General features: G+C 36.7%; 3 protein-coding genes across 6 annotated transcripts; 2 read left to right on the forward strand and 1 right to left on the reverse strand.

Moving 5' to 3' along the window:
• The first annotated feature begins 794 nt into the window (after positions 1–794).
• On the forward strand, positions 795–5,091 carry LOC140808656 (beta-xylosidase/alpha-L-arabinofuranosidase 2-like). Its single transcript, XM_073165805.1, has 7 exons — positions 795–1,353; positions 2,286–2,573; positions 2,671–2,840; positions 2,924–3,021; positions 3,302–3,649; positions 3,738–4,151; positions 4,300–5,091. Exons 1-7 carry the CDS (start codon positions 937–939, stop codon positions 4,869–4,871), a joined length of 2,307 nt encoding a protein of 768 aa, XP_073021906.1. The 5' UTR covers positions 795–936; the 3' UTR covers positions 4,872–5,091.
• Positions 5,092–22,183: 17,092 nt separating this feature from the next.
• On the forward strand, positions 22,184–49,365 carry LOC140809203 (phosphatidylserine decarboxylase proenzyme 2-like). Of its 4 annotated transcripts, none has more exons than XM_073166702.1 (21): positions 22,184–22,557; positions 22,692–22,771; positions 24,006–24,117; positions 24,591–24,650; positions 24,782–24,850; positions 27,080–27,172; positions 27,257–27,307; positions 28,122–28,205; positions 28,864–28,955; positions 29,172–29,327; positions 29,727–29,811; positions 30,124–30,235; positions 44,512–44,612; positions 45,761–45,808; positions 46,631–46,777; positions 46,950–47,045; positions 47,636–47,710; positions 47,797–47,889; positions 48,322–48,408; positions 48,504–48,554; positions 49,104–49,365. In XM_073166702.1, exons 1-21 carry the CDS (start codon positions 22,345–22,347, stop codon positions 49,257–49,259), a joined length of 2,061 nt encoding a protein of 686 aa, XP_073022803.1. In that variant the 5' UTR covers positions 22,184–22,344; the 3' UTR covers positions 49,260–49,365. The 4 variants fall into 4 exon arrangements, with proteins under 4 accessions (XP_073022803.1, XP_073022804.1, XP_073022806.1 ...); XM_073166703.1 differs by having other exon boundaries at positions 24,006–24,030; XM_073166705.1 differs by lacking the exon at positions 22,184–22,557 and having other exon boundaries at positions 22,694–22,771; positions 24,006–24,061.
• Positions 49,366–57,703: 8,338 nt separating this feature from the next.
• Positions 57,704–59,505, reverse strand: LOC140810213 (uncharacterized). The gene is made up of 2 exons (XM_073168085.1): positions 57,820–59,505; positions 57,704–57,760 (listed from the first exon to the last, which is right to left on the reverse strand). The coding sequence occupies exons 1-2, from the start codon at positions 59,503–59,505 to the stop codon at positions 57,704–57,706; spliced, it is 1,743 nt and encodes a 580-aa protein (XP_073024186.1).
• Positions 59,506–72,089: the final 12,584 nt, after the last annotated feature.

A 72,089-nucleotide genomic window follows, 5' to 3' on the forward strand; every position in this document is an offset into this window, starting at 1 on the left:
GTATCCTACTTTTAAGTCCAGAAAATATTCGTCAATAGAAAACGATATTGTAAACATGTGTGAGCCACAAAATAACTATTTTCGATTTTCAGACTGAGTAGGTCTCTTGTAAAATGGTCTCACAAATCTTTATCTGTGAGACATGTCAACACTATCGATATTCACAATAAAAATAATACTTTTAGCATAAAAGTAATACTTTTTCATGGATAACCCAAATAAAATATCTGTCTCACAAAATACGAACCGTGAAATCGTCTCACACAAGTTTCTGCTTTTTAGAGTATAACATTTTTTTTACCAAAATATATCCTTGCATAGTGTTGTTATAGAAATTAAAAAAAAAGTTAATAATAATAAAAAATCTGACAAAAAGTTACAATAACATATTTTTTTGTATTTTAAAAAGAGATAAATGACATATGGACGACACTATGCAAGGATATATTTTGCATCGTACAATGCCTTATAACACTGTTTTTTTTTTAAGAAAAAAAAGTAGTATATAAAATCATATTTTATATTATTGTGTAAAAATGTTAGTAATTTTAATTTAAAAAATGGAGCAGCATGTTCCCGGAGAGAACCAACCACACTTTAAGGTGGATAATGGCCATTACAAGTAAAACACGCACACACCGCAACTGTATGGATCACCGTTCCATTTTCACCATTGCAATAAAAAAAAACACACACTTCAGAATTATTTTTACTGAAATCTTCCAAGTTTTAACAGCTCTTTTTCTACAAAATCTTGGAATTTCATTGGCGGGACTTGAGATTCTATGTAAAACAACGTGCCAGCAAATGGGGCCTGAAATTACCCTGCAGTTATCCATCACGGGTTGCAAGAGTACAACGTGTTTACTGTGCACATTATCTTGCATTTAATCTCTATAAATCTCACTTCTCAAGGAATTCTGTCACAGCAAATCAATGGCCACTGCAAAGCTTGCCGCTTTCCTCTGTTTCTTCATACTATGCGTCATCCTGTCGAATTTCAGGCCCGTTTTTGCTCAGAGAAAGCCCGCATTCGCCTGCGACATTGCTGGAAATCCAGGGCTGGAGAAATTCAGGTTCTGTGATACGTCGTTGGATGTGAAAACCCGAGTTGATGATTTGGTGAAAAGGCTCACGCTGCAGGAGAAGATAGGGTGGATAGTGAATACTGCAAAAGGAGTGAGTAGGCTTGGGATCCCGAATTACGAGTGGTGGTCTGAGATTTTACATGGGATTTCGTTCATCGGGCCGGGAAGCAAGTTTATGGGCCCGGTTCCGGGGGCCACTAGCTTCCCTCAGGTCATTCTCACTGCAGCAACTTTTAATGTATCCCTCTATGAAGCCATTGGAAAGGTAATGTGTATCATTCATTGTTTCAGATTCCATCTTTCTCTAAGTATCTTCATGTTTTTTTGGCTATCTTGGTTGTATTTTTGGTGTTCTGCTGAATAGGAACGTCCGTCCAGTGTATTAGTTTGTTTTGAGTTCGATTTCAAAGAACTTTTGGATATTTGAGTTCTTTCTCTGTGGATTCTTGGTTCCAGGAAGATTGTTTTAGGAGAAGGCGCAGACGAATTTCTCTTCTGCATCAATGGCTTCTTATTCACTGCAAGATTTTGTACAATTATGAAACTGACGGGTTTAGTTTGTTCTGGTTGGGTGGTTGGACTAAGTTTATGCATCTGTGATCCGTCATTTGCCAAGTTTTCATTTGCATTGTTTCCTGTAGCCCTAAATGATTTAGATATATCTTTCGCTTTTACTCTTATCCCTGAATTCAAGAAATCCGAGTTCTAATATTTGTATTTACACTTGAATTTTGGATGTTTTCAAATTTTGTAGTACACTACTCAGCCTAAGTATGATGATATGTTACTGATGTTGTTATGTAGTACTCAGATCCTGACAATAAAGTATTAGAGTTTAAAGCACCAATTATTTTTAGTTACTTTTGCAAAGTAGGTAGATTCCACATTATTGAAATTTTAATTTCATATCACTTTACCTTACCTTCTTGCTTTAATCTTTGACCAGTGAAAAGATAAGCTTGACCTTGAAAATGAATTTGATCCGTTCGAGACTGGTTTACAGAAGATGGTGTAATTTGTGACTCTTCATTTATATAATACACTAGAAGGTGTTATTTGTATGGTCTTTTATGTAAACTTGGTGAAGATGGCCTGTAAAAACATCGAGTAAAACATATTAAAATAAATTGATACCAGAAATGATGTGGGATTGATGGAAAGTTCCTGCTACGTCTTGAAAATATTTGATATTTGTAGGCGGTTTCGACCGAGGCCAGAGCAATGTACAACGAGGGATTGGCCGGGTTGACATTTTGGTCCCCAAATATCAACATATATCGTGACCCTAGGTGGGGGAGAGGCCAAGAAACTCCCGGAGAGGACCCTCTTCTGTCCAGCAGATACGGAGCGGCGTATGTGAGAGGCTTGCAACAACGAGATGATGGCAATAAAGAGAAGCTCAAAATCGCAGCTTGCTGTAAGCATTACACTGCTTATGATCTCGATGATTGGAAAGGATTTCGGAGATACAATTTCAATGCTATGGTAGGATGGACTAAATTTTTTGTTACTTTGATTTGATGTTTTCTGGGTTTTCGGTTTTTGAGATGTAAGATGATACTTTTCCTGATTAATAAATCAGGTGTCACAGCAAGATCTTGATGATACGTACAATCCCCCGTTCAAGAGCTGTGTTCTAGATGGAAATGTTGCTAGTGTGATGTGTTCTTACAACCAAATCAACGGCAGGCCAACATGCGGTGATCGGGATTTGTTGTATGGTGTGATTCGAGGCCAATGGAAGCTTAACGGGTGCGTATGTGTCTGTTGGAAACTGTCTTGAAATCGCAAAATTTAAACCTTGAATATGTTGCTGATGTTTTTGGTTGCTGCAGGTACATTGTCACAGATTGTGATTCTATACATGAGATGTTCAACGCACAAAGGTTTCGGGAAACACCAGAGGAGACTGCTGCTTTGGCTTTGAATGCAGGTATGATTGTTTGTATGAGCAAGATCTATGAAAGTCCCATTTGTTGGCTTCAGGGAAGAAGTGTTGAGAAGGCAACTAACTGTGTCCTCACTCGTCCACATCCATGGCTGCCGGCTCGATTGTCTATATTTTAATCTATATAGCTGCCACTGTACCAATTGGATCTGCCTGTTGCATTTTTCCTTGCTGGCTGCCTGTACTCAACCCAACCCTGTGTTTTATCTGGTGAACACCTTAGCTATGTAACGAAGGGGATATGACAACCACTTTCTTGATGCAGGATTGGATCTCAACTGTGGAAGTTCCTTGACAAATTTTACTCAAGGTGCAGTAGACCGTGGACTGGTAAATGAAACGGTGATTAGTAGAGCTGTCTCAAACAATTTCGCAACAATGATGAGATTGGGATTCTTTGATGGCAATCCTAAGAACCATCTTTACGGAAATCTTGGAGCAAAAGATATCTGCACCACAGCAACACGAGAATTTGCACGGGAAGTTGCACGACAAGGGTTTGTTTTGCTCAAGAACACCAAAGGCTCACTGCCTTTATCCTCCACTGTCAAGAACTTGGTCGTAATTGGCCCCAATGCTGCTGCAACCGAAGCCATGCTAGGCAGCTATTTTGGTACTGTCAAATTTTCAGTACCATTTCTAGGACATTTTGATATATTAAAAATGCAGCGTGTTTCATCTAGTTTACTTGCAATTTTCAGGCACACCATGCAAATACACGAGTCCATTGGAGGCCATAAAAGCCTCGGTTTCCACAGTACTGTATCAGCCTGGCTGCGCAGACGTGTGGTGTGCCACTCCCAAAGTAGAGGATGCCAAGAAAATAGCATCAGAGGCAAACGCTGTAGTTTTAATCATGGGTTTGGATCAAAATATCGAGAGAGAAGCATTGGACAGAATGAATGTTACTCTACCAGGGCAGCAGGAGCTTTTGATTACAGAAGTTGCAAAAGTATCTAAAGGACCTGTGATTCTTGTAATTATGAGTGGAGGTAGCTTGGATATACAGTTTGCAAAAGATAATCCCAAAGTTAGTAGCATTCTTTGGGTTGGTTACCCAGGCGAAGCAGGTGGAGCCGCAATAGCAGATGTAATTTTCGGGCTATGCAATCCAGGTATCATTTCTTCCAGGTTCGATAGTATTGAACAATATAATAGAGAAGTCTAGAAGAGGCCTCGTATCAAAGTATTATATTTTTCAGAACAGAAGTTTACAATGAATTTGCTGAAAAACTGTACCATGGTTCATTTATGATGTTGCAGGTGGAAGACTACCCATGACTTGGTATCCACAATCATATGTCGACAAGGTGAACATGACTAATATGAACTTTAGACCGAACCCTGCCACAGGATTCCCTGGTCGAACATATCGATTCTACAAGGGCAAAACTGTCTATCCATTCGGATATGGACTAAGCTACTCAGCATTCAGTCACCACTTAGTTGAAGCCCCAGAGTTCGTGACCATGCCATTAGAAGAAGCACACGTTTGTCGCACATCGACGTGCAAATCCATTGATGCTGTGGACCATAACTGCAACAATCTAGCCTTCGACATTCATTTAGGAGTGAAGAACACAGGAAAATTCAGTGGAAGCCACACGGTTCTCTTGTTTTCTAGCCCCCCAGAACTGCACAATGCACCTCAGAAACAGTTGATCGGGTTCGAAAAATTGCATCTTATGCCACAAGAAGACGGGGTGGTTCGGTTCAATATCGACGTTTGCAAGCATCTGAGTGTTGTGGATGAAACAGGCAAATGGAAAGTTGCCTTAGGCCAGCACATGCTGCATGTTGGAAGCTTGAAACATCCCTTGAACGTGAGGATTTAAGGAAATGGCCCTCTCATGATTATTCGCTTTTGTATTTGTTTTCTTCACCTCTCTGTTTTCATCTTTCTTTTTCTTGAGGAAAGACAGAAAAATATTACAAGTTTAAAACAGGTGAAGAAATTGAGTCAATTATTAATTGCAATTGTAAGGACTATAAGTCACACTGGTTTTTCTTTGGAACCGAACAAACCAGATTATATTTTACTAAATATTTAGTTAAGTTGGGTTGAACAAAAACATTTGACATATTTAGATTTCAAAAATTTAATTCTAATCTGGGTAATTTTCATTTGGCCTGAGTGATGGTAATAAGGGAAATTGATTGCACAAAATTCTTCATTATGTTAATTTTTCTCAAGAAAAGCAATATTTGCTGGACCATAATTCGAATCATATGTACTCTCAACAATTTCCGATGAAGATTAGGATTTTTTTACTGGCTGGCTCGACTAGGTTGAGAAAAAATATCGAAATTCCGGTATATCGTACAATTCCGTATACACCGAAATAACGAAAAATTCTTATAATAAAATTATTTGGGCCAAACTTTCAATTGTAATTTTATTATATGTTGGACTTGCTTTTAAATTTGATAGGGGGTGAAACCTATGGTCAGTTAATGAAAGAACTATCACTACCGGCACAAGAAAACCCACCCACTCTTATTTCATCTTCATCATCGCGAGTCGCGACAAGAAAACTCTAAGCCTCATTCTGAAGAAAAAAAAACCCTAAGCCTTACTTGACAACGGAAAATCTACACAAAGAAACGAGAAATCGATGATTGTGTGAGGTAAATCCCTTTTTATTTTGACTCTTTCTTGATTTACTTGATAGGAGATTGGATTTTGTAGACTTTGGAGATTTTATATTTCGATGAGAAAACTCTATGCCGATTATACAATCATGCTGCCTCACCTATTTTGTTCTTTTTGTATCTCCAAAACTAATTTTTCCATTATCCATAAATTCCAGTACCGAGCAAGCCAACATCTTTTGAGCAATGGGTAATTTAACTAACAAGCTCATTATCCATCATCCATATATCTTACTATATATATATATATATACGATTTGATTATTTAACTAACAAGCTTATTATTCAAAGTTTTAAATATGATCTCGAAAAAGTGTTAAATTTTTTTTTTCTTTTCAGGATGGAGTTTAATTCGCCTCTTCCAAGTCCGTCCCAAACATCAAGCGCAACTGAATCTGAAACACAAGAGTCTACAGCTTGAAAATGATTAAGAAAATCTTTGAAAGAAAAGCCTCCAATAGCTCCTAAGCATTCTAGGAGTATATTTTGGGAGCATTGTGAAAAGAGTACAAGAAAGTTGGCTAATGAGAGCATACAAAAAATAGGGATATGCAAACATTGCAAAGTTGAGATCCGGACAGTTTATGAGAGTACTAGTGGGTTAAAAAACCACTTAGTAAAGAAGTGTACGTCGAGACCTCTCTACGAAGTGAGTACAAATGATAAACGCCAAACTATATTAATAAATGAGACTATGGGGCAAGGAAATGCCTTGGTTCCTCATGATTATAATTAGAAAATATGTGAGCTAAAATTGGCAAGGTATGTGATTGTTGATGAAGTGTCTTTTAGGGCTGTCGAAGGGAATGGGTTTGTAGAATTATTGCATGAATTACAACCAAGATTTAGAATTCCTGATCGAAAGAAAGTTGCAAGTATGGTTTATGATCTATTCTTATTTGAGAAAACTAAGATACAAAGCGCGATTAGAGGCCAAAGGGTAAGTGTCACAACCGATACTTTGACATCCATTCAAAACATAAATTACATGGTAGTGACAGCTCATTTTTTGGATTGTGATTGGAAGCTACATAAATGTTGAAAAGCAGATGACTCTCAAGTTGGAACCAAAGGAGTTGACTGATCTTGTAGTTAAGTCCATAACGGTAAGTCAGTTAACAAAGGCTTTGGGTAGAATTTCGGTTGGACGGCTGGAAGACTTGAGAGGGATCAACAAAATACATCCCCTGGTTGACAAGCATATAAAGGGCTTGGAGAAAGGGATCGAGAGAGAAAATAGATGTACAGAGAGTGCGCGGATAGGGAAGAAAATTGAGAGCATATGAGAGTGTATTCATTTTGTGATTCAATTTTTGGCTATTGGATTGTGCACTTGTAATCTGCTTGTTGAAATCCATCAATAAAAGTTTGGCTGTTTCTTCCGTGGATGTAGGCGTTTTATCATCGCCGAACCACATATATCATTGTGTCGAGTTGTGTGTATTTGATTTCATGTTTCATATATCCAGTGGAGTTTGATGCGATATCGTGATTGTTCGATTGATCCTAACAATTGGCGCCGTCTGTGGGAAGCGAAGTGAAGCCAAGATCACGATAATCTCAAAGATGGGTTCGATGAAATATGACATCGAGAAGTTCTCATGCAATAATGATTTCGGGCTTTGGAGGATCAAAATGAAAGCTATATTGATTCAACAAGGGCTTGCAGACGCATTCATGGGAGAAGATGCTTTTCTTGATGATTCGAAAGAGAAGATACAAAATCTTGCCAGAGCACAAAGTGCCATTATTCTGTGCCTCGGTGACAAACCCCTTAGGGAAGTTTCGAAGGAAAAGTCTGCAGCCGCTATGTGGAACAAGCTGGAAAAACTGTACATGACAAAGTCCCTTGCAAATAGATTATATATCAAACAAAGATTATATTCCTTCAGGATCACGGATGAAAAGAAAATCACCGCTCAAATAGATGAATTTATCAAAATTCTTGATGATCTTGAGAACATAGACGTTAAACTCGAGGATGAAGATAAAGCTCTCATACTGTTAAATTCTCTCCCAAATTCATATGAAAACCTACAAGATGCAATGTTGTATGGAAGAGAACATACTATTTCTCTTGAGGAAGTACAATCAGCAGTACAAGCCAAAGAATTGCAAAAGAAGATCCAATCTACATGGCACATACTAGGTGAAAGTCTTGCAGTACGTGGGAGAAATGAGAAAAGAACTCCAAGAAACGAAAGAAATAACTCAAGATCCAAAAGCAGAAGCAATTTTAAATGCTTCCTGTGCCACAAGCAGGGCCATTATAAAAGATATTGTCCTCAAAGGAGGAAAAATTGGCAAGCCAAACCAAAAGAAAGCCCTGAGGCAGCTGTGGCATCGGATGGCTATGATTCTGCAGAAGTATTAGCAATCTCAGACCATAGTGTTTCAAATGATTGGATTCTTGATTCCGAGTGTTCTTTCTATATGTGTCCCATTAGATCTTGGTTTGAAACTTTTAAAGATGTAGAAGAAGGACTAGTACTGCTGGGAAATGACTTACCTTGTAAAGTGAAGGGCATTGGAACAATCCGACTCAAAATGCACGATGGAATGGAGAGGTTCTTAACAGATGTAAGATTTGTTCCTGATCTGAAAAGGAACTTAATCTCATCGGGAACTCTTGACTCAAAGGGTTATAAGTTCAAGTCTGAAAATGGCATCCTCACAATTCAAAAGGGCTCAATGGTTGTCATGAAGGGACACAGAAGAAATACCTTATACATACAACAAGGTAACACAATAATAGGCGCGTCTGCCATCGCACATACTACCACTGATGCAACCAAGCTCTGGCATTTGAGGCTAGGACATGTTAGCCAACATGGATTAATGCACTTATCCAAGCAAGATCTGTAATGTGGGGACCAAATTCTTGGACTAGACCTTTGTGAATATTGCATTCTTGGAAAGGCTAAGAGGGTAAAGTTCACAAAGGGAAATCACAACACATCAAGACCATTTGAATATGTTCACTCTGATTTATGGGTCCCTCGAGAAATCCAACACATGCTGGAGGAAGGTATTTCTTGTCCATAGTTGATGATTTTTCACGTAGGGTCTGGGTGTTTGTGCTAAAGACCAAAGATGAGACATTGACAAAGTTTAAAGAATGGCTCACCGTGATAGAAAATAGACAAGATACAAAGCTAAAATACCCGAGGACAGACAATGGTCTGGAATTCTTGTCACAACAATTCAAAGACCTGTGCGTTTCAAAGGGGATTACCAGACACCTAACAGTAATTGGTACTCCTCAACAAAATGGTTTGGCCGAAAGAATGAATCGCACACTTCTTGAACGAGTGAGATGTATGATATTGAATGCTGGACTTCCAAAGTCTTTTTGGGGAGAAGCAATTACTACAGCGTGCTACTTGATAAACCGTTGTCCATCTAGTGCCGTCAACTTCAAAACTCCTATGGAACTCTGGAACAAAAGGCCGGCTGATTACTCTAATCTTAGAGTATTCGGTTGTCTTGCCTATGCTCATATTAAGCAAGACAAGCTGGAACCCAGAGCGAGAAGATGGATCTTCATAGGTTACCCTGATGAAGTTAAAGGCTACAAAGTCTGGAATTTGGAAAACACGGGTCCCAAGATTTTTTGTACTAGAGATATAACCTTTGTTGAGTCTAAAATGGGATATCCGAAGACAACTACCAACACTGATAACAATGAACCAACTTCAGATGATATACAAGTTGAGGTGGAGCCGCCAATAGACACCTCACCCTCTGGAAAAGAAGTTAGTCTTGAGCCAAACTCAGATCATGAAGAACAAAACATCCAGGCCAATCATGATCTAGGATCCTACAAACTTGCCAGAGACAGACAGAGAAGAGAAATCCGTCCACCAGATAAGTTTGGACAAGCTGATATGGTCTACTATGCACTATCAGTAGCTGAACATATAGAATAGGATGAGCCCAACTCCTACAAAGAAGCCATATCAGATAAGAATAAACAAAAGTGGATAAAAGCAATGGATGAAGAAATAACTTCCCTGTATAAAAACAAAACATGAAAATTAGTGGAAAGAACTAAGAATCAGAGGGTGATTGGATGCAAATGGATATACAAAATTAAAGAATGAATGCCCGGTGAAGAGAGAACTAGGTACAAAGCACGGTTAGTAGCAAAAGGTTTCTCACAGCAGCATGGTATAGATTTTAACGAGATATTCTCACCAGTAGTCAAGCACTCATCCATTCGAATGATCCTGGCATTGACAACGCAATTAAATCTTGAACTCGAGCAGCTTGATGTAAAGACCACTTTCTTACATGGAGAACTGGAGGAAACCATTTACATGAATCAACCCGAAGGCTATGTCTCTCCAGAAACGAGTAAAAAAGTGTCTTCTTACAAAGTCTCTTTATGGACTTAAACAAAGCTCAAGACAATGGTATAAAAGATTTGATGAATTCATGTCCAACAACAACTTCAAGCGTTGTAGCTATGACAACTGTGTGTATAAGATAACAACCTATCTCTTACTGTATGTAGATGATATGATAGTTGCCAGCACAAGCAGGGATAACATGGAAGCTGTGAAGCAAATATTGAGTTCAGAATTTGATATGAAACAATTAGGAGAAGCCAAAAGAATACTGGGCATGGAAATTGTGAGAAACAGGAGCAGAAACAAGTTATTCTTGTGCCAGAACTCATACATCTGCAAAGTGCTTCGAAGGTTTAACATGCATGAGTCCAAACCAGTTGGCATACCTTTGTCAAAATCACTTAAACTGTCTCAGGATCAATCTCCAAAAAATGATGAAGATAAAAGAAGCATGTTGTCCATCCCCTATGCGAGTGAGTGGTAGTATAATGTATAGGATGGTTTGTACCAGACCTGATTTAGCATATAGCATGAGTTTGGTATCTAGATTTATGGCAAATCCGGGTGAAACAACTGGCATGCTTTAAAATGGGTGTTTAAATATTTAAAGGGGTCCGCAGATCTTGGACTAATGTTTGAAAAACAGAATGGTCATGAGAATCCCATAGTTGGGTATGTCGATTCTGATTTTGCTGGAAACATAGACACTCACAAATCTCTGTCAGGTTTCGTCTTCACTATGTGTGGCACATCAATTAGTTGGAAAGCAACTTCGCAATCAGCGGTAGCTTTGTCGACCACTGAGTCAAAATACATAGCACTCTCTGAAGGAATCAAGGAAGCACTCTGGCTAAGAGGAATGATGTCTGAGTTAGGGATAATACAAGACAAAGTTGTAGTGTATTGTGACAATCAAAGTGCGATACATCTCTCTAAACATCAAGTATACCATGAAAGGTCCAAACATATAGATGTAAGACTGCATTTTGTTAAAGATATCATATACAAAGGAGATGTGCAAGTGGAGAAGATTGATACGAAAGATAACTCGGCAGATATGATGACAAAGTCATTGACACAGAGCAAGTTTGTGCATTGCATGAACTTGGTTAAAATAGCAGCATACAACTGAGCTGGCAGTGGAGAGGAGGCAGCCAAATTGAAGTCAAGGTGGAGATTGTTGAAAAGCAGATGACTCTCAAGTTGGAACCAAAGGAGTTGACTGATCTTGTAGTTAAGTCCATAACGGTAAGTCAGTTAATAAAGGCTTTGGGTAGAGTTTCGGTTGGACGGCTGGAAGACTTGAGAGGGATCAACAGAATACATCCCCTGGTTGACAAGCATATAAAGGGCTTGGAGAAAGGAATCGGGAGAGATAATATATGTACAGAGAGTGCGCGGATATGGAAGAAAATTGAGAGCATATGAGAGTGTATTCATTTTGTGATTCAATTTTTGGCTATTGAATTGTGCACTTGTAATCTGCTTGTTGAAATCCATCAATAAAAGTTTGGCTGTGTCTTCCGTGGATGTAGGCGTTTTATCATCGCCGAACCACGTATATCATTGTGTCGAGCTGTGTGTGTATTTGATTTCATGTTTCATATATCCAGTGGAGTTTGATGCGATATCGTGATTGTTCGATTAATCCTAACAATAAAAGAATAATTAACTTCACAACAATCACTAGTCATGTCAGGGAAGAAATTGACAAGATGATTGAGGTTTGTTTGAGAGGGTGGGGGATAGAAAAAGTGTTTTCAGTCGTAATCGACAATGCTTCCTCTAATAACATTGCAATTGATTACTTGAAAAGAAGAATGAAAAGTGAAAACTCATTGTTGTTTGAAGGAAAATACTTGCATTTGAGGTGTGCTTGTCATATACTTAACTTAACTAGGAATGATCATGTGTGATGCACGTGGGTGATTAATAATGAATAATAACGAGATTTAGATAATTTTTAAATTCGTTTGAATAACATCTTGTTATGAGTATTTATTAATCTAAATATATCAAAACACAATAAATAAAAATATACCATGACGATAAATCAAATATATCCACTTGTTTATATAACAATTTTCAATTTGCATGATTATAACATAATGACAGCTCTATCAAATTAACAAAGATATTTTTCATCCAAATATCATTCACAATGAAAAAATAAAATTAAGAGAATAGTAACTTTTACTAAGCCAGAATCACAATGTATTTAAATGGAGTGCATATAGTGGTTGTCAAATAAAATTATCTTAATTAGCTAAATTATCATAATGATGTTAATATAAAACCCCTATACTTGTTATTAAGTTAAATATTAATTATGTTTTTGCTAACTTTTAACTCCTTGCAAATTTTGTTTAACTTTTTCCTTTTTTAGAATAGATACATATCAACTCAAATATTTTAAACGGTATAGTAGTTAACATGATTCGATCGATGTATCAAACAAGGACAATTATTGCACTCCAACAATATTAATAATTACACTAATTGCAATATATGAGAATTAATCTCATGACTTTGACTCTTATATATATCAATTGTAAGATCATTCATTTGACGCTTTACCAAAATTTATAACCGAGGTAACAATGCAACATTAACTAAAATCTTTTAGAATCGTAAAACAACTCAAACGTCACATTTGGATTGTTATACCTTACATAAACAATTATTGCACCTAACAAATATGATATAGTTGTTACTTTACATTCTAGAAATCATTTTTCTAAATCAAATTTATTCTCATTAATCAAATAATTTCATCGAGCATCAAAATAGTTTTAATTACTAATAATAATTTAAACACAAATATTAATTGTTAGGGTGACCACTTTATGTCATCACCTATGCTTCATTAAGTTGCAATCATAAGTAATAATGCACAATGAATTGGTAAACATAATTTAGTTAATTTAATAAGTGAGTAATATTAAATAACAATTTTGTTATTTTGAAATGTGAAAAATAGTTTCTATATATATAAATTCATCGTATATAATGATAAATTAATTAATATGTAGAAAAGAGAAAAAAATGTTTTTTTTATGTATGTAATTTCATTAATACAATTAGAAATTAATTAATAGGTTGAAAAGAACAAACAAGATAAAAAATCAATATATTATATATGATGATTTCGTAATAGAATAATACTAATATAATCATACTTTGTATTATGTTTAGAACACAATTGAAAATTGATAACAAAATTTATAATAATAGAAACGTTAATTTTAAAAACATTATTATCTAAAATATTATCATAATACATAATGAATCATAAATGAAATCACTAAATTATTGAGTAACTATTTATTTAATTATTACTTAAATCAATTTATAAAATAAAAGATAAAATATAAATATTAAATATTCATTAGCAACCATGAAAAAATACACTAATTTAGGTAACAACAAAGAAAAATTATGGGTAAATTGATAAATTCAATATGCATTAATATTTAAAGATATTTAAGATAAACAATAAATTAAAAAAGAACCCATCAAAGAAATTATTGATTTAATTTGCAACATTTAATTACTAATAATAATTTAAACACAAATATTAATTGTTAGGGTGACCACTTTATGTCATCACCTATGCTTCATTAAGTTGCAATCATAAGTAATAATGCACAATGAATTGGTAAACATAATTTAGTTAATTTAATAAGTGAGTAATATTAAATAACAATTTTGTTATTTTGAAATGTGAAAAATAGTTTCTATATATATAAATTCATCGTATATAATGATAAATTAATTAATATGTAGAAAAGAGAAAAAAATGTTTTTTTTATGTATGTAATTTCATTAATACAATTAGAAATTAATTAATAGGTTGAAAAGAACAAACAAGATAAAAAATCAATATATTATATATGATGATTTCGTAATAGAATAATACTAATATAATCATACTTTGTATTATGTTTAGAACACAATTGAAAATTGATAACAAAATTTATAATAATAGAAACGTTAATTTTAAAAACATTATTATCTAAAATATTATCATAATACATAATGAATCATAAATGAAATCACTAAATTATTGAGTAACTATTTATTTAATTATTACTTAAATCAATTTATAAAATAAAAGATAAAATATAAATATTAAATATTCATTAGAAACCATGAAAAAATACACTAATTTAGGTAACAACAAAGAAAAATTATGGGTAAATTGATAAATTCAATATGCATTAATATTTAAAGATATTTAAGATAAACAATAAATTAAAAAAGAACCCATCAAAGAAATTATTGATTTAATTTGCAACATTAAATGAATAAGGGTATATTGGAAAATTCACAATTAGAAGTCATATATTTATATGTATGTTAGATTGTTAAGAATGGCTTGAAACAACTTAATGCTTCAATTAAAGTTATAAGAAATGCAGTTGTTTTTATTCATTTTTCAGCATCAAGGTTGGATAAATTTAGGAAGTTTTTCGTGCTAGCCAAGTTTTCTAGTACATCCACAGTTCCAATGGATGTCAAAACAAGGTGGAATGCAACTTATAAAATGCTTGAGGTTGCATTAAAGTATAAAATGATGTTCGAAAGAATGACCGAAGAATGGCTCCCTTTTATGAATTCTTTTTGTGAAAAAGATGAAATGATAAAGAAAGAGTTGGGCCTCCAAATACTGATGATTGGGAGAATGCAAAGACTTTTGTACACTTTCTAAAAAAATTTATGATGCCACTTTGGAGCTAAGTGCATCTAAAAATCCTACTTTCAATTGATTTATCAATCAATGATTGCACCGAGGAACAAACTTCAAATGATCAAAGTCAGCATAAAAAAAACTAGGAAGCACTCCTACAAGGATCCAAGAGTTCGTTGATAAAGTCAAACAAAACTTGGTAGCTTTGTGGATTGAGTTCAAGGGAATACATGATGTATTGAAAGTTGAAAATCGAAGTGTGCAAATAGAGTGTGATGGTGCATACGGTGATATTAATGGTGGTGGTGGTGGTCTTTGTAATGAATTGTTTGGTGATGTGGAAGCACGAACGCAGAAGAACAACTTCAACATATATCCAATGAAGTGGATAAGTACCTAGCTGATGATATTGAAAAACGATCTAATCAATCTTTCAATCTTTTGGAGTGGTGGAGAGCAATTGAAACTAGATACCCCATCCTTTCACTTATTGCCAAAGATATTTTTTCAATTCCATGCTCAACCGTTGTCAGCGAGTCTGCTTTTAGCTTGGACAAAAGAATTTTGGATCCTTTTAGGAGCAGTTTGAGTCTTAAAATGGTAAAGGCATTGGTGTGCACCAATGATTGGCTAAAAGCAGAGGAGTTCAGTTTTTGGAAAGATCCAACAGATGATTACCTTGAATTATATAAGGAAATTGAAGAAATTGAAAAGAGTTTCTATTCAGTTAAGTTTAAAGTCATATAATATTTGTCAATGATTAATCTAACATGAATTATAATGCTTTTTGCAGATGCAAATGCCACTCAAGACCGTGCCAACAGCCCATCTTCTGCCTCCACTTTGGTCTAACTTAAAGAGTAAGACTGTATTTATAAGTTAATTTAGTTTTTAGCTTTTGCAAGTCTTTTGAGATGTTTGAATTTCAACAAAAATGTTGCATTGAGACACAAATTTGTATTGATTTTTATAATTTCGACTTTTATTTGAAAAGGTAGATTTATGTTGGCTTTAGTTTTATATATATATATATATAACTACTTTAGTCGAATTGTTACGGTGTAGAAAAATAATTTTATTTTAGTTAAATAATGTTAGTATTAACATCGATCATCCCATACAAATTTCAGTGGAATAATCTATCATTTCAAATTTCAATTATCCAATTTCCTTGGCACCGACTTTTTGTGAATTTATTTTACTAAATAGTCTTTTTGATGCTTCAGCGTAGCATATGTACGCACGAGTTGGCTATGCGTAGAAATGGAGATCAAAAGAAACTAAATTTAACTTGTTTGAATTTTCTTCTGTTATTTGTAGAAATCTTGCCACAAAGTCCAAGCTATAATCAATTTTTTGAAACCTCGGGTACTTCTCATTTGAAAGTAGTATGGCATGAAACAAGTAGTCCAAGGGTAATTTTAGTCTCCAATGGTAATCCTAGTATAATACTGTTTGTTTATGGTATGTAAATATTTTTTTAAGTTGTTCGACCAGAAGAACAAAAGAAATCATGCAAATTTGAAATGTTTTTTGGCAACTACAATGTTGCTCCAGTCTCCAGGGGGTGGTGATGTCTTCTTCCTCATTATTGCTCAATGTTAATGGTTCTTGTCGGCCAAGTGGGCATTAATTAGTCAAAGAAATGTGGCTGATTTGAAAACACGGTTGGCAAATATTTCAGCATAAGGAAATTTCGTGGAAATTTCAGAAGACGCGTTTTATACGCGTCTTCACACTGACAGGAGGCTCTATAAATAGAGCTTCCCCCTTCATTCTGAAATCAGCCCTTCTTCGAGTTTTCTCTCATCTTATAAGCATTTGAGTGCTTAGTTCTATAATATTTGTGAGGTGTTTGTTCTCTTGTATTAAGAGAGTGTGTGTTCTCTTTGGAAACACAGTGAGTGAGTTGTACACCACAAAATATTATAGTGGAATTCTTTTCATCTTGCCCGTGGTTTTTTACCCTAATAATTTTTAGGGGTTTTCCACGTAAATCTTGGTGTCCAGTTTATTCTTTATTTTCGGCTTTTATTATCTCAAATTCCGCACGTAGAACCAACAAGTGGTATCAGAGCCTTGGTCTAAAATTTCTTAAAATTCTGAGTATGCTCTGTGGTTGCAGCCTAGACTGATCTTTACATCAGAAAAGATTTTTTGAGATTTTTTATTTAAGACGGGATTATTTTGTCCAGTCTACTAAAATTGTTGTAGACATAATGACGAGAAGATACGAGATAGCAAAGTTCAATGGAAGCAATTTTATGCTGTGGAAAATAAAGATACATGCAGTTTTAAAAAAGAAAAATTGCTTGGCGGCTATTGGAGATAGACCGGTGGAAATTACAGATGATGGAAAGTGGAATAAGATGAATGATAATGTTATTGCCAATTTACACTTGGCTATAGCTGACAAAGTTTTGTCAAGTATCTCTGAGATAAAAACAGCCAAAGTTATCTGGGATACTCTGACAAAGATGTACGAAGTCAAGTCGCTACACAACATTATTTTCCTAAAGAAAAGGCTTTATACTCTTCGGATGGCGGAATCTTCATCGATGACCGACCATATCAACACACTAAATACTCTATTTGCCCAACTTACTTCCATGGGGCATAAAATAGGGGAAAATGAACATGCGGAGCTTCTACTTCAAAGTCTACCAGATTCATATGATCAACTTATCATCAACATAACCAACAATATTCTGATGGGCTTTCTAAGATTCGACGATGTCTTAACTGCGGTTCTCGGAGAAGAAAGCCAGCGCAAGAATAAGGAAGACATGTTGGTAACATCGAAGCAGGTAGAGGCTTTACCGATGACAAGAGGAAGATTTATGGACCGTGACTCTAGTGGGAGCCAAAGACGAGGTAGATCAAAGTCGAGAAGTAAGAAGAAAAATATTTACTACTTTAAATGTGGCGGTAAAGGGCACTTCAAGAAAGAGTGTACGAGTATCGATAAAAGTTATCAAGGAAATGTGGCCAGTACTTCAGGCAGTGGTGAAATATTATTCAGCGAAGCAGCAACTGTTGCATAAGGCAGACACAAATTTTGTGACACATGGATTATGGATTCAGGAACGACGTGGCACATGACGTCTCAGAGAGAATGGTTTGATCATTATGAACCAGTCTCAGGAGGATCTGTATTCATGAGAAATGATCATGCTTTGGAAATCGCTGGGGTTGGTATTGTCAAAATTAAAATTTTTGATGGCACCGTTTGCACCATACAGGAGGTACGACATGTGAAAGGACTGACGAAAAATCTTTTGTCGTTGGGGCAATTGGATGACATCGGGTGCAAAACCCGTATCGATAACGAGATCATGAAAATTGTGAAGGGTGCGCTTGTGGTTATGAAGGCGAAAAAAGTTGCTGCAAATCTGTATGTACTTTTGGAAGAAACACACAAAGAGGCAGAACTAGCTGTTGCATCAATTGGTTCAGGAGAAGAATTAACGGTGTTATGGCATAGAAAGCTCGGGCATATGTCAGAACAAGGGTTGAAAATTATCTCAGAACAAAAGCTGCTGTCAGGACTGACAAAAGTGTCATTACCCCTTTTGTGAGCACTGTGTTACCAGTAAACAACACAGATTAAAGTTTGGCACTTCTATTTCCAGAAGCAAAAGTATATTGGAGCTGATTCATTCGGATGTTTGGCAAGCACCGGTTGTATCCCTAGGAGGAGCGAGATACTTTGTCTCGTTCATTGATGATTTCTCTAGGAGATGTTGGGTGTATCCAATCAAGAAGAAATCAGATGTTTTCCAGATCTTCAAAGAATTCAAAGCGCGGGTTGAACTTGATTCAAAAAAAAAAATCAAGTGTCTGAGGATTGACAATTGAGGAGAATATACCAGCGACGAATTTGATGCATATTGTCAACATGAAGGAATCAAAAAACTGTTCACGACAGATTACACACCTCAACAGAATGGAGTGGCTGAGCGGATGAACATAACCTTGTTGGACAGAACAAGAGCTATGTCGAGGACTGCAGGTCTAGAAAAGTCATTTTGGACGGAAGCAGTCAAAACCGCTTGTTATATTATCAATCGTTCTCCTTCAGTGGCAATTGATCTGAAGACTCCGATGGAGATGTGGACTGGGAAGCCGACAGATTATTCTCATTTGCATACACTTGGAAGTCCTGTGTACATTCTGTACAATGAGCAAGAAAGATCAAAGTTGGATTCGAAATCCAGAAAATGTATCTTCTTGGGTTATGCTGATGGAGTAAAGGGGTTTCGCTTGTGGGATCCTACTGTTCACAAGCTTGTCATCAGCAGGATGTTATCTTCGAGGAAGATAAAGTAAAGGGAGACAAAGGCACACCAAATTTAGAAACTACTATTTAAAGAACATGTTGAGTCTGAAGTTTCCAATGTGAGGCAGTCAACTCGAGACAGAAGACCACCAGGTTGGCTTTCAGATTATGTCACTGAAAGCAACATTGCATATTGTCTATTATCAGAGAATGGTGAGCCATCGAGTTTCCATGAGGCTACTCAAAGTTCGGATGTATCTTTGTGGATGATAGCAATGCAAGAAGAGTTGGAGGAATTAGACAAGAATAAAACTTGAGATCTTGTTACAATACCACGAGGAAGGAAAGCCATCGGAAACAGATGGGTCTATAAGATCAAGCGTGATGGCAATAACCAAGTGGAGCGGTATCGTGCTAGGTTGGTGGTAAAAAGGTATGCTCAGAAAGAAGGCATTGTCTTCAATGAGATATTTTCTCCTGTGTATTCTCTTTGGAATGTAGGCCAATTTCAAGAAAAGCAATATTTGCAGGACTATAATTCGAATCACATGTACTCTCAACAATTTCCGATGAAGATTAGGATTTTGTATCGGATAATTCTAGGGCTGGGAAAAAATATCGAAATTTCGGCATATAGTATATATCATATCAAAATACCGCATATACCAATTTTAACAGTATACTGAAAATTTCGTATGATATTATACCGTACCGAAATTTTCGGTATCGGTATATGTTTTTTAAATATTCTCGAATTATCGAAAAATTCTTATAATAAAATTATTTGGGCTAAACTTTCAATTGTAATTTTATTATGTGTTGGACTTGCTTTTAAATTTGATAGTGGGCTGAAACGAATAGTCAATTAATGAAAGAACTATCACTATCCCGACAAGAAAACCCACCCACTCTTATTCATCTTCATCATCACGACAAGAAAACTCTGAGCCTCATTTTGAAGAAAAAAACCCTAAGCCTTACTTTTGAATCGAAGACAACGGAAAATCTACACAAAGAAACGAGAAATCGTTGATTGTGAGAGGTAAATCCCTTTTTATTTTGACTCTTTCTTGATTTACCTGATAGGAGATTGGATTTTGCAGCCTTCGGAAATTTTATATTCCGATGAGAAAAATCTATGCCGATTATACAATAATGCTGCCTCACCTATTTTGTTCTTTCGATATCTCCAAAATTAATTTCTCAATTATATAAGAATAAAGCCGCATTATTCCAAATTTTCTATATCTTGTATTAATACTTTTAAAAAGCTAGTAAATTTATCAATATATATAGTAAATTTATCAATATATATATATATATATATATATATATATATATATATATTATATATATACGATTTGATTATTTTACTAACAAGCTCATTATTCAAAGTTTTAAATATGATCTCGAAAAAGTGTTCAATTTTTTTTCTTTTCAGGATGGAGTTTATTATGCCTCTTCCAAGTCCGTTCCAAACATCAAGCGCAATTGAATTTGAAACACAAGAGTCTACAGCTCGAAAACGATTAAGAAAATCTTTTAAAGAAAAGCCTCCTATACTTCTAAGCATTCCAGGAGTATATTTTGGGAGTATTGTGAAAAAAGCACAAGAAAATTGGCTAATGAGAGCATACGAAAATAGGGATATGCAAATATTGCAAAGTTGAGATCCCAACAGTTTATGAGAGTACTAGTGGGCTAAAAAACCACTTAGTAAAGAGGTGTAAGTCGAGTCCACTCTATGAAGCGAGTACAAATAATAAATGACTAACTATATTAATAAATGAGACTATGGGGCAAGGAAATGTCTTGGTTCCTCATGCTTATAATCAGAAAAAATGTGAGCTAAAATTGGTAAGGTATGTGATTGTTGATGAAGTATCTTTTAGGGCTGTCGAAGGGAATGAGTTTGTAGAATTATTGCATGAATTACAACCAAGATTTAGAACTCCTGATCGAAAGAAAGTTGCAAGTATGGTTTATGATCTATTCTTAGTTGAGAAAACTAAGATACAAAGTGCGATCAGAGGCCAAAGGTTAAGTGTCTCCGCAACCTGATACTTGGACTTCCATTCAAAACATAAATTACATGGTAGTGACAGCTCATATTTTGGATTGTAATTGGAAGCTACATAAAAGAATAATTAACTTCACAACAATCACTAGTCATGCCACGGAAGAAATTGGCAAGATGATTGATGTTTGTTTGAGAGGGTGGAGGATAAAAAAAGTGTTTTCAGTCGTAATCGACAACTAATAACATTGCAATTGATTACTTGAAAAGAAGAATGAAAAGTGAAAACTCATTGTTGTTTGAAGGAAAATACTTGCATTTGAGGTGTGCTTGTCACATACTTAACTTAATTGTTAAGGATGGCTTGAAAGATCTTAATGCTTTAATTTAAGCGATAAGAAATACAGTTGTTTTTATTCATTCTTCACCATCAAGGTTGGATAAATTTAGGGAGTTTTTTGTGCTAACCAAATTTTCTCTAGTACATCCACAGGTCCCAATAAATTTAAACATAATGTTAACTATTTTTCTAGTATAATCAATTTAAACATAATGTTAACTATTTTTTTTTTTATGAAAATGACATCCTCAAGTGTATATATATATATATATATATATATATATATATATATATATATATATATATATATATATATATATATATATAAAATCAATTTTGAGGATGCTATTTTTTTAAAAAATAATTAATATTGTATTTAAATTGATAATATAATTTTTTTTAATTTTATTTATTAAAAAAATCACTATTAATTTCAATTCTATTATTAGGTTTATTCTACAAATTTCTCCTTAATTTTATTGATACAATGATGCATTTTTTCAAAATTTATAAAATACATACAACATATATACATATTAATTCAAAAAGATTAAACGATTTAACTATTAACTAATTAAATTTGTTTTACTAATAATAATTTTACAAAACTATTTCTAATTATGTTATCTATAGTCAATTAATTATTAATTCAGATAAATTAATAAAAAATAATATGTTATAATTATGTAGAAGATTATAGAATTTTACACAAAATATTTATAAAAGTGTATAAAATTTAAAAATAAAAATAAAGAAATCCAAATAAATCTGATTATAAATATATCGTTTGAAAAAGTCGACACAGCCACTGCTTTCTAAAAAATTCAAAGTTGGACCTTTTTTCCCACACTACCGAAACGAAGAAACTTTCTTTGATCCTTCCTTTTCAACCGTTCTTGATTCATGAACGATCCAAGTCAACTTTCTTGATCCCTTTGAATACCGTTGCCTTCTCTCTGTGTTTGAGCAAGGAAAGAAATGGGGCATAGAAATTCAAAGCACGAATCAACTAATGAATCGACTGATGGGTCTAGTTCAGAACCATCACGTGTCCAGAGGCTCCGGCAGCACCTCCGCCGGCACCGCAGGCACTTCCGAAGCCACCGTCGTGGCACACACTCCGATTACCCCGCTGGTAAACTGCTCGAAGAGGGAGATTTCGCAGGCATTGCACTCCTCCGCATCATTAGTGTACGACCATCTATTGATTTTTCTTTGACCTCGCTCTTTGTTTTGTTTCTTATTCACAAGTTTTTTTAACGTTTAATGATGTTAATTTCTGGGTTGGTTGTGTTGTGTTGTTTTTTTTTTTTGTGTTCTTGAAGGCGGAGATGAGTTTCAAGGATAAATGGCTTGCATGTGTTACTCTTGGAGAACAGACCTTCCGGACCAACATTTCTGATCAGTTGCGTCTTTTTTTAGTTTTATTTGTAGTTGTTACTATTTTGGACACATGTTTTGTATATGTTACACCAAGTTTTGTATGATGAGATTCCAACTTTTCTTAAGTGGCATATTATCCATGCACAGTAAAAATAGTTGAACAGTACCAAAAGTTGCAAAGCACCGGCTTTTAAATTACTTTGTTCGACTTCTATTGCCTGGTATAGAACCTACATTTGAACAGATGCATTGCTTCTTTCAGTTATACGAACAATTGAAGTTAGGATTATGACTCCAGGGAATCATTTTTAAGGCAGATACGATGTGAAAATTCTTGAAAACATGGGAAACAAGGCTGTAAGATTGGCCAACTAATAATGACCACCCAAAAGGGTAGGAATTAAACATGAAACTGTAGTGGGATCATCATGCTGTGATGAATGCAGGTGCACATAAAGAAAATGTAACCAAACAAAATATATGATGCTTCAGCTTTTCTGTGGTTTGTATTTCAGTCATTGGTTAGGAAATTAGAAAATTAAAATAGGAAACAATGTATGAATACCAAGAAAGTGATGTTTCATTCACGCCGTGGACTTTTATCTCGTTGCATATCATACTGTGGTACAATATACAATTATCTTTTTTTGTGGATGTGTCATAAAGTAAAATTTTAGAGAGCTCAACAGGGTAATTTCACTGAGTCCAGCATTTTTCTTCAGGTTTAATTTTAGATAGCAATTTATACTGCATCAAATTTCCTTCTTGTATGGTCCAAATTTGTGTAATATTTTGTTTCTCTCTCTGAAGAAATATAGAGTCGACACGGAGAAATATAGAGTTGACGAGGAACGGTTATCCTTATCTAGGTAACTGGGATTTAACAAATTTTTAACAGTAACTAAGTTCAGGTGAAATGAACTTTTTGAAATGAGTTGTTTGGAATAAGATTTTAAGAAATACGGGCTTGTATATATAAGTAATACGGGGATATAATGCAACATATGCAACTCAAATAGTCTGTCCTTTGCATTATAATTTATCTTGTTTACCTTCATTTTAAGTAAGTTTGATTATTTTGATTCTGGGATCATGTTTCATAATTAAGTTGCTGTTTGCAGTTTGCTAATTTTGAATTCCCCTGCTAATTCACCACAGCTATATGCTCATGTTTTTATTAAAAAAGAAAAATCTTAATTGTTTCCAGACTTTTCTCTATCTCAGAAATTGATTGTATTTTTTGTTTTTTGGTGCAGCACTGACCGACCTATCTGGAATTCAGTGAGTAGTGCTAACCATATTCTCATTTGGTGTATGAGTCTATGGTTCAATTGCATGACACTTCATTATTTCTTTAAATCAAATTACGTATGTCATACACTTTTGAATTCAAGGAGTGCTTTATTTTTGAAAATTGCAAGACTCCAAAGTTTTTGGCAAGCACAGTTGTGATACCTGTTGTCAGTGCATTATTTATGCTGCTTTGTACTTGAAGTTGGACCATGATACTGTTATAATTTTAAATGGCATCTCTATGATATTTGGATCAATTATATTGCTTTTATTTTTATTTGTCCTCATTCTCACCCTTTGTGACTCGAACCTTTGTTTAATTCTTTGGAAACCAAGATATCCATAATATAGTTAATATATGCATGTCTGCTTGGACTGTCACTGTAAACTGATACAGATATTAAACATAATTCTGGTGGCATTGACTTGAACAAGCCATTCATTTTTATGCATAGCCTGCCTAATTACAGATAATACAGAATCTTGAATCTTGCTTTCCTTTCACTTTAATAATTTTATTAGGTAATCGATGACTTACTTATTTTCAGGAGAAGAAGCTTTTACTGGAAAAAAAAGGGGCACGTTTTGCCAGAATATCAGTATTTGAGGTGGTTTTCATTTCCTGAAATGGATCAAAGATCTATTCTAATAATGTTGTATGCATGAATAATGTTACGATGATTTTGCCTTCATATTCTGATGACCAACTTATTATATCCTGTTATTTATTTATATGCAGACTAATAGAATGTCAAAGAGCAATCTTGTTGGTTTTTGTGAGATTGATCTATATGATTTCCTTACTCAGGTGAGATGCATTTATAGAGGTTCTGTTTTATTCTATTTTGTCATGGAGATGATGGTGGAATGTAGAAATTCTTGTGCTCCATAAATTTGTTATTATATGTGTTTTTATGAAAACTTCAAGGGACAAATGAATGGAAACAAACTTTTTTGGATGAACAAGGAATAAGAATCTTATCCTTTAGGCCTCTATGAAACTTTTCAAATTAAAATTTGGCCATTAGACATCATACCTCATTTTCTATAGAAGGCTCTCCAAACATGCATTTACTGGAAACATGACCATGCCATTTCGTGCTTCTTGGTTACATAATGAGTTTCATGGACAACTGTTTGGTTTTTAGGATAATTTGTAATCAGAATTGTTCCTACCTTTACGTGATGGTAGCATAAAACATTGCATTACTACTCGTTTTCTGTGAATTCTCGTATGATTTTGAAGTAAGGCTTTCGAAACAATGGAGGACAAAGAGAATGAGCATGAGGTGGTATAAAAGTCATCTTGGTACCTAACATTAATTTGAAGTCGTATACATTGAATCGCTAATGTGTTAGTCTTCCCTATTTTTGTAGCCAGCTTACATTTTGTCCTTGGTCATTAGTCATCGCTGATCACACTATGCTGTTGAAACATTAATAAAAATATCTTAAAGTTTCAAGATGAGCTTACTTCCATTTATTTGACTTACAGAAGTGGGAATTCTTACCGATTATCTTTGGAATTTAGTTAATGTCTATTTTTTATATAAAAATATGAACAAATATATTGAAATATTTTTGATTATTTTGTTGTAGTTGTAATTATTGTTTGAATAATGTTTTCAAGAAAAATAATGATGCAACTATGTTAAAATGATTTTGTAATTTGTATTGATTTTGCATGATTTTTTTTAATTTTGAAAAGTGAACGAGATGTGTAGTTATGAGTAAAATTATAAAATGTACTAAAATTGTTTTTTATGGTTTTTTTTTTAAAATAAAAAGATTGCTCTCTTTAAATTCACCGAGGCATTTCTGTAAAATTCAATTGGTGTCGACACTCAAGTTTTATATATAGTGTTAGGTTTCGACCAATTCACAGATGATTTGGTTATGAATTTTGAGTTACTCTCTGATTGTCAAGATCCAAGAACATGCAAATGAGCTCAAAAGAATAAATGATGACACAAGAACAATTACGTGGTTCGGTCCTTTGAGACCTACATCCACGGGAGAAAAGATGGCCAGCTCTTATTATCCATATTACCAGAAAGTTTTGTACAAGCATGCGATAAGAAACCAATATTTCAAGAGTATACAATCAAGCCTATTCTCCTTGATCTCTTCTCTTTTCCGAGCAACTCAATTTTGGCTTCACCTTGAGCTTGATAACCTTTCTGCTTTCCTGAATCAATCTCTCTTGCTGATCACATAGAGAATTTCAGTATATGTTCTTCTGTGTCTTGCTCAATGACCCGTTGCCTTGTTTTATAACCCCTCGGCCCGATCAATGACTTTTCAACCGATATACCAGAAGCTAACCGCAAAGTGTAACTAACATAACCAACCCCAATGGCTTACCCCACTGATTCCTAGGCCTGTACTCTGCTACTTCTTATATCATGTGAGACACCAGATTTATACCTCAACATATAGTATAGATAATCTATATCTTTATACATTTGTCTTGTTATGCTATTCGAGAGTTGGTTCGAAAAGCTATAATCCGGCTCAGTTCCTTTGCTCCTCGATGACAAACCTTTTATTTCATATGACCTTAATATGAATTTTTAGCATTTATTTGTTATGATCAACAGAAATCTGTTAGTGTTTTTATGAATAGTTTGTACAACACAACTATCTACGATCTTTGTGTTTTCTAGAAAATATCTTGTAATTTAATAACAGAAATTTCAAAATGCTCTGTTTACTATTGTATTGAAAAAGAAAAATAATTGGAAAAGAACAGAGATTGTTGCTTGGCGAGCAAAATTCAAACATGCCATTTATGGCTGAAAATTTCTTTGAATTCATTGAGCATTATCCTGTAGGATTGTTTGTTTTTAATATCACAAAATGAATTTCTATAAAAAAAACCTCTTTGCAACTATATTGATTAACTGTGTTTTATATCTATAATGTTCAAGGTGATTATGTCTGAATAATCAGTCTAAGAAAATAAAGTTTAAACTATGTTACTACCATTTGTGTTATTGTTGTTCTTCGCTGCCTTATTTTTTCCTTAATCTTGCAGGATTCAGATTCTGACGTAGAGGTATTTGACTTATTACATATATCTTCTCCTGCAGAAGTTGCTGGCAAGATAACTTTATCATGTTTCATTGAGGTGCAAATTTATATTTTATATTTTGTTTCTGCAGAATATATGACATCGAAAAAAGTATTTTACCCATTATTCTAACGTTTGTAGGATCCATTGGAAACAGAAAAGTCTTTTGCAAGGCGCATTTTGTCCATTGTGGTATGTGTTTATTTTGTATTTATTATATTGATGTATATTCATCTTTCCTCACTAGATCCCAGAAGGTTGGAATTGTTGGTAATGTTTCATTCTTATGTTAATTTTCATTTCTTGTTTTGTTGTTATAGCTTCGACCCATGTATTTCAAAAATAAATGTTATGATTTACACATTTGCTATCCATGGGGAGCCGAGCTTTTGGATGTATAATCTTACAAAATCTAGTCCAAGGACAATGTTGACAGAACTTTTAAGCATTTCTCAGGTAGTGGACAGGTTGAGTTTTGATGGCTAATAAAATATTTGTGGACAACTGAAAATATAAATGTTTTGCGAGTAGAAGGGTTCTTGATGGATAGATGAGATACAATCTTCAATGAGACTAGATTCATAATTCAGATGGCAAAGGCAATAATTTTAAAACACCCTTGACTCAGTGGTGACAAATGGAATTGCAATATCTCCGAGAAAACTTTACAAGTACCTTGATAAAGCTTTTGTTTTGGATTAGAAATTCATGGTTCTAGTTTATTTTAGAGGAAAACAGTTTTTTCCTTTTTTACAAAGTAAAAGCCTCTATGTTTACAGCTTGTGCTAAAAATCGAAAATGATAATTTTTTAAGTTTCTTTTGTGTTCCAAGTTATGCAATAAAGATTAATGATTTAGAATGCCTCTTCTTTTCTGTTTTCCGGCTTGTTTTCTCTTGGAGTCATTTATCCTTTAACTGAATTTATGGGGTTTGAGCTGGGTCAACTCTAGCTACAATACGCTTTGTAAATTCAGTTGCATCTTTCAATTTATTTTCCTCGTACAGGATTATAATGAAGATGGACATCTTTCCTATCCAGAATTCTCCGATTTAATGGATGCATTTGGTAATCTATTGGCTGCTAATAAGGTTTGCATCTGAAATCCAAGCATGTGCTTTATTTCTGTTGGCTCTTATACTACTATCATAGTTGATTGTGTGTATTGTGGCAATTCTAGATTTAGATGTACATTGCTGATATATCGTAAGTTGTTTTCCCTCTTAAATCGGAAGGGTTTGGTCTTGCTTTCATCCTGTGAACACTATTTTTAAAAGCAACGGAGAATCTTAAAATCTTGGAGTATGTTCCCTAAGTTGAAAAAGGAACATCTTTTCTCGTGCTTCATTCCAATTGATACATTGATCTATAAATGAGCTTAATGTGGAAGACACCCCAAGTTAAACATCACTGCTTCCTTGCCAATGTAGAAAATGCAGTTAACACCATGCCATTCCTTCGAGCAATCTCCAATTTTCAATCCAAAACAAAAATGTACGTGTACGAGGACTTCAAATTAAGAAATAATTTCTCTTTTGCATTCCTCTTCCGTTCTATTGTTTTAAATTGAGTATATCCCATAGGCCCATACTATTTAACTTGAAGATGTTTAAAATTATTACATGTATTTGGAAAACACGTGATTGCTACCTCAAATTGAATCGAGTCATGAACTGATGCAAAAACTGAATGTACTTTTTAATTGTTCTTCTGAACTTTTTTCTTATCAGTGATTGCCTTGTTTTTTAGAAAAAGGACGTCTTTAAAGCCGCTGATGAGAACGGGGATGGTGTTGTTAGCGTGGACGAGTTGGCTATGCTTTTAGCTGTTGAGCAAGAAAAGTGGGCCCTAAAACTTTGTTACTTGGCTTTAGTTTTGAACAGTTCCTTTTTATTTATTCTTAAGTAAACCGCAATTTTTCCCAAGAATTTTATTTTATTTTACAACTCCCTATTCTGTTACAGTTTGGTGATGGTTCTTAGTAATTTGGCACTTTCTGATTGTTAAAAGATTTCCAAGCATTCTCTTAGTTCTGTGTTTTCCTTTTTTGAGTGCAGGGATCCACTTCTTACTTGCTGTCCCGTCTGCGGTGAAACTCTTCCAGTCTCCGATAGGTTGAATTCCATGATTCATTTGACCCTATGTTTTGATGAAGGGACTGGAAACCAGGTTATGACTGGAGGATTCTTGACTGATAAGCAGGCTTCTAATGGGTGAGAGCTTGTCTATCTTGAATTTTTGCATGTAACACCTTGTAGCACCAAAATAAGATAGGAAGGTTTAAAAAAAATTTTTAAAGGAGACTGGAGAAGGGAGAACGCCACTGTAAAGAAAATGAGATGCGAAGGATGTGACTATGTGAGGATACCCGATTCTACTATGTTTCAGTCTGTTTTGTCTAACCTTCAGAATTATGATAGATGTGCTCGGTATTCTTTCTATTTTATTGAACTCAAATAAATATGAGATAAGGATTTCTAAAGTTGAGTTTAGCCGGTGGAATCCTGTGAGAAAAGGAGTTTCCGTACTCCTGAACTCCTGTTTTGGATTCTCACGAGGGAGAATTTTGCATATCAATGTGCTATTAGTTCTGTTTTCATTTGGTTCTGCAGTTGGATGTTCAAACTAAGTGAATGGGCTCATTTTTCATCATATGAAGTTGGATTGAGGTCTGGATCTGGTGCTTCACACATTCTGGTAATTTTTTTCCGCTCATCTTTTTACTAATTCATATCTGTTGCTTCAGAAGGAGAGCCTATGGGTGTATGGAGTTTCCCTTTAAGCCTTACCAACTTTTGATTTTTAGAATTGCATTTGATCTTCTTGGCTGTTGCCATAGTTTTACTTTTGTTTAAGTTCTTCAACTCTCAGGTATGTTACCTGATTTTCTTAAACTGCGAGCGTTTTTTATATTAGAGTTTGAACGAGCAATACATTCTGCAATTTTTTTATTCGATCTAAGCAATAGAAACATTCTAAATTTTCTTTGGAGGTTCATTTTGTTATCAGGTGTTTGATCGCAAAACAAGGAGGCTAGTGGAAGAAATTATAGATTCCAAGATTATTTTATCAATGAGAACCATTTATCAATCTAAAATAGGGTTTGGCCTCATCGATACAGGTTTGTCTTTAACTTATCGACTAGAATTAGCTATTGAGTAAGAACATTTTGCTAGATTGTTGAAAACATTTGATTGTTCCATCCACTCAGCCCAGTTTACTTCAACAGGTCCAAAGCATACTTTCGTTGAGACACCATGATTCCTTTATGAGACCTTGCTACTTCCATTCCAGAAAAGCACTTCAACTGTCCTAGATCTTTAATCTCGAACTCATTTGCCAAGTACACTTTAATCTGTTCATTTCTTCTATATCGTCTCCTGTAATATTATGTCATTGACAAACAATCAAGATAGAGATCTTGTTAGATTTGGACCATTTTGTGAAGTTTGTGCCATCTGATTGTCCCTGGTTGTACCCGTGGGCCTTAACGAATCTTGTGAAACTCTCGAACCATGCTCTTGGAAAATGCTTCAATCCATAAAGGGATTTTTTTTTTAATTTGCAAAGCTTCGATCCAAATTGATAATTGAATCCGAGAGAAGGCTCCATGTACACTTCTTTTTCCAAGTCTCCATTTAGAAAGGCGTTCTTCACGTCTAGTTGATTAAGTGGCCAATCAAGATTCACAGCAACAGACAATATCACTCGAATCGTGTTAAGTTTTGTCATTGGAGAAAATGTTTTTGAGTAGTCAACCCCATAGGTCTGACTAAAGCCTTTGACAACCAAACGAGCTTTATATCTATCCAATGAGTCATCATAATTGTATTTGGTAGTAAACACCCACTTACATCCTACTATGGATTTTCCTTTAGATAGATCCATTTTCTCCCAGGCAGTGGAGTTCTTCTCTAGTACTCTCATATCTTCAAAAATCGCTTCCTTCTAGTAAGGGATCCTTAGAGCTTCATTTACATTGTTAGGTATACTAACAGAGTCGAGTCGAGTCGAGTCGAGTCGAGAAATAAGAGCATGAAAGGAGGGAGACAGATGTTTGTAGGATACAAAGTTTTACAATGGGTATCTAGTACACGACCGAGTACCTTTTCCGTGAGCAATAAGTTTCACGATTTGGCTCGAGATTTGAATCATGGATTTGCAGCGGGCAATTTTCCCGTCTCTTTGCGCTTGACACTTCAAACAAAACTTTGAACTGTTTCTTTGTTCCTCTCCCGTGTCAGTGTTATGAGATGACACAACTTGGACAGAAACATATGAAATCAATTGTTAGGTCTGGATTTGTTAAATATTCATTTTCACTACTGTTATACTCCCCCTCAAGATGAGAGTCATATCAACCTTCAGAAAAAGTAACGTCTATAGATACAAATTTTTTTGGAGATAGGATCGAAACACTTGTAGCTTGCTGATGTAGGGTAGCCAACGAAGATGCACTTATATGCTTTGGGATCGAGTTTAGAGCGTCCTGAATCAGGGTTATGAACGAAGGCTATGCTACCAAAAACCTTCAGGGGAATATTGGAGATCAGTCTAGTGGTAGGAAAAAAAATTCTAAAGATATTGATTGGAGTCTGAAATTTCAGAATTTTCGTAGTACGCTGTTGATCAAATATGTTGTTGTCAAAATAGCCTCTCCCCAAAGATGTTTTGGAACTTTAGTATGAAAACTTATATTCTAGCAACTTCAAGAAGGTGTCTATTTTTTCTTTCACCCACCCCATTCTGTTGAGGAGTGTGAGGGCAAGAGTGTTGATGTACTATCTTTTTTTCTTCAAAAAATGTCCCCGAAAATTGTTAAAATATTCCTGTCACGCCCCAGGATGCATGGCATGAACATTGTCAATGTTCTTGAAATGCAATAATAGACCAAGAACACTAAGCCTCAACAACATTTTTATTCTAAAATAAATTCATTCAACAATTTCATTGTCTTACAAACTAATGAAAAAAAAGAACAAATCTAATGTTCAACTTATTCAAATAAATGTCAACACTACACAAAGAATTATAAATTTTCTAGCCAAATCACCATCCCCAAAATTCAGCCGATTCTTGCTCTCATTCTAATCTGAAATGAAATGTAAGTGGTGAGTGATATGTGAAAGAGATCGATTTTAGGGTGCCCGAAAGCGCAACGGAAGGTATAAAATTTTCGAAAAATCGTATTTTTGAGGCAAAAATTCGAGCACCTCTTGTACTAGGATGTAGCATATACAAAAACACCAAATGTCATACATAGGATGTTTATAGAAATGTACCTATCAATCTTAAAAGATTGATGATAGCTCCAACTAAGGTGTAAACACCTTAGCTCTTGAATGGCAAGACAATCTTCAAGCTTCCCTTTGAGCCCACCTTGCTCAAATATTAAGCCCACCACCAACGCTAGAACCACTCTAATTTTGCACTAGAAAAATTAGAGCAGTTTTCTTTGAGAAGTGTATTGTTTCCTCAACCATTGAAGAACAAAAATTGGAGAGAAAAACGAAGAGAATTTCGTCCAACATGGTCCAAGTGAGAGAGGGGAGACTTTTCTTGGTTGTGCAAAAAGGTTGTGCTGTCCCAAAAGCATGCCATGCCTTGGACATGGAAAAAGTTGTCTCCCAACTCTTCACCTCCCCATGCACATTCTATTTGGGCTTGTAACAATTACAAGGCCCGTGGACTTTATTTTAAATGTCTCAAACACATTTGAGTCCATTTAAAACTTTACTTAATTTTACTCAAGCCCACTAGTTTAATAATTATTTCTAATTGGGCTCTACAAGACCCATGGGTGTTAAATTAATCCAACACTTGAATTAATTTAATTATTTGGACTCTACTAGGTCCACTAGTGTTTAATTAATTCAACACTTGAATTAATTTAATTTAGTCCATAATAATGTATATGAAAATCACAATTTTCAAATACATTACTCGTTTGGCCAACTTTTAATTTAGGAACACTTCCTCAAATTAAAAGTTACATTCTCCTTATAGAAGTCATACTTCTATTTTTATTTACGCTTATAAACTCTTTTATAAGCCGTTCAACACATTGAACTATTTTAACTTCTCAACGGGATCTAGAAAGCTAGCACTTGTGTGGCCCTCAATGGTTCATTGATACAACTAGCCGTGGGTTCACATCTCCATGTGATTCGGACTAAACATGTCCTTATATGAGCATACCCCAATTGCTCCATTCTTACTTATCAACTCCTTGATAACAAGAACGTCAGAACTCAAGTCTGATAGTACCCAACCAATCATGTTAAACGCCTAGCAGCATCGCTTACATGATTCCCTAGGTATCAAATGATAGTGCCTGCAAGAACCATTCAATTATGGTTAGCGTACAGTACGGTCCCTTCAACTCATATATCCCGACCGATTCGACAACCATTGGTATATCGAGAGTTGTCAATGAATCGATACTATGTGTCATGTTGTAGTTGCATCGATGGTGTAATCTATGAAACCCCTTTCATAATTACCACCATACTCTGATCAGAGATTTCATACTACATACACATAGGATATCCATACCCGAAGGTAAGCGGTGAATCCCCGACTACAATGCATCGACTCCTATATGTTTCGACAGAACACCCAACCTTGCCACCTGATGGCCCCTTGAGATTCGGTAAACAAGTCAAAGTGTAATGCTAGCACATAGAGTCTCAATGTTGTCCCGAGTCATAAGGACTAATGGTGTACAACCATAAACTAGGACGTTTCCACTCGATAAGTGAGAACCACTTGGAAGGTCCTTTATGGAAGGTTGTTCAGTGCACTCTACCAGGAGCACCTATCTGCATGCTCGGACATCACAATGTCCCCTACCAATGAAACATGGTACTCACATCGCAGATACTAGTCTCGAACTCGAGCGGCCTATATCCTTCTTAGCGACGGCTGAATCGACTAGGAACTGTTTAGAATATACAGTATTCCAAATATGAGTTTCATGATACTCATCATATGAGCATCTCATATTCTTTCTAATATTTGTATATTCAAGGGCTTTATCTATGCAACTAGCATGGGTATACAGATAAAGATGTGTCAAAATAATAATTTCAAATATTATTAAAATAAAGATCGTTTATACATAGAGTTTCATTGTGAACACTCGGCCAACACTTGGCTCGACGTGCACCTACTCTAACAATATGGTCGTCACTCAAGAAACATTATAATATTTTACTTATTACTAGATCATATATTTAAAACTTATTCACGAGTAGATCTAAAACAGTAAACAATAAACGTCAAATATCTGGCTTAACTCCCCAGACAGGATCATATTTATCTGGCTTAACTCCCTAGATTGGATCATGAATGTCCGGCTTAACTCCCCAGACAGGATCATAAGTGTCTAGTTTTACCATAGTAGACAAAGTCACAAACAAGATCAAGACATCACCAAAATTATTTATTGAAAACAATCGTCATGTAATACATCATATACTTAAACTTAAAATACCATGAAGATAAATATTATAACGTATCAAGAAAATACACGTTCCACTTACAATCTTTTGCTAGTATTGAAATTAAGGCTGACTCTAAGAGAACTTGAATTCCCCCATATGGAACTTTTTCACGTTTTGTTTGTTGTAGAGAGGGAGATTGTTTTGAGAGAATTAATTTTTTAATGTAGCGTAGAATGAGAAAGGTGAAGGGTTATAAGTTTTATACACTAGGATAAAGTTGGGCCGAAGTTATAATTGGGCTCAAGGTCTTGGGCCTCACATCCATCCCTTCTTATAAGAAGTTTCGTCCTCGAAACTTGATTCCGGGAACTCTGCAAAGAGGTATGGGTAGAGTTGGCGCATCCTTTCCTCTAGCTCTCACGTGGCTTCTCGTGCTGTATGGTTTGACCATTGGACCTTGACATAAGGGATGGTTCTTCGCCTTATGACTTGATCTTTCGTGTCCACGATTCGGATTGGGTCTTCTTCATACACTAGATTTCCATTTAGGTTCCCTTTACTCACTAAGGGTTCTGCCTCCAGAATGTGGGATGGGTCAGATATATATCTTCTTAATTGTGACACATGGAAAACATTGTGAACCCTTGAAAGATTTGGGGGTAAAGCTAATCGGTATGCAAGTGTACCAACTTTGTCTAGAATTTCAAAAGGGCCCACGTATCTTGGACTTAGCTTACCGGTTTTGTCAAATCTTGAGACTCCTTGCATTGGTGAAACCTTTAAGTATGCTTTTTCGCCAACTTGAAAATCTAAGAGTCATCTCTTCATATCGGCTCAACTCTTTTTCGATCTTGGGCTGCTTTAAGGCGTTCCTTGATGATTGAAACCTTCTCTATAGTGATTTGGATCAACTCGGGTCCCGTGACTGTTTTTTCTCCAGCTTCATCCCAATATAATGGTGTTCGACACTTTCGGCCGTACAAAGCCTCGTACGGTGCCATGCCGATGCTACTGTGATAACTATTGTTGTAGGCGAATTCAATGAGGGGTAGGTTCTTGCTCCAGTTGACACTGAAATCTAGTGCGCAAGCTCTCAGCATGTCTTCCAATGTCTGAATGGTTCTTTCAGTCAGTCTGTCCGTCTGAGGATGGTAGGCAGTGTTTAGTTTAACCTTCGCGCCCATTGCTTGTTGGAAGCTTCTCCAAAATTTTGCTACGAACCTCGGATCTCTGTCAAATAGGATGCTGACTGGGACGCCATGTAGCCTTGCTATGTTGTCCATGTAGAGGGTTGCTAGCTTGTCGAGGTTGTAGTTCATGCGTACGGGTAGGAAGTGGGCAGATTTAGTCAATCTATCCACTATCACCTATATTGCATCATGCCCTTGATTGACCTTCGATAGTCCCACCACGAAGTCCATAGATTTATGTTCCCACTTCTATTCTGGAATTACCAAGGGTTGTAGAAGTCCTCCTGGTCGCTGACGTTCTGCTTTAACCTGTTGGCACACCAAACACCGCGCAACAAATTCTGCCACATCTTTCTTCATACCATTCTACCAAAAATTATGTTTCAAGTCTTTATACATCTTGGTAGTACCAAGATGTACCGAAAATTTCGATTTGTGTGCCTCTGACATCACTTTTCATCGAAGGCCCTCTGTATCTGGTGCGCACATCCTTCCTTTCATCCATAATATTCCCTCGTCATCAATGTAGAATTCCGGGGTCTTCCCTTCCTTCACTTGCTCTCTCAGCTTGGTCAAATTCGGGTCGTTTCCTTGACTCACCTTGATGGTTTTCTTCAAGCAGGGATGTGCCGTTAGTGATGCTAGAATTGCTTTACCTGCATTCTTTTACTCAAAGCGTCTGCTACTTTGTTTGCCTTCCTCGGGTGATAGTTGATTGTCATGTCATAATCTTTTAAAAGTTCCATCCATCTCCTTCGTCTCATGTTGAGCTCTTTCTGTGTGAACAAGTATTTTAGGCTTTGATGATCGGTGAAAACTTCTCACTTTGATCCATAAAGATAGTGCCTCCAAATTTTAAGTGCAAAGACCACTGCTGCCAGTTCCAGATCATGAGTATGGTAATTCTGCTCATACGTTTTTAATTGCCTTGAGGCTTATGCGATCACCCTTCCGTTTTGCATGAGCACACATCCGAGTCCTTGTTTGGATGCGTCACTGTAAACTGTGAAGATTTCATCTCCAGAGTGGGTGGCGACGCTAGCTTTTGTTTCAGTGTCTCAAAGCTCTCTTCACACGCTTCATTCCATTCGAATTTGGAATTCTTCTGTGTGAGTTTAGTAAGAGGTACGGCTATAGAAGAAAATCCCTCAACAAATTTTCGATAATAACCTGCCAAACCCAAGAAGCTCCGAATTTCGGTCACGGTCGTTGGCCTTGGCCATTCTAAAATTGCCTATACCTTCTTTGGGTCTACAGTCACGCCGCCTTCGGAAACAATGTGACCCAAGCAGGCAACACTTTTCAGCCAAAATTCACATTTCTTAAATTTAGCATAAAGTTCATTCTCCTTCAAGGTTTGGAGTATGATTCGAAGGTGTGTTTCGTGTTCTTGCTCGCTAGCAGAGTAAACTAGGATGTCATCAATAAACACAACAACAAATTTATCTAGAAAAGGTTTGAACACTCGATTCATAAGGTCCATGAAAGCTGCTGGGGCATTTGTCAACCCAAATGACATCACCAAGAATTCGTAATGTCCATATCTAGTCTGAAATGCAGTTTTCGGAATATTTTCTGCCTTTATTTTCAGCTGGTGGTATCTTGGCCTCAAATCTAGTTTTGAGAATATTTTAGCTCCTTTCAATTGGTCGAACAAGTCATCTATTCTATGCAGTGGGTACTTGTTCTTAATGGTAATTTTGTTCAATTCTCGATAGTCTATGCACAATCTCATGCTGCCATATTTCTTTTTCACAAACAAGACTGGAGCCCCCCACGGTGATGAACTAGGTCGGATCTGTTTTTTGTCAAGCAATTCCTGAAGTTGTTCAGCTCCTTCATTTCTGCGGGAGCCATGCGGTAAGGTGCCTTGGATATTGGGGCGGCCTCGGGAACAAGGTTTATCTCAAATTCAATTTCCCGATCTTGTATTAAAGCTGGCAACGCTTCATGAAAAACGTCAGGGAATTCTCGTACTATTGGGATGTCTTCGAGTTTTACGTCTTCATTTTCTTTAACTTCATTGATGAAGGCCAGAAAAGCTTCATTCCCCTCCTTCATAATCTTCCATGCCCGAGAGGCGGAGAGAATGACTTTCTCCTTAGATTTTCGTTCTCGTATGCTTCCTTGATACCCAATTTCTGCATGATCTGGCCGTTTAAGTGTCACACTCTTACCATTATAGTCCACAATGGCGTTGTTCCTTGATAGCCAATCCATCCATAGCATAGCGTCAAAGCCCGACATGTTGAGTTGTATAAGGTTGGCGCTGAGTTTGCATCCTTTCAAGTCAATCTTGCATTCTCGATAAATGGTGTAGGATACCAAGGTATTTCCTCCGGGGTTGCAACGTTGTATGGTTCAGTCAGTAATTCACTTTTCATTTTTAACTTTCTAGCAAATCGCTTTGATATGAAGGAATGAGTAGCACCACAATCAAATAGTACATAGGCAAGTAAGTGGCTAATAAGAATGGTACTTGCCACCACGTCATTTGAAGCGTCATTGCGTCAACCTCCTCTTCTGTCATTGCAAACACTCGGGCGTTGGTGCCTACCTTGTTCTTCTTATTGCTAGTAGATGCTGGGATACTATCTTTTTCTTTTGGCTTGGGGCATTGGTTCATGCGGTGCCCAAATTGTCCACACCGAAAACACGCCCCCACTGTGTACCGGCATTCACCAACATGCTTTCTCTTGCACTTCGGGCAGTCTTTGGCTTTTTTCTTGTACTGCGGTGATGGTTGCCCTTGGTTATGGCCATTTGACACTAGCTTCTTGAACTTTTGGTTTTGGTTGAAGTTGGACGAAGGCCTCTTGAGCTTATTTTCTTCATCTCGTCTCTCGATGTCAGCCTATGCTCGGATAGCGTCTCCCATCATGTCTTCAAAATTGTTCGGCTCATAAACGGCTAGTGCATACTGAATCGGCTTGAAAAGCCTTTTGTGAAGCGGTGTACTTTCAGTGTCTCGTCAGCCATAATTGTAGGTGAATAGGTTCCCAAGGAGTGGAACTTGGACACATAGTCTATAACCGTCATTTCGGGCGTCTGTTTCAAGTTTTCGAACTTAGACATCTTTTGCAATTTCACCGCAGTTGGGAAGTAGTGTTTCAGAAAGGCTCCACGGAACCTTTGCCAAGTTATGTGTCCCGTCTGCTCCATCGGGGGTGAGACTCCTTCCCACCACTTGGTTGCTTCAGCGACAAGGAATGGAATGAATATTTCAACTCTTATGTCCTGAGGAACTTCTATTAGCCGCAGATTAGTCTCCATTTCCTTTAGCCATTTATGTGCTGTTTCTGGGTCGGGACCCCCTTCAAAGGTGGGGACTCGCGCCTTCTTAAGCGCTTCATAATGTTACTTGGTCCCTTGAGGTTGTGGAGGTAGATTCGTCACAAGAAGGTTCCCCAAGCCGTGCAAGGTCGTTGCCACTACCGTTGCTATCTCCATGAGGTCCTCACGGCTGAGGCCTATAGGGCATTGATTGTGTTGGTCATTACCCTCATCCTCGGGGTCACGCGGGTTGGCATAGCGAGGGTTGCGGTTGGCGTGGGGTGGTCTGCCTGCCATATTCTGCCAGGAGTGTAGTTAACTAAGATGCTTTGTTGTAATAAAGCGACATGGAAAAAGGTGTAAATGGAAGGGAGGACAAGTACCGGCAAATAAGTAACTCATTTATTTGAAAATAAAAAAATTGAAGTTTTAACAAAATAAATAATAAGCATAATAATCACACTAAAAATTAATATTTCAACCTCACCAATCCTAAAATATAAATAATAAAACCACCAATCTTAATAAGATCATTAGAACTCTATATTAGGAATATTAGCACTGAGTTGTTAGCACTAGTCCGTATCGATCTTGTTTCTTGGGTCTTCCTTGGGTTCTTCCTCGTTGCCCACTTCAGCAGGAGATTCGTAGTTTTGGTCTTCTTCTTCTTCCCTTCCTCCGGGTTGGTTGGTTGCCGTTGTGACTCTTGTTCTACCAGTTGGTGTTGTAGGTCTGTCCTTTGACGGGTGAGCACCGCAATGGTATTACAATAACTCTCCAAAATCCTACCAGCGTCCCTTTGACAACGATCAAACCTGCCTTGCACAACGGTGGTCTGTCTTCTCTCTTCCTCACATCTAACAACTAGCTCTTGGTTGGTAGCCCGAACTTCCTGGATTGTCGTCTCGGCCTCGGCTAAGTAGTACGCAAAGCGCTCTAAATCCTGTCGGTGGTGCTCGACCTCATCCTTGAGGTCTCTTAGCTCCTGTCGGGATTGTTACAAGGTTCCTCGAAGTGTGCGATTCTCTCTTGTCTTGGTTCGTAGTGCGTGTTCGAGGGTGAGGATGAGAGGCTGAGAACGAGTAATCGGCATCTCCTATATTAGTATCAAGCAAGTTGCGTTAGAGTACAAAATCGTAACTAGAGTTAGTAATGTATAGGGATTTTGCATGGTTGCTGTCGATGTGAGTGCCCTTTTTTTTTATCAAATTAATTAATTACATTACAATTAATCAATTATTGAATAATGAATTAATTATTAATTATTCCCTTTCGTCAAATAAATAATTAACGTATACATATTTTATTTTACTTATCTTCTTAATCGATTAAATTATTAAATAATTTCTTTCTAATTATTTTTTATTTAATCCTTCTTCCCATAGTTTAATGGTTTTCAACCTAGTTTAATCAATCTCAATAACTTGATTAGATTCGATTTCCTGACATCCATTTTAATATATATTTATCTTTTAGTTAATATATAAATATAATTACATATTTCTCTTGTAAATCGGATAGGATTAATCCAACTTTGAAATTTGAATAATGATAACACTTTATCTTCAAAGATTTTATTTGAATTGATTTGATTTTTAAATTTAAATCACTCTTGATAAATTGGATGGATTCGGTGAGATTTGGTGAAAATTTGATTCTATCCTAAACTACTAAAATCCACATCCTAATAAACAGTTAAAAATCCTATCCTACAATCAAAATCGTAATTCGTGATTTACTCTATTTATTTTCATTAGTATTATCATTAATTTTATTCATTATTGTAAATCTTTAATGATTTTTGTTGGGATATTCTTATCTAAATAGTAAATCCTATGCCACTGCTCTTCTCTCATTCCCTTCGAATTACAGCAATTTGATATCCATCCAGAAATTTAATAATTGAGTTTTTTATTTTAAATTCCTAGATAATGCCAAGGTTATATTTAAGACTAAACAAAAAAAAGATAAGAGATTATTATCCTAACTTCCAAAGATATCTACCTGGTGCCACGAGTACATATATCCTGCTTATGTTCTCAACTTAAGGGGACACGTTTGAGTCCCTTAATTCCAATGATATTAACCACCGAATCCTAGGCTCGGTTATCCTATCACCATATATTCAAATTTTGAATATTCTTATCATTACTAGATACAATCTTAAATTAATAAAATTTAATCCCGATCTTACTTCGAATCACTGAATCAAAATTCAATCTTCTTAAGCTAAACTTCAATTTCCCATCAAGATCATGAACCTTGAGCTCTGATACCACTAAAATGTCACGCACCGGGATGCATGGCATGAACATCAGCAATGTTCTTGAAATGCAATAATTAAATAGACCAAGAACACTAAGCCTCAACAACATTTTTATTCTAAAATAAATTTATTTAACAATTTTATTGTCTTACAAACCAATGACAAAAAAAGAACAAATCCAATGTTCAACTTATTCAAATAAATGTCAACACTACACAAAGAATTATAAATTTTCTAGCCAAATCACCATCCCCAAAATTCAGCCGATTCTTGATCTTCTATCTCATTCTCATCTGAAATGAAATGTAAGTGGTGAGTGATATGATCATCACTCAGTAATTGGAGAGAGCATATCTTCAAGTTTTAAAAAAGAAACATTATAATATTTTACTTATCACTAGATCATATATTTAAAACTTATTCACAAGTAGATCTAAAACAGAAAACAATAAACGTCAAATATCTGGCTTAACTCCTCAGCCAGGATCATATTTATCTGGCTTAACTCCCCAGATTAGATCTTAATATCTTGCTTAACTGCCCAGATTGGATCATGAATGTCTGGCTTAACTCCCGTCTAGTTTTACCCTACTAGAAAAAGTCACAAACAAGATCAAGACATCACCAAAATTATTTATTGAAAACAATCGTCATGTAATACATCATCTACTTAAACTTAAAATACCATGAAGATTAATATTGTAACGTATCAAAAAAATACACATTCCACTTACAATCTTTTGCTAGTATTGAAATTAAAGTTGATTCTAAGAGAACTTGAATCCCCCCAGATGGAACTTTTTCACGTTTTTTTTGTTGTTGTAGAGAGGGAGAGTGTGTTTTGAGAGAATTAATTTTTTAACGTAGTGTAGAATGAGAAAGGTGAAGTGTTATAAGTTTTATATACCTAGGATAAAGTTGGGCCGATGTTATAATTGGGCTCAAGGGCTTGGGCCTCACAATTCCTCCCCATTATCACTTCAAATTTTTTATATTTTGGTCTAAAACTGAGTGTGGATCATGGTATAAAAATTGTGAACGGGCCGATGTTATAATTGGGCTCAAGGGCTTGGGCCTCACAATTCCTCCCCATTATCACTTCAAATTTTTTATATTTTGGTCTAAAACTGAGTGTGGATCATCGTATAAAAATTGTGAACACACATCCAGTTTCAGTCTTGTCTTTCAAAATAAACGTCCAAGTCATTCTAGTATGATCAGCAACAAATGTCAGGAACCGGCGTTTACCAGACAAGCTTGCTACTCTAGATGGACCCTAAACATCACTATGAATCAATGTAAAAGTGCAGAATCTTTGTAAATTTGAGGAGGAAATAATTTTTAGCCAATTCACACGAATCACACTGGAAAAACGAACAACTTTTATTCATAAATAGTTTAGGAAACAACTGTTTTAAGTAATGAAAATTTGGGTGTCCTAAATGAAAATGCCATAACATAATCTCACTATCACTAGAACTAGAAATAGAGTTGAAACAAGTCTTCTGATCTTGTTTTGCAAAGATGGATGCAACATCGAGAAGGTAAAGTCCAGTGTCATGCCTAGCATTGCCAATCATCTTCCTCGAGGCTAAATCCTGAAACTCATAATGAGAAGACAGAAAGATGGCACGACAGTTCAGACCACAAGTTAACTGGCTGATAGATAGTAGGTTATAGGACAAGAGAGGAACATTCAAGACATTAACAAGGATTAGGAAAGGGGAAATAACAATGGTTCCCTTCCCTGCGACAGATGAGAAAGAATCATCAGCAATTTTGACATTCTTATTACCAGCGCACCCCCATAGGAAGAAAACAATTGCGATGTTCCTATCATATGATCCGTTACACCTGAATCTAAAATCCAAGAATTGTTAGAATTGACATATGGAACAGTTGCTATAAAATGATACATGTTTGGGCCTAAGAGCAAGAAGGATTAAATTTCCTAAATGGGATTGAAGTAATTTGGACAAGTGCTCTAGTTAATCCTTCATGAAAAGGGATGAATCTGAGGATGATAATTATATTCCAGATTCAGCACTACCTGATTGAAACGCATGACTGCCATTACCACTTCTATTGTTGTTGCCCGGCCTTTTTTGAAGTCTGTTGGTCTCCCAGCATGTTTCCACGGTATGCCATGGCTTATTACATTTCTCACACCAAGGTTTCTGCCTTCCTCCATCACGATAGGTTTCTTTCCTTTATTAACTAGTGCTGATCCCATAGTTTCCACTTTACGTTCATCGACTCGCTGTAACATAACACATCATCGAGCTTCCCAGCAAAAATCTCACGAAGACTTGGAAGAGGCTTGCGCTCAAGTAGTCTGCCTCGAACTTCATCTAATTCTTGTTGAATCCAGTTAAGAAGACGAACACGCGACCACGCTCAAGATTTTTCCTGTAGCGGGAAAATCATTCTTGCTTTCCCATTCATCAGTTTCAAACAAATCCAGTTCTTGCCAAATAGTCAACAATTCATTGTAATAGGGCGTCACGGTCTCGATTTCCTTGTTTTTTTTCCACATTTGAGTATTCAGATCATACAACTGAGAGTAGTTTCCAAATCGGAGTACGTTTCTTGAACCGCCACCCAAACATCACAGGCAGTAGGTAAAAACATGAAGGGTTTACCTGTTGTGGGTTCCATGAAATTAACCAAGCAGTGAACATGGCGTTTTCCGATAGCCATTGTTTGTATTTCGGATATGTAGAATCCAGTGGTTTCACCTCGCCGTTCAAGTGCCCTTGCCATGAATCACCAACCGTACGGATTTTGCCCATTCAAGATAGTTTTTTCCATTTAATTCTTGTATGGTTATTTGAATGGAATTTTTAGAAAGTGTGATGTGTGGTGGGGGCTTGAGAACCGCTGCTAGGAGGGATAGTGCCACTATCGTCGCTGGATTCGGATGAGATAGATCATACGCCGGCCATGGCCGCTTTAAAGTTCATGACCGATCCTTAGTCTCTGATACCATGTTAAGATTGAGACTTGTATGTAACTCAACCCTAAAAGCTAGCTCAAGAGTGGAAAATTATTCAAGTCAATATAAACAACTCCCAGTGATTTTTTGCCGACCATGGGACAACTAACAGATAATCAACATGTGGTCATTTAAATAAATGATTTTGTTTGTTTATCGAGGGGCTTAATTCAATTCATTTATTCAGCTTACTTATCCTTGATTTGTGGAATTCCAATTCTAATGCAGGGGCGAAAGAGCTATTGCTCAGCCTCTCAGAAAAGCAAGGAAGGAAAATGAACTCTGTTGAATCTGCCAAGGATATTCCGAAATTTCTTGATTTGTTTCAGGCATGATAAAACACCATGCTAGTTCTGTTATATGGTTATGTTTAAATTTGAATTGATCGTGTCCGTGGAATTTGACATCTAATCAGGCTGTATTAAACTTTGCAAGTGATCTAAACGTCAAATTGACTTGTTTAATTGATTCCAAAACATGTTCAGATCTTGCTTGCTTCATCACTTTGCTTTTTATACAAATTTAACAAAAGGTTGATTATATCTTCTTGTTTTATCATTTGCACAATTTTTACCTTTATCTAGGCATTCCCTGTTTTCCCTTCATATTCTTTTCATTTGCACGCAAGACTCTTTTTTATTAGCTCTGGGTGAGAACAGATGAATAATTTGAATTGTTGATGCATTCTGGTGTGAAAAATAGTTTACAAAACAATCCACTTTAGTTAAATTTACTGTATGCTTGACTGTTTTCAAGTTCTTTTTAATTCAGACACTTGTCCTTATCCTCACAAATTTAACTCATACAGTTTATACATTTTTAAAGATTCTCAAATTGATCAAACAATTACTTTGGAATTTATGCGTTTGCAAATTTATCCTGATCAAAAGATTTTGAGTTATCTTGATTGTGGTGTGCGCTAGATGGATGATTATGTGAGTTTTTTTTTTTTTTTTTTTTTCCGAAGTCATATTTGCTAGCATGATGACTTTTAATCTTTCTATTTTAATTTCATCCATGTATGCTAATCATTGTCTAGAAAAACCAAATGCTGAAATTATAAACAATACTTTCGTTTTTAATTATCTTTCGTTTTGCTAGTAAAGTGTTCGGCTAATCAAGGAAACTCTTGTTAGTTGAATTTGGAGTATGTGTTAATTAATGTGATATATTTCCGAACGAGTGGATAATTATAAAACCAGTACAATGCTGAGTGGCGAGTAGTGTAGCCTCTGTTTAAAACTTTATAACTCGTCAAAGCATGTAAATGTCTAGTGAAACATCTAATTGTTGCGACTTACAGCTGCACTCTTCGATGCAAATTTGCAGATTGTGCAAGAATTTATTCATGTAGTTCAACTCTTATTTTAAGATACTTATTTGGAATCATGACTTCTGAATATTAATTTGAACTTGGTATAGGCATTTTTTTCGAAGACTACCTATTTCTTGATTGGATTGATTGATCATATTTCAGGATCAAATAAAGTTATCTGAAATCAAATACCCTTTGGAGCACTTTAAGGTGGGTTCAAGAATTTGAGACAATATGTACTCTTAAATTTCAGAATCATATTGTAAGTTTTAATCTTGCCGCCATTTCTTAAATCTTTGGAATATTTTGTGAACTTGTGTTTGACATGTTGCTCATACTTTTTCCCATTGTGTTTTTTGTGTGTAATTATGTATGTTCTATTGATTGATATCCTGTTGACCAACGCGGCAGTATCGCTTTGTGTTTTGTTATCTATAAAATTTAAGAAGTTGCTTGTAACTGTAGATTCCATTTGTCTAGCCTTTATTATTTCCCTTAATTTCTTCATGTGTGACAGCTTTCTCTATTGATTTCACTTGGCCTTTTTCACCTTCTTGTGCAAAATTGGAAGATGCATTACGAAGCTGGTATCTGATAGTATGAGTACAATTGAGAAGCTAGACCCTTGACACCAACTGATTGGGGTGATTAAAATTAAAGAACAAAAGTGGTTTTACTAAGAGAAATGCTCAATGTTTGATATTATAAGTGCTGAAGTTAGTATGCCTGATTAATTGCTTATGGAAGTACCAAGCTGAGAAATTTTGATGAACAGTACACCTATTATCAAGTTATTTGTTCAATATGTTGTAACAAACCGTACTGTTGACCATTCTCTTTGTTTTCACCTGCTTACTCAAAGATTGAAAACAATCAATGTGCTTTCTGTCTGCCATTATAAATTGGTTCCTTTGTGTGCTTGTATGGTTGAAAATTTTCTTCAACTATGCTTTCTATGCAAGTTCTTTAGTTGCTTTAGTTGTATGTTGTTCCTGAGTTTTATTAAGGAGATTTTTTTTTGTGTGCATGCAGACATTCAATGAATTTTTTATAAGAGAGTTAAAACCAAGCTCAAGACCAATCACCAGCTTGGAATGTGACAGTGTTGCTGTATGTGCAGCTGATAGCAGGCTTACAGCTTTCAGAACTGCTACTGATTCTATGAGATTTTGGATTAAGGTATATGCCATTATTCATCTGGTGTTAATTTGTTCTTATCTGGTCAATCCACCAATTTGTCCTCTTGGAAGGATTCGTAAGGGGAGCCATGTACAGTATCTTACTTTTCAGAATATCTAGACATACTTTTCTGCTTTATGGTATCATATTTTCCAGAATCTCGTCGTTGTAGGGCCGAAAATTTTCTGTCAGAGGTCTTTTGGGAACAGAAGTGTGCTCTGATGCATTCATTGACGGAAGTCTAGTGATATTTAGATTGGCACCACAGGTACTTATCTGTTTTTACCCTGTAGTTTAGCAGCCCGTGGGTTTTGAAAATTCTTCAGTTTTCTTGGTGAATTTGTATACGTTCTCTGTCACAACTTATGCTTACTGAATTCATCTTGGCTATATTTTGATGGAAAGTTTAGATGATTTGAAATCATTAATAGAAATCCCATCAACTTTTTGGAAGATTTGGATTTGAAATCCTTTGGGTGCTATTTTTATTTATATTTTTAAAATTTGAAATCCATAATTGTTAGAGAAATTTGAATAGATTCCTTCTAACCCATATTACTGAGATCAAATACTTCCATCTATACCTACTCTTAGGTTGTGTAAGGACTGATGGATCTAATTTTAATGGATGAAAAATCAGTCATCTAAATCAATCATGTATATTTGGCTGTAGTAGAAAAACTCATATTTCAAACTCTAAAGCATTTTAGGCTATATTAGGGTTCGTTTGAAATTCCTTTAAAAAGTTTTTATTTGCAATGTACTGATCCTTCCATTCTGAATCCCTTAAATCCAAATCCATTAGTCCAATAAGAGCCTTAAATTTTACCTGAATTCTGAATATTTAAACTATTGCAGGACTATCATCGATTCCACTTGCCTGTTTCTGGAAGGATTGAGAAATTTGTTGACATACCAGGATGTCTATACACTGTAAGATAAAACTTTAAGATAAATTTTTTCTCTGTTTCGAGTTTATCATTGATTTGTCCTCATTTAAGTTGTCTTTTATCTTCAAGGTTAACCCAATTGCTGTGAATAGCAAGTATTGCAATGTTTTCACAGAAAATAAACGAGTTGTATCTCTTATATCAACAGAGGATTTTGGAAAGGTTCGTGTTTCACACATCTCTTAATGTTTTCTGCTGAAGGCTGATGTTAAGATATATTGTTGCAGAAGGCTGACGTTAGTATTTATTGTTCCACAATTAGATCTACCGTGTTCTCGTTTTTCTTGCAATGTTTTATGCTTACCTGATTTATTGGATTCTACATGTTATTTATACGCTAATGCAAAAAGATTTTCCTCACCTGCAAATTATCACTTAAATTTTAATTTCTATCTGTCAAACAGTGGAAGTCCTGGAACCTGAATGCCTGAAGTTGAAATGACTATAGGATTTATTATAGTTCATATTTCATTGATCCAGTGAATGAAATTCGTCATGATTTATGATCTCTGAGATTCTAATTCATTATAGAAGTCAGAAGATGAGCCAATTATTTACTATTCAGCGTATGTGAGGAATTTTGTTCGAGTGCAGGTCGCATTTGTTGCTATTGGAGCAACAATGGTTGGTAGCATCACTTTTTCGAAAAAAAAGGGTGACTATGTGAAGAAGGGAGAGGAGGTTCGCGATAATCAACTTAGCTTCATAAGTTTTTTTTCATCTGTAATTATATTTTCTAATTTTATATTTGGGTTTTTCTCAAACGGTACTTGCAGTTTGGATATTTTTCATTTGGTGGAAGTACAGTGATTTGCGTCTTTGAAAAGGTTATCATCCTGACTTTTTCCAGTAGTAATAACTTTTTCTTTCCCTTTTTTGTGTCTTCGAGATATACAGACTTGTGTTCTTATGGAAAGTATGGTTGTTTCTGACATTTTGTTCCGCCTTTTTATTCTGCTCTTGAATAAATTTTCGGGGATCTCTAATGCTCGATCGTCTAACGATTATTTACCCCGTTCCACACAATGAAATGGAGTTCACTTGTGTCATTTGAGGTTTCTGGCATGCTCATGCCCTGCTTCTGTCTGTTAGATCAACAAGAGAGACCCAATTCTTATTTGATGAAGAACAATTTCCAGTCTGGTTTAAGCATATGATTTCATTCTTTTTAAGAATCTTCTTTTGGTCGCAAAATCAAGTCGAACCAGTGTTTTTATGACAGAATGTGGGATGAACATAACTATATACATTGAAGAATTGTGATGGAAATTCCTTGAAAAACCAAAGATGCTATATTTTCCTGCAATAGAATTGTTTTGGTGACATTGTTTCCCATATTTTTCGACTTAAATCCAGATATATGTGAATCTTTGCAGGACACGATCAAGTTAGACGACGACCTCTTGGAGAACAGTGAAAGATCACTCGAGACATTAGTTTCTGTGGGAATGAAATTGGGCGTCTCCATTGAGAGAGGTGCTCGTATATACACCGAGTCTCCAAACGTGGAATCGTGTGTTATAGGGGAATGAATGAGTCTTTCGGGAAACCTTACGGCCTCAAATATTTGAGTAACTGATCATGTATTCATAAATTTGGATAAAATTTTGATATTTTATTTTCTCGTCTTGGTCTTTCTTTGTGTTCGAGAATGCAACTATATATATATAATTTTGATATGATATGCACTCATCGTGTTCACCAAGTGTCACCCGTCGGATGCGATAAAACATTTCCAAATTATACACACAATAAATGTGTAGGTACGAAAGTGATCACGATAAGTAAACAATAATATATATATATATATATATATATATATATATATATATATATATATATAGTGTAGTGATACGCTGCTCACCTCTTGGGTGAGCTTTCGTGAGCGACAGCCCATGTGGCTGTGTACACTTGGAATTTGTTTATTTTTTTTTAAATTTTTTAACTTCATGTGTGGCCTGTGATATATTAAAGGCTACTAGCCTGGAATTTGTGTTTTGATTTTTTTAAATTGAATAATTTTGTGTGTGTGGGCCTGCGATTTAATTGAAAATTAAATTTCCATCTTTTTTCCAAATATTTCCAGGTGAATATCGTACATCATTCTCCGACCAACTGAAACAGAAAATCACCCCAGATCTACGTAGATTCACCGAACTGCCTGCACAATAGTCCTAGCGTGGCCAAAGAAAGTGAAAGTTTGAAAAAGGGCGAAGAATAACGAAGCACGGTTGTGTGTTTACCCGAAAAACTCTTCTATTATACAACTAGAGTTTACAATCTTTATATAGAGAAACCTATGTTACAAACCTAGATACCACAATCTTAAGAGATATAACAAACTCCTAATAAATAGGATCAATTGTTATCTACCGATAAGACTAAATCTAATCCTAACAAACAACTAAAAAATACACACGCTAACACCCCCCTCAAGCTGGACTGTACAGGTTGTACATTCCAAGCTTGGTTACAAATTTTTGGAACGTTGGCTTGAACAAAGCTTTTGTTAAGATGTCAGCCGTCTGTTCTTTGGTGGGGATCTGTCAACCTCTACGTGCTTAATCTTGTCATGGTGAACTGGATTGTGGATGATGGAGATTGTTGCATTGTTTTCGCAGAATTCTCGAATTGGTCCTATAGCCTCCAGCTCAAGTTCTTTCAAGAACATTTTTATCCATAAGCCTTCGCATGTTCCAAGAGCCACTGCCCGTAGTTCGGCCTCAGCACTACTTCTAGCTACAAAGTTTTGTTTCTTACTACGCCACGTAACCAGATTCCCCCATACAAAAAAACAATATCCAGATGTAGATCGTCGATCTATTGGAGATCCAGCATAATCAGCATCAACAAACATCTGTATATCTCTGCTTTCGGCCCTTCGAAATAAAAGGCCTCTTCCCGGATTCCCTTTTATGTACCTAAGAATTCTGTAGAGGGCCCTCATATGAGTTTCTGAAGGAGAGTGCATAAACTGACTTACACAACTAACTGCAAACCCAATATCCGGGCGTGTATGTGAGAGATGAATCAGCTTGCCCGCTAGCCGTTGATAACTGCCCTTGTCAACCTGTTTGTCATCTGAGTCAATCACCAGTTTCAGATTTGCGTCCATGGGAGTATCAGCTGGTTTTGAGCCTAACATGCCAGTTTCTTTCAATAGGTCGAGAGTGTATTTACTTTGAGACACTGAGATGGAGTCTTTGTTCCTAGCAATCTCCATTCCAAGAAAAAATTTGAGATTACCGAGGTCCTTCATATCAAATTCCCTTGCTAATTCAGCTTTAATTCTCTGCATCTCGAATTTGTCATCACCAGTTAGAACAATATCATCGACATAGACTATTAAAATAGTAATACCGGTTGACTGTCGTTTGTAGAACATCGTGTGATCAACTTGAGCCTGCTTGAAACCTTGGCTTTGGACAAATTTCATAAATCTCCCAAACCAAGCTCTTGGCGATTGCTTGAGTCCGTATAAGGACTTCTTCAACCTACACGAATTACCTTGGTTGTGGTTGGTGTTGAACCCAGGAGGTAGATCCATGTAAACTTCTTCTTCTAATTCCCCATTTAAAAATGCGTTTTTCACATCAAGTTGTAGAAGTGGCCAATCAAGATTAACTGCGAGAGACGAGAATACGTATGGAATTTATTTTTGCCACCGGAGCAAAGGTTTCTTGGAAGTCGATACCTTGGGTTTGAGTATATCCCTTTGCGACGAGTCTTGCTTTGTGTCGCTCAATAGTTCCCTCTGAATTGTATTTGATGGTAAATACCCATTTGCAGCCTACTGATTTTTTATCTTGTGGTTTCTGAACAATTGTCCAAGTTTCATTCTTCTCAAGAGCTTCCATTTCATTTAAAATAGCTTGTTTCCACCTGTTATCACACCATGCTTCCTCAAAGTTCTTTGGAATTTCTGTGTTGGCTAGTTGAGATACAAAGACCTGCATAGCTTGAGACAAGTGTGCATACCCGAGAAAATCTGAAATGGGATGGTTAGTGCAAGCACGTTTTCCTTTCCGTAATGTTATAGGAATGTCAATTTCAAAGAGTGTTAGATCCTTACCAGGGACCGGGAGTTGTGCTTGGTCATGAGAGGTGTGGGGTACTTCTATTTGCTGCAGGTTTTTTCTTCTCTCGTAACACCTGTCATATGGCTGTATTTTTGTAGTGCTAATTGGATTTGGAGGAAGCTTTTTGGAGATTTTAGGGGTTTGATTTGGTGGGATTTGGGTAATATTTGGTGGATGTGGTGCTGATATACTAGGATCAGGAGTATCTGTCAGTAGAAACTCCCAATCCACTGTTGGAGGGTGATTTGAATCCCAGAAAATGTCATGATCTGTTGCTGCATTTTCCCAGAAATTTGCGCCACTCACTATTCCCCCCTGAAGCTGATTTATGGGATAAAATGCTTGATTTTCAAAGAATGTGACATTGTGTGAGATCAAATATTTTTTTGTAGACGGACAAAACACACGATATCCCTTTTTTGTGGAAGAGTATCCTAGAAAAATAAAAGGTAAAGCCCTGGGGTCAAGTTTGCTCTTAGTGGGACAGGTATTGTGGATAAATGCCTTACACCCAAATACTCTAAGGTCTAGTTCTGAATATATACGTGAAGTTGGAAAGAATATAAGAAGGGTTGACAAAGGTGTATTGAAACCAAGGACTTTTGATGGTTGGCGATTAATAAGATAGCACGCAGTTAAGATTGCGTCCCCCCAAAAATGTTTAGGAACATTAGCTGTGAATAAAAATGTGCGTGCAACTTCAAGAAAATGATGATTTTTCCGCTCGGAGATTCCATTTTGTTGAGGTGACTCAACACAAGAGCTTTGATGTAATAGAACATTTTTTGTGATAAAAGCATTCATGACAGAGTTGAAATACTCAGTGCCATTGTCAGTGCGAAGAACTTTAATGGTTGTGTTAAATTGATTTTTGACCATGGTATAAAATGAGAAAAAAATGGTTGGAGCTTCCGATTTTTCTTTAAGTAAATAAACCCAAGAGACACGAGAGTGGTCATCAGTAAATGTAATAAACCATCTTTTGTTTGAGTGAGATGCAATCCTCGAAGATCCCCACAAATCGCTATGAATAAGCGAAAAAGGATGTGAGGGCTGGTATGGTTGAGGGGAATAAGGAATTTTTTTGTGTTTTGCAAGTTGACAAATATCACAATCAAATTGTTCATTTTTCAAGAATAATGTAGGAAACAATCTTTGCAAATATTGAAAACTTGGATGACCTAAACGACAGTGAAGGAGCTTTATTTGTTGACGCCAAGAAAGGGTAGAGGAGGATCCAACGGCCGCCAGATGTTTATTTTTAAAAAAATCAACTCGCTGAAAATAGTAGAGACCCGAGCTTTCCTCAGCATTCCCAATCACTCGGCCCGATCTCTGGTCTTGAAAAGAACATCGTGAAGGTGAGAAAATAGCATTACAATTATGATCCATTGTCAGCTTGCTGATGGATAATAAATTACACGAGAAACCAGGTATATAAAGAACCTTTTTCAAGCATAACGAGGGAGCGAGGGAGACTGAACCTGTCCCATGAATGCGCAAGGAAGATCCATCAGCAATCTTAACAGTGCGCAAAAAAATGCTCGGAGAATAAGTAGTAAAAAATTCTTTTCTACCCGTCATATGATCAGAGGCGCCTGAGTCAATTAACCATGGAGCTTTTGATGGGTCAGAAATTGAGTTTAAAGGTTTACCGGTTGAAGCCATAAAAGAGGCAGTATGAGCAGATGAGAAAATTTTGCTTAATTGATCAAGTTGAGCATCAGTGAAGAGGGCAGGAGGCGGTGGAGCTATTGCGGCCTGCGCAGATGTCGTGTGTCACGCCCCGAAACTCGGAGTTGACACCGGCGTCGTTTACAATCACACAATTTAAAACGACAAGCCTTCGTAGCACAGTTTAAACCGAAACCAGTTTAATATCATAATCTCTAATTAAATAACCATTGTCTTTACAATTGCCAAAATAAATAAACGACAGAGTTTTCAAATGCGGAAACGTAATACTGAAATAACTAACTTAAACTAATCAGTTTCTCGATCGTTCACCATCCCCAAAACTGTTCGTTTTCTTCCTCTTCTATCTGTTCTTCGGGCTTATCTGGGGAGGGTCGTAAGGGGAGTGAGTATTTGGGAATACTCAGTAAATGGGGGAAAATCGAGTACAAAATAAAACAACATGCATAATTTCGAAACATAATCATGACTCGCATACATATTTCATAACATGCATAACATTGACACGGCACTGTGACTCATCTACTTTCTACGGTTTACTGACGTCAGTCCCTAATTTTTACTCCTCTAAGGGGGCGAGGCCGTATAGCGGTTATGTCCCCCACCGCGTAAGGGTACGTCGTGGTTGGGATTCCCACCCGTATACAGTCGACTCCTCACAGTGCATTTAAAATCGTATGACGATACAAGAAAGGTAGAAAGAAGATTGTACTCGACTGTTTATTTTTCATTTAAAAAAAAATCGAAACATGCATACTAAATTCCGAAATTTTAAAGTTTGAAAATAAGCCCACTTACAGTATATTTGATGATAAAAACGTTGGTGCTTGTCTTGGAAATAGGATCGCTCCTTGCTCTTACTCCGGACAGAACTTCGCCTTAGTTCTTGGACGACTTTGGGACGATAAATGGGGCAGGGTTTTGCTAGGGAGTGGCTGCTGAATTCGAACTTGCAGCAAGGGAATTTTCGAGATTTTGAGTAGAGGAATGGCTAGGTTTAAGGTAGTATTTATAGTGGAGGATGGTGGGTCTAAACATGGCATGAAGATCCCATAGTCTTGCACTCAATATTCACCCAATTTGCCAAAGAACATCTATTCCAAAATGAGTTTATTTGCTACCAATCTGTGAGATTCATTCCTTTATCCTTTGCCCCTAATATTTTCGAAAATATATGCTAGCTAAGTCAAGGATTTTGTGCACAATTTGATGCTTTGCTTCCTTCTTCCTTGCAAATTTTCCATGCATCCATGCATCTAAATATCTAGACATATATTTCTAGGAGCATTTCGAAAATATTCCCCCAATATTCATGCCCCAAATTCTTTTAATTGCACGATATGCGATCTTGTAAGATTTAACTTCCCAAATTTTCTAAATTGCATGCCTTGGTATAGAATATTATTGACTTGGTCTTGCATTTCCAATTTATTCTCAAAAGCATATCTTATTCAATAAAATCCCAAAAATTTCTATACAATACTTAATTATAAAAATTCTCGGTTCTTACATCCCTCCCTCCTTATGAAAAGTTTCGTCCTCGAAACTTGGGTTGGCTTGGTCTCCAAACAGGTAGGGATATTCCTTTCGCATCCTTCCTTCGAATTCCCAAGTCGCTTCTCGCTCAGTGTGGTTAGACCATTGTACCTTGACGTAGGGAATAATACGTCGCCTAAGGACCTGCTCTTTGGTGTCCACGATTCTGATAGGAACTTCCTCGTATTTCAGTTCTTCTCCCAAGTTTCCTTCCATTATGAGTGGTTCTACTTCCAGAACGTGGCTTGGGTCTGGAACGTACCTCCTTAGTTGAGAAACGTGGAACACGTTGTGGATCCTTGACATGTTTGGTGGCAGTGCCAGCCTGCATGCTAGCGTGCCCACTTTTTCCAAGATTTCAAAGGGTCCAACATAGCGAGGGTTCAGTTTTCCGGCCTTACTGAATCGGACAACTCCTCTCATAGGCGAGACTTTCACATACGCCTTCTCGCCCACGTTGAACTCTACCGGCCTTCTTTTCAGATCTGCCCAGCTCTTTTGTCGGTCCTGAGCTGCTTTGAGTTTCTCTCGGACAATTTTAACCTTGTCTACTGTCATCTGTACTAGCTCGGGTCCCACTATAGCTTTCTCTCCCACTTCATCCCAGTAAAGTGGTGATCGACATTTTCTGCCATACAGGGCTTCGTATGGAGCCATTCCGATGCTGTTGTGATAGCTGTTGTTGTAAGCAAACTCAATTAGGGGTAAATGAGTGCTCCAGTTGCTATTGAATTCCAGAGCGCATGCTCGCAGCATATCCTCTAAAGTTTGTATGGTCCTCTCCGTTTGCCCATCGGTTTGGGGGTGATAGGCAGTACTTAGGGTTACTTTCGTCCCCATGGCCTCTTGAAAGCTCTTCCAAAAGCGCGAGACGAACCTCGGATCTCTATCAGATAAGATGCTCACTGGTACTCCATGAAGTCTGACAATGTTGTCCATGTACAGTGAAGCCAACTTGTCGAGATTGTAATTCATGCGGACGGGTAGGAAGTGTGCAGTCTTGGTGAGTCTGTCCACGATTACCCATATACCGTCGTGGCTTTGCCTAGACTTTGGCAATCCTACCACGAAATCCATGGAGATATGCTCCCATTTCCACTCGGGGATTTCCAAAGGTTGCAGTAATCCTCCAGGTCGCTGATGTTCTGCTTTGACCTGCTGGCATACCTGACATCTAGAGACGAATTCAGCTACATCTCTCTTCATGCCATTCCACCAGAAGCTATTCTTGAGATCCCTGTACATCTTCGTACTGCCTGGATGGACTGAGAATTTTGACTTGTGCGCTTCTGTCATTATCTCTCGGCGAAGGTTATCACTGTCTGGCACACACAGTCTTCCTTTCATCCATAAGATTCCCTTGTCATCAATTTGATGATCCTGAGACTTCCCTTCTCTGACCTGCTCCTTAATTTTAGTCAGTACCGGGTCTTGATCTTGGTTTAACTTGACGGTCTCCTGCAGACATGGCCGGGCCGAGAGGGAAGCTAGAGTCATTTTTCCTGGGCCCTTCCGACTTAGCGCATCAGCCACTTTGTTTGCTTTACCCGGATGGTAACTTATGGTCAAGTCATAATCTTTCAGAAGTTCGATCCATCGCCTTTGCCTCATATTAAGTTCCTTTTGGGTGAACAAGTACTTGAGGCTCTGATGGTCTGTGAAGATTTCACATTTAGCACCATAGAGATAGTGCCTCCAAATCTTTAAGGCGAAGACAACCGCTGCTAGTTCCAGGTCATGAGTAGGATAATTCTGCTCGTGCGGTTTCAACTGTCTAGACGCATAGGCGATCACTCTTCCTTCTTGCATTAGTACGCATCCTAGACCGTCCTTAGAGGCGTCACTGTAAATCGTGAAATCCTTATTCTCTGCGGGCAAGATCAGCACTGGTGTGGACTGCGAGTTTCTCTTTCAGCGTCTGGAAACTTTTCTCGCAATCCTCACTCCAGGTGAATTTTGAATTTTTCTGTGTGAGCTTCGTCAGTGGCACGGCTATCGAGGAGAACCCTTCGACGAATTTTCGGTAATATCCTGCCAATCCAAGAAAGCTTCTGATATCAGTGGCGTTCTTCGGTCTCGGCCACTCTGTAATTGCCTCTACTTTCCTTGGATCCACTGACACTCCTGTTCTCGAGATCACGTGTCCTAGAAATGACACACTTCTTAGCCAGAATTCACACTTGCTAAACTTAGCATAGAGCTTATTCTCTCTTAAGATTTGCAGAGCAAGGTGAAGGTGCTCTTCGTGGCTTGCCTCGTCAGGAGAATAGACGAGAATGTCGTCGATGAATACCACTATGAACTGATCCAGAAATGGCTTGAATACTCTGTTCATAAGGTCCATGAATGCTGCTGGTGCATTGGTCAGACCAAAGGGCATCACTGTGAATTCGTAGTGCCCGTATCTGGTTCGAAAGGCTGTCTTGGGAATATCTTCAGCCCTGACCTTTAACTGATGATAACCGGTCCTCAGGTCCAGTTTAGAAAAGACGGCGGCTCCTTTAAGCTGATCGAACAGATCGTCTATCCGAGGTAGAGGGTACCTGTTCTTGATTGTGATCTTGTTCAATTCCCTGTAGTCGATGCATAATCTCATACTACCGTCCTTCTTCTTTACGAAGAGTACTGGAGCTCCCCACGGGGACACACTTGGTCGAATCTGCCTTTTATCTAGCAATTCTTGGAGTTGTTCCTTCAGCTCCTTGAGTTCGGCTGGTGCCATTCTGTATGGTGCCTTAGAGATTGGTGCCGCACCGGGAACCAGGTTGAGCTCGAACTCCACCTCGCGGTCCGGGACTGTCCCTGAGAGTTCTTCTGGAAAAACATCGGGGAACTCTCTCACTATCGGGATGTCTTCCAGTTTCAGCTCGACTTCTTCTGTTACCTCACTGATCATTGCTAGGTAGATATCTTCTCCGGATTTCATGGCTTTCCAAGCTTGAGAGGCTGACAATAGTGATTTACGTCCCTTGGATTTACCGTGAAACACGACTTCTTCCTGATTTGGGGTTCGGAGTTTGACTTCCTTTCCCTTACAATCTACTACTGCACTGTTTCTCGCTAACCAATCCATCCCTAAGATGATGTCGAAATCGACCATGATCAACTGTATCAAGTCGGCGCTAAAAGTCTGATTATTAATACTGATCTCACAATCTCTGTAAATCTCCTCAGTTTCTATAGCTCTACTCGTGGGTGTGGCTATTCGGAATGGTTCGGTTAGCTTATCAGGCCTACGTCCTAACTTCTTAGCAAATCTCTTAGACATAAAGGAATGGGTAGCACCGCAGTCAAATAATGCATAGGCAGGTACTGATTGAATTAGAATGGTACCTGACACGACTTCAGTTGCGTCATCAGCCTCTTCCTGAGTCATGGCAAAGATCCTAGCATTGGGTTTATCCTCTTTTGGTTTACTAGGGCCTGCTCCCGGATTTGGCCCAGTTCCTCTGTTTGGCCCTGCTGGTCGGTTGGCAGCGGTAGGACATTCTGCAATTCGGTGCCCCGCTTTCCCACATCCAAAACACACACCACTTGCCCTTCGGCATTCCCCCGAGTGCTTGAAGCCACATGTTGAGCATGGCTTGAGTCCTTGGTAGTTATTGGCGGGGAATTTCCCTGAGGGAGGTCCACCTGACTGATTGGGCCTCTTGAACACTGGTTTTCCCTGGGAAGGCTGGCTGACAGGGGGTCGCTTGTTCCTGTTTTCCCCTTCTCTCCGACGAATATCAGCTTCGGCTCGGATAGCCGCACCCATCAAGTCTGAAAAGTTGGTAGGTTGGTAGACTGCCAGAGCGGATTGGATTCTGCTGTTCAACCCCTTCTTAAATCGGTGCAATTTCAGAACTTCATCTGCCATAATTGCAGGAGCATAAGAACCAAGGGCATTGAATTGAGAGGTATATTCCACCACTGACATGTCTGGAGCCTGACTGAAATTCTCAAATTCACTTAGCTTCTGCAGTCTGACTTCTGCCGGGTAGTACTGTTTCAGAAATGTTTCCCGGAAGATTCGCCATGTGATTGGTCCAGCAGCGGTCATGGCTGGCGAGACTGCTTCCCACCATTTAGCTGCCTTGTCTTCCAAGAAGGGCACTACCACGTCCACTTTTAGTGCATCCGGGACTTCCAACAGTCTTAACTGAGTTTCCACACTCTTTAGCCAACTCTGGCTAATTTCCGGGTCAGCAGCGCCACTGAAGGTTGGGCACCTGTTCTTGCGCAGAGACTCGTAATGAAACTTGACCCCATGCTGTGGTGGAGGTGGGGGCTGCTGGTTAGCATTGGGGTTCACTAACCCCTGAAGTGTAGTTGCCACGATCGTGGCTATAGCCATTAGGTCTGCCTGGTTGAGGTTGAACTGGGGTGGAGGCCCGTTGCCTTCTCCATTAGTATTGTCGTTGTTGTTGTTGTTGTTGTTGTTAGCATAACGGGGGTTGCGGTTCTGTCTCGGTGGTCTACCGGCCATTTCCTACAAGTTAAACGCTTCTAAGAATTGGTTGTACAAATCGACAAGATTGAATAGATAAGTTATGCTGGAACAACTGAGTAAATAAACAAACATAACTTGAATGTAGATGCACGACTGAGATAAATAATAATCATACTTTATTAATTTTCGAATTCAAAGAAACAACTGACTGAACAAATTGTACCGAATGGAAATAAGTAATGCTGACTGAAATAAAATAGCAACAATGGAAGGATAAACTCCTAGTAATAAAGAAAGGTAACTAAGATGATCTAATCGTCTATCTCTCCATCCCCTACTGCAGCTATCGGCTCATCTATCTCAATAGGCTCCTCTTCTTCTGGCTCTTCCTCCGGCTCTTCCTCCTGCAGTGCCTCAACCATGAGAGTAAGATTGGCATTCTCTGTACTGAGCTGTGCGTTTGCTGCGTTAAGCTGGGCCACCTGCATCTTCCACTCATGAGCATTTGCCTCTGCCTCGTCCAACAGGTCTACAGTACTCTGGTAGCGTAGCTCGTAACTCTCCTTATTTTCCTTGATCTTATTCCTTAGGGCTTCAGCTTGCTGGACCAGGCGTTGGTTCACATATGCTAGACTGTTCATGGCCTCACAAGAATTTTCTAGCCTTCTCTTACCTCTGGCATTCTGCTGTTTCTCCTCTTCAAGTTCCTTGCGACAGCGATCCGCATCCTCTTGTAGCTTCCCATTTTGATACTTACACTGCTCTATGATGTCCCGTAGGTCCATGTTATCTCCCCTAACTAGTTCCCCCTGATAGATAGACTGATTAAGGCGGACCTGAATCTCTTCTTTCTCGGCGGTCAAGGTTTCGACCTCACCTCTCCTTTCACTTAATCGGGCTCTAAGTCGCCTAATCTGGCGTGACTGGTAGTGAATAGCAAGCTCCTTCAAACGAGGTGCAGCTTGGACACGAGTACGGGGTCGCAGGGGAGTAGATGGAGCCATTTCCTGAAATCAAAAATGGAAATGCTCAGAATCCGAAATAGACAGTATATAACAAGTGAAAATATGCAATACATATGAAATTTTCGAAAAATAAATATATATATATTTTTTTTTTCCAAAAATGGAAAGTTTGGAATTAGACATATGGGTTCGAAGCATATGTCGAGAGGATTCCAGAACAGTTGACGGAATCGAATTTGGAGTTTCCTACGAAAAGTCCTAGGGGTTACAAAACTTTCCTAAAACGGCAAAATCGAGGTTTCGGAGGCCTAAACGAAGGAATTTCGCGATTTTTCGCTGGGGCTCCCGATTAGGGTAGGGAGTCTTGATCGTTGGGCCGTTTCGGAGGGGGTAGCATTGGCCTTTCATTAAAATTCCACCGAAAATTTTTAGGGTTTTTTTTTTTTTTTTTTTTTTTGAAAAAAAAAATTCGAATTTTCTTCCCGCTCGGATTATGAACCTGGCGGCTCTGATACCACTTAAATGTCACGCCCCGAAACTCGGAGTTGACACCGGCGTCGTTTACAATCACACAATTTAAAACGACAAGCCTTCGTAGCACAGTTTAAACCGAAACCAGTTTAATATCATAATCTCTAATTAAATAACCATTGTCTTTACAATTGCCAAAATAAATAAACGACAGAGTTTTCAAATGCGGAAACGTAATACTGAAATAACTAACTTAAACTAATCAGTTTCTCGATCGTTCACCATCCCCAAAACTGTTCGTTTTCTTCCTCTTCTATCTGTTCTTCGGGCTTATCTGGGGAGGGTCGTAAGGGGAGTGAGTATTTGGGAATACTCAGTAAATGGGGGAAAATCGAGTACAAAATAAAACAACATGCATAATTTCGAAACATAATCATGACTCGCATACATATTTCATAACATGCATAACATTGACACGGCACTGCGACTCATCTACTTTCTACGGTTTACTGACGTCAGTCCCTAATTTTTACTCCTCTAAGGGGGCGAGGCCGTATAGCGGTTATGTCCCCCACCGCGTAAGGGTACGTCGTGGTTGGGATTCCCACCCGTATACAGTCGACTCCTCACAGTGCATTTAAAATCGTATGACGATACAAGAAAGGTAGAAAGAAGATTGTACTCGACTGTTTATTTTTCATTTAAAAAAAAATCGAAACATGCATACTAAATTCCGAAATTTTAAAGTTTGAAAATAAGCCCACTTACAGTATATTTGATGATAAAAACGTTGGTGCTTGTCTTGGAAATAGGATCGCTCCTTGCTCTTACTCCGGACAGAACTTCGCCTTAGTTCTTGGACGACTTTGGGACGATAAATGGGGCAGGGTTTTGCTAGGGAGTGGCTGCTGAATTCGAACTTGCAGCAAGGGAATTTTCGAGATTTTGAGTAGAGGAATGGCTAGGTTTAAGGTAGTATTTATAGTGGAGGATGGTGGGTCTAAACATGGCATGAAGATCCCATAGTCTTGCACTCAATATTCACCCAATTTGCCAAAGAACATCTATTCCAAAATGAGTTTATTTGCTACCAATCTGTGAGATTCATTCCTTTATCCTTTGCCCCTAATATTTTCGAAAATATATGCTAGCTAAGTCAAGGATTTTGTGCACAATTTGATGCTTTGCTTCCTTCTTCCTTGCAAATTTTCCATGCATCCATGCATCTAAATATCTAGACATATATTTCTAGGAGCATTTCGAAAATATTCCCCCAATATTCATGCCCCAAATTCTTTTAATTGCACGATATGCGATCTTGTAAGATTTAACTTCCCAAATTTTCTAAATTGCATGCCTTGGTATAGAATATTATTGACTTGGTCTTGCATTTCCAATTTATTCTCAAAAGCATATCTTATTCAATAAAATCCCAAAAATTTCTATACAATACTTAATTATAAAAATTCTCGGTTCTTACATCGTGTGACCAGCATTGTCGCGCATATGCTTAGGAACCCAATCGGCAGGCTTCCCATGTAGTTTCCAACATTTTGATTTTGTGGGATACGGTTTGTGACAGTGATAACACCAAGTTGTTGGTTTCTTGCCCTTCTCATCACTTGCCCGAGCTGCCATAGCCGATGAATCAACAAGTGAAGGTACATTGGGGCCGAGCATTACAGATTTGCGATGTTCCTCGCGACGTACTTCAGCGAAAATTCCATCGAGAGATGGTAAAGGTTTCACACCAAGAATTCGACCACGCACTTCATCTAAAGAGGGGTTGAGACCAGCAAGAAAATCATATGTGAGCTCCTTCTCTAGTATGCGACGATGGAGACGTGCATCAGCCGGATCTTTCCAATCTTGAGGTTGGAATAAATCTAATTCTTGCCAGACACGAGTTAGAGAATGATAATAATCAGAGACACAGCCATCAGCTTGACGGAGGTCGCGAGCTCTCGTTCTTAAAGCGAACATCTGAGACGAGTCTTCGAGGTCTGAATAAGCCCGTTTGACTGCGTCCTAAATGGCAGAAGCAGTCCTGTACATGAAAAAAAGTTCTTCAATCCTTTTTTCCATGGAGTGGATGAGCCAGGACATGACCAGAGAGTTCTAGATTTCCCAGGCAGCAAACGAAGGGTCCTCCACGGGAGGGGAAGGGATCGACCCATCGAGATATCCGAACTTCCCTTTGCCACGAATGACCATCTGGACAGATCGAGACCAGGGAACAAAGTTGCGGCCATTAAGTTTTTATGCAGTGATGGCGCCGGGAAAAGAATTATCGGAATGCAAGGTAGTGGGAGCTGTGAGGGAGGTAGGTATAGAGGTTTCCGATGCAACCTCTGAATTATTGCCTCCAGATACTCCGGCCACGAGAGCGATGGAATTCATTGTTCTCAATTCAAAGGAATAACCTGGCTCTGATACCATGAAAGTTTGAAAAGGGGCGAAGAATAACGAAGCACGGTTGTGTGCTTACCCGAAAAACTCTTATATTATACAACTAGAGTTTACAATCTTTATATAGAGAAACCTATGTAACATACCTAGATACCACAATCTTAAGAGATATAACAAACTCCTAATAAATAGGATCAATTGTTATCTACCGATAAGACTAAATCTAATCCTAACAAACAATTAAAAAATACACACGCTAACAGAAAGTCCTCGACACCACCGTTCTCGGATAATCCCCAAACAATCCTCGCCAACACCTTACCGCCCGCAAAGATTTTCGAGCACCACCTCACATCTGCATAGCGCCACTGTAGATGAAATGGATCAATATAGTGGAGATGAACAGTTGTACATCCCCCAAGTCGGTGATTATCAGAAACCCCGGATTGGTATGAGATTCGATTCGTTAGAGGATGCATTCTCATTCTACAACCAATATGCCCGAGAATCCAGTTTTAGCGCGAGAATGAGTAATAGTAAGAAAATAAGAAAACGAACAAAATTATATGGAAGAAATTTGTATGCTTTAAAGAAGGGCATACATATGATATTCGATGGAGCAAACAGACAAAAAATGATCAACCAAGAAAAGAAAGAGCCCGTGGTGAGACTAGAACCGGATGTTTGTCCAAGATTTCAGTTGTGAAGGAACAAACAGGTCCAGGTTGGGTTGTCAGTACCTTCATTTAAAGTCATAATCATCCATTATCGACTCCGTCGAAGGTGCATTTGTTACGCTCGCATCGTGGTATTTCTGCATAAAAAAAATGTTGACTCAACAATTTGCAGAAGCCAATGTGCCAACTTGTCAACAAATGAGATTATTTGAGATATAGTCTGGAGGGCCTGAACATGTAGCTTTCATAGAAAGAGATATGAGAAACTATGAGAAAAGTGTTAGGGATGAGCATAAGGGTATTGATGCAGAAACATTGGTCGATATCTTCGAATCTGAGAAAGCGAAGAATTTATTGTTCTTTTTTGATTATGAGACTGACTCGGACAACAGATTTACCAGGTGTATTTGGACTGATCATGTGTCAAGAAGGGCATACACTGCTTTTGGTGACGTAGTTGCGTTTGATACTACATACAACACCAACAAATATGGGATGATTTTCGCACCATTTGTAGGAGTTAATCATCATTATCAGACCATTCTTTTTGGTTGTGGATTGTTGAGTGACGAAAAAACTTATTCTTTTGTTTGATTGCTTAATAAATTCCTAGAAGCCTTGTGTCAAGGTGCCCAAAACTTGATTATCACTGACCAAGATCCTGCTATGACGAAAGCCATATCACAAGTTTTTCATCAAACAACACACCGATATTGTTTGTGGCATATACTGAACAAATTCTCTGAGAAATTAAACCCAGTGACTTTCCGTGATTACTACGAAAGCATAAGGAATGCCATTCTACATTCCTCAACACATGTGGAATTTGAGAGTTCCTGGGAAGCTGCTATGTATAATGCTAACTTGGAACAACATGATTGGCTGTCATTGATGTTTGAGTTGCGACATAAATGGGTACCAGCATATTTTAATCATGTATTTTCTGCGGGTATGTCAAGTAGCCAGCGGTCCGAAAGTTCACATGCTTTTTTCAAGAGATATATATCTAGCAAGAACTCATTGATGGATTTTATCATTCGTTTCAATAAGGCACTTCGGCACCAAAGACACAATGAGTTAGTTGCAGATCATATTGATATGAATGAGTGTCCCAAGCTATAGTCCAAATGGCCAATGGAATCTCAGATGGTGAAGGTTTACACGAAAAAGAAATGGTTGGAGTTTCAAGAATAAATGAGTCAGAGTCATGGTTATTACGTACAACCAGAATCTATGGGAAATGAGTTTGGGATTTACAAGGTGATGAATTTTCAAGTTTCTTCTTCTTCGAAACCAAGAGTGCTTACACATGTCATACAAGGGGATGATATATTGTGCAGTTGTATGAAATTTCAGTTTGAGGGCATTCCATGCAGGCATATGTTAGCATTTTTTGTATAAACCAAGTCTTTCATTTCCCTGATAAATATATACTGAAACGTTGGACACAAGCTGCAAAGAATGTAGAATTTTTTCCTATAGATGAGCAAAATGTGGTTGAAATTTTCGTCTCAGCAGTCACAGTACGGAGCTAATAATTTGTAGACATTTGTGCCAGTATCCTTCGCATTCAGATTGCTTGCCATAGCGTACTCTTATGATACACAGAGAATGAAGATTGACTTAAAACCTCCATTTTTTCAAGGGAATGGTGGAGGACCATGAAAAACCCAACTAGTCTTTATTGTCATTGGCTACTTTGATTATTAGATCTCCTGAGAAGTTGGCAGAGATCTCATGTTATGGAGTCTGTTAGTTCTTGGTCAAGAATTGAAATAATATAATTTTTGGTTTAGTTTATTTGTATTCACATTCTCTGTTTTTGAAACTAGTTTGCGTTACAATATAGGGCAAAACATATGTTGTATTTGTTGGGCGTACATCTGATCATTTATGACACGTGGGCAGAAGCAAGCTCTAATGTTATTGGGTATAAGGGTGTTGTCCACCAATCATTCAGAACCAGAGAGGAGGCCGAGAAAGCTTACAATGCCGCATCGGTGAAACAATCTGCGTTGACGTCCTCCCAAAATACAATAAACGAAAGTTCAAGTGCAGGTTCAAGAGGCGAAGTATCCCAGACCGAAAATTAGATGAAATATTGAAGTTCTTGGAGGTGATATCAGAAAATTTGAAAGCACTAAAATTGAATAAAGATGATTAGATAAATAGTTGTAATTTATGGACAGTAGTTGCAACCGTTGTATTTGTTTTGGTGAAGATAATATTTGACAGATGATTGTATTGCGATTCAAAAACTTTATTGTGCAGTTTATAATATTTGATGAATGTTAGTTGTATTGTTATTCAAATAGTTAATATGAGTTATTCAATTTAAGTCAAAAATTTTGCATCCTTTATTATTCTGGAAATGGCTTCGTCTCCATGGTTTGAACTGGTTGGTTCTTTTTGTGGTGTATGTATCGATGAATTAAATGTCCTGTTAAAAGCAATCTCCATTTTGTTGTCTTCCTATTTAGTTTCCAAGCATGTCATTTAGACAATGTAGTAGAAGATTTAAAAGCAAAAGTTATCTCCATTTTTTCTATGCACAGGGCTACTAAGTTCTGAGTAACCTTGCTCCATGTAAATTCTGCAATCTGTTATGCAGACTAAGAAATTAGTGGCAATCAACATACAAATTTTAAGTGGCAAGCAGCATACAAGCAGCATATCTGTCATGGACTCCTGAAAAAAACCTTACATTGTAGATGTCTACTGTAATACATTCAATTGTTTGTATTTTTAAACACCCAAGAAAACAGTAATCAACTTGGAACTGAACTTCTTATGCTTTGTTCATTTGCCATTGAGATATTCTCCAGTGAGATGACATTGGCGTCTGCTTGGATCCATTTGTTGACTGTAGATTTTTTTTTGCAGCAAGGTTACTTCTATCTTCGACACAGCTATGAAAAATCAGAAATATGAAACCAAAAAGAGAAAACGCAGATATATAAAAACCATATATATCAAACAAAACACCGAAAACACAAATATATGAAAACTCATATATATCAAACCAAACACTGAAAACACAGATATATGAGAACTCAGATTTATGAATATTTATATATATGAAACAAAGCACTATAAAATGGTTACCCCTTCGCAGATATACAACTTGATAAAATAATAACCTTTATCAAATCCAGTTGTTAGAACCTACAAAATTCAAAACAGTTATTAATAAAAAAAAATATTGATGATTAACCACATATATTTAGAGATTTAAATTACTATTTATCGATTCAAAATCTTCGTCATCTGAGCTTTCTTCTTCGTTTTTTATTATTAATAGTTGACCTGAAGAACGTTGATATTATTTTCTTCTTCGTTTTTATTATTATTCGTCATCTAAAAATGTATGTGGCTGTGTACACTTGGAATTTGTTTATTTTTTTTAAATTTTTTAACTTCATATGTGACCTGTGATATATTAAAGGCTACCAGCCTGGAATTTGTGTTTTGATTTTTTTAAATTGAATAATTTTGTGTGTGTGGGCCTGCGAATTGTTTCCATCCGAACATCAATTACAAACAAACAAACTCATTTTAAAACAATAATTGTATAAAGTTTGAAAATTTTTTTTTGAAAAAATGCATAATACCATTGAATGTTGTGACACCACACAATTTTCTTGGGTTCCCTTTTTCTGGCGTCGGCAAATCGTGGCGCTCTCACGTCCGGTGTTGGCTTCGGATGTCCGGTGGAGTAACCCGAACAGGGTTGGTGAATCGGCCACAAAAATTAAGGCTTCGCGATGAGTTTGTTTTGGGAATTGCTTTTTCTGTGCTGGGATATAGTATATTAATGTCCACACAGAAAGTTAAAAAATTGAAAAAAAAAAATAAAAAATTCCAGGTGTACAGCCACATGGGCTGTCGCTCACGAACGCTCACCAAGGGGTGAGCAGTGTATCATTTTCGTATATATATATATATATATATATATATATATATATATATATATATATATATATTAGCGGTCCGTAGACAATTAAAAGATTTAAATATAATTCATAAAAAACTTATCCTTCGCACACAAGTCATCGTAAAATAAAATGTGCAACCTTTTTCATGGCCACCAAACATGGAGTTACTAATCTTCTTGACCTTCGCTGATTGGTTCAATGCCAAGCTACAAATCCGAAAATATCGACGAAAACTCTCCTGACGGCCGTGCTCCAAGACCCCTACTCAATAGACCATCCCTCAATTTTTTAATTTTATTGATTTAGGGTCATCTTCCCTCCCAATATTTGTTTTTATCTGCCTAAAATTTTTAAAAATTATTTTTTCCTCCTAACTTCCATTTTTTGACTCCGCCTATGCCCCTCCCACCGGAGAATGGCCCTCGGAGACGTCCAGCTGCAGGTCCGCAAAGAAAAACTTGAAACTCATTAAGCATCGTAAGTGGTAACATAATTTTTCGATCTTTTAAAAATTTGTATTATCAAACTATTTTTGTGTAAAGAGGTGCAAGTGGAATACGCAAAGTCTCATGATCAAACAACATATATCTTTACTAAGCTACTCAAGTTTGAGATTTCATTAAGATGCAAAGTTTGATTAGAATTGTAAAATCAAGTTTAAGAAGGAATGTCAGGCTTGATTTAGGCCACTACGATTGATAAATAAATAGGGGTTGATAAGTAATTTAGCATAAATCCAAAAACTAAATTCTAGAATAATTTTGAAGTAGTTTGTAAGATCATAGAGTGTTCTAAGCAAATATCTAGAGTACTAATTATTTAGATTGTTAGAAGATTTAAGAGGATTCTAGGCAATAAATTGTTGGTCCCACATACAGTAATTGAGATAATAAAACCCGAAAATAAAGAATAATCTAGACACCGAGATTTACGTGAAAAACCTCTAAAAATTATTAGGGTAAAAACCACGGGGTTGAGAGAATTTTCAACCCCCGTTCTACATATGCCCGAGCTTTTTATGCCATAACACTATTAATTATTCTCCTGAACCAATTGATGCAACAGCTAGTTCCGATACGGGTTTTACATCCGATGTCATCCAATTGCCCCAAGTACAAAAGATTTTTCGTAAGTCATTTCATATGTCGTACCTCCTGTATAGTGCGAATGGTGCCATCAAACATCTTTATTTTGATAATATCGACCTCAACGATTTCCAATGCATGATCATTTTTCATGAATACAGATCCTCTTAAGGCTGGTTCATAATGATAAAATCATTCTCTTTGAGACGTCATATGCCACGTCGCTCCTAAATCCATAATCCATGTATCACAAAATTTGTGTATGCCTTCTGCAAATGTTGCCGCTTCGGTGAATAATATTTCACCACTGCCTGAAGTACTGACCACATTTCCTTGAGAATTCTTCTCGATACTCATACAATCTTTCTTAAAGTGCCCTTTACCGTCACATTCAAAGCAGTAAATAAGCTCAAAAACTAGGGGTTCGAATTCTAGCACCAGAAAAGACTGCATGAAACAAGATTGAGTTTAAAAAGGTGAGGGGAAACCAGGGGTTCACCAAGCATTGGAAAAGACTATATTCGCAATAGCCAACTCCCATTTTGCATTTCAAGGAGTCTCAATTGCTAAAAATTCTTTCTTCGTCTGCTCGGATAAATTGTATGTATATGTCTTTCTATCTAGGATGACATACCTAACTTGTTTTCACTTTTTATGATAAAAATTCCACATGTGTGCTGTGATTGCTAACAATTCTCAATGCTCAAGGAGAAAGAAACCACGAAAACCCCATCAGAAGAACCATATAATGCTCTTAAAAAGGCTAGGGAAGAACTGTTCAAATTAGCTTGGTTATTCCTCATCAGATACCACATTTATTATGAATTATACAACACAGCTTGCAATAAACAATCTTTTAACTCACAATAGCTGAAGTATGTACATTCATTGACTTTTACAAAAGATATTCAATAATAATACCAATCTTGGGTGGAAAGGATAATCAATATCACGATCTTTCTAGGCTAGATTTCAATTTTTATAATTTATTTCCTACTCGCAGTCATATAATCCAATATATGTGCTAGATTTCAATTTTTATAATTTATTTCCAAAAATAAAGCTTGAATCTTTGAGAACTTAATGAATGAATAAACTAGATTATACATAATTACAACAAGTCAGACTGTCATATAACAGTGCAATATTTCAATATGATATGTATCAATGGTGACATACTATCACGAAATATCATGTCTTGTATAATGCAGTGACTGTTTAGGATTCTGAAGTGAATATCGAGAGTTAAAGAGGACATAAATAGTCAAGAACCAAAAACGTTTTATAATTCGAATGTGCATAACAATATGACCAATAAGCGTGAAATGCACACATGATGCAATATATATGAACAGAGCGGTAGTTGATAAAAATTTATTGTAATTTTAGGCCAAATGTCAAAGATCACAAAAAAAATCCGTGAAATTGTCAAATGTGTCGGAAATAGGTGCAGAAAGGTTTGGCCATCAAGAGCCAATGAATCGGGTGGCGTGGGAGATTCACGCGTCGGTGTGGAAGCGCGTGTGACTAAAATTTTCACCTAAAGTCCATCTTGTTCCGATCTACAACATTTATGTTTAATACGGAAACAGATCAATACTAGAATTTAAAAAACTAGAATGACTATCAACCTTGTTTTGGTCATCTGAAAATAAAATTTTTTATTACTAACTACGTGGATGATCAGCTGGAATATATGTGAACTAAGAAATATTTTGAATACTTTATATTTTAAAACCGAAGATAAATATGTTCATGAAGTTAGAGAATCAAGGAGTGCAAATTTGCTACCTGGAATGGAGTTTTCTGAAAACTTTCCAGTAATGTTCTACACAATTTTGATCGATTTTCAAAACTTTGGTTGATGATCTTGATACACCACAACACACGATGAGTTTGGGTATGAAGGAGGAGGTGTGTAAAATTTTGGACAAAGTTCGGTATTTTTTTCCTTATATATCCTTATTTTCTTTTTTATTTTCCACTCTAACCTCCCTTTAGAATTTTTCTCTCTAAACTACGAATTTCAGGTGATTTTTTGATAAAATATATATAAAAAAAAGCTTATTTATAATAGGGAATCAATGAGATGAGTCATTTATACTTATTTATTTTTATTATTATTATTATTATTATTATTTATAAGTATATATTTGAGTGTTCTACATATGTTTTTTTTTATAACTGATATTTCGAATCTTATCTTATTTTCTAAGCACCTTAAATATTCGGGTATATAAATAAATAAATAAATAAATAAATAAATAATATATATATATATATATATATATATATATATATATATATATATATATATATAATGAACTTTTAAACTAAATGCACATAAGAGTAAGTAATAAAATAGAAAGTATATAATACATTATTCAATCAAATAATTTAGTTATATACAATTTATTTTACTTTATTCATCTCTCGCCTATTTTGTTTTTTATTATTCAATATTTGTATATTTTTAGTTTATTCAGGTTATTTATGTAAATATATAGTACTTATGATTACGTCAACATATATACACTAGATTGAGTAAATATATAAGTTGAATTAGGGGCGTCAAAATCAGACACGAACCACCAACTCGAAAAAAATCAGGTTTGAGTTTGGGGTTTTCGGGTTCGGGTCAGATCGAGTTGGACTCGATAGCTGACCCGGAAGAAATGATCGGATTGGGTTGGGTGGGTTGACCCGGAAATTTTAATTTTTTTTCAAAAAAAAAATAATTAATAAATATACTCTATATTTTTATATATTGTATGTCTGAAAAAATATTTATTATATATTTATATCATAAATTTTCATAATTTAATATTTATTTTGAATATTTTTATTTTAAAATTTTTTTTTTATTTGATTTAGTACTATTACTCAATCCAACCTCACCCTTAAATTCCATATACTAAGCTTAAATGCTAGATCATTTACAATTCACAGACAATTTAAAACTCATAGTCAGCCCTATATATAAAATAAGTCTAATGACTAATTTTTTTTAAAAATCCATAATTATATTTACACATTAAGTCTGAAACTAAGCTGAGCATAGGTAAAGGCTATTTATAA

This window comes from Primulina eburnea, chromosome 13 (genome assembly GCF_022965805.1).
Source record: "Primulina eburnea isolate SZY01 chromosome 13, ASM2296580v1, whole genome shotgun sequence".
Classification (NCBI taxonomy): domain Eukaryota; kingdom Viridiplantae; phylum Streptophyta; class Magnoliopsida; order Lamiales; family Gesneriaceae; genus Primulina; species Primulina eburnea.

What these genes read in the sequence shown, in the direction of transcription:
- LOC140808656 (XM_073165805.1), top strand. Translation starts at nt 937, where the DNA reads ATGGCCACTGCAAAGCTTGCCGCTTTCCTCTGTTTCTTCATACTATGC. An exon ending in TGCTTTGGCTTTGAATGCAG is followed by an intron (nt 3,022 to 3,301) that starts GTATGATTGTTT and finishes TTCTTGATGCAG; the next exon opens with GATTGGATCTCAACTGTGGA. An exon ending in TTTCGGGCTATGCAATCCAG is followed by an intron (nt 4,152 to 4,299) that starts GTATCATTTCTT and finishes ATGATGTTGCAG; the next exon opens with GTGGAAGACTACCCATGACT.
- LOC140809203 (XM_073166702.1), top strand. Translation starts at nt 22,345, where the DNA reads ATGGGGCATAGAAATTCAAAGCACGAATCAACTAATGAATCGACTGAT. An exon ending in CCAGAATATCAGTATTTGAG is followed by an intron (nt 24,651 to 24,781) that starts GTGGTTTTCATT and finishes ATTTATATGCAG; the next exon opens with ACTAATAGAATGTCAAAGAG. An exon ending in GATAAGCAGGCTTCTAATGG is followed by an intron (nt 29,328 to 29,726) that starts GTGAGAGCTTGT and finishes TTGGTTCTGCAG; the next exon opens with TTGGATGTTCAAACTAAGTG.
- LOC140810213 (XM_073168085.1), bottom strand. Translation starts at nt 59,505, where the DNA reads ATGGCCGGTAGACCACCGAGACAGAACCGCAACCCCCGTTATGCTAAC. An exon ending in GGACAGTCCCGGACCGCGAG is followed by an intron (nt 57,761 to 57,819) that starts GTGGAGTTCGAG and finishes GGCACCATACAG; the next exon opens with AATGGCACCAGCCGAACTCA.